This window comes from Carya illinoinensis, chromosome 8 (assembly GCF_018687715.1).
Source record: "Carya illinoinensis cultivar Pawnee chromosome 8, C.illinoinensisPawnee_v1, whole genome shotgun sequence".
Lineage (NCBI taxonomy): Eukaryota > Viridiplantae > Streptophyta > Magnoliopsida > Fagales > Juglandaceae > Carya > Carya illinoinensis.
In genome coordinates, this window is record NC_056759.1 from 31,731,449 (window position 1) to 31,803,537 (window position 72,089).

The 72,089-nt window shown below is 36.4% G+C and overlaps 3 protein-coding genes and 1 pseudogene across 11 annotated transcripts in view; 2 read left to right on the forward strand and 2 right to left on the reverse strand.

Annotated features, from left to right (window-relative positions):
- Positions 1–532: 532 nt before the first annotated feature.
- On the reverse strand, positions 533–1,693 carry LOC122319161 (annotated as a pseudogene).
- A 16,359-nt stretch (positions 1,694–18,052) lies between these two features.
- Positions 18,053–21,974, forward strand: LOC122274622. The gene is made up of 4 exons (XM_043083646.1): positions 18,053–18,517; positions 19,726–20,605; positions 20,982–21,382; positions 21,462–21,974. Exons 1-4 carry the CDS (start codon positions 18,053–18,055, stop codon positions 21,972–21,974), a joined length of 2,259 nt encoding a protein of 752 aa, XP_042939580.1.
- A 28,790-nt stretch (positions 21,975–50,764) lies between these two features.
- LOC122318024 (probable xyloglucan endotransglucosylase/hydrolase protein 7) lies at positions 50,765–52,351 on the forward strand. The gene is made up of 4 exons (XM_043135149.1): positions 50,765–51,007; positions 51,123–51,223; positions 51,327–51,523; positions 51,661–52,351. The coding sequence occupies exons 1-4, from the start codon at positions 50,821–50,823 to the stop codon at positions 52,049–52,051; spliced, it is 876 nt and encodes a 291-aa protein (XP_042991083.1). The 5' UTR covers positions 50,765–50,820; the 3' UTR covers positions 52,052–52,351.
- An 18,361-nt stretch (positions 52,352–70,712) lies between these two features.
- Positions 70,713–72,089, reverse strand: part of LOC122317962 (E3 ubiquitin-protein ligase FANCL) — a 7,616-nt gene continuing 6,239 nt past the window's right edge. For 8 of the 9 annotated variants that reach the window (XM_043135059.1, XM_043135052.1, XM_043135058.1 and 5 more), the window contains 3 exons: positions 71,645–71,775; positions 71,441–71,564; positions 70,713–71,085 (listed from right to left, as the gene is read on the reverse strand). In XM_043135059.1, coding sequence (XP_042990993.1) covers positions 71,030–71,085; positions 71,441–71,564; positions 71,645–71,775 — 311 coding nt within the window. In that variant the 3' untranslated portion in view covers positions 70,713–71,029. The remainder of the gene's footprint in view (positions 71,086–71,440; positions 71,565–71,644; positions 71,776–72,089) is intronic. The other variant, XM_043135053.1, reaches the window with a different exon arrangement.

Here is a 72,089-nt window from a genome sequence, read left to right on the forward strand (position 1 = left end):
TAGAAATCAACCTCAGAAAATGACGGACAATCGGTTCTTTGCCATGCTTTATACATAAACTATGTTTTAAATAAGGAGTATTTTTGTAAAATAACTTATAAAAATAAGATTATTTTGTAAAAGTACTCTCATTTTAAAACATAACTGCATTGCACATATATCATTACTCATATACATCAACAATCTCCGCGTCCCATTGTATAAATGTATAAAAATAATCTTTGAGTTGAAGGTTTTTGGAGTTCAAATATGCTTTTGAAAGTGAAATATGTTTGGGATTTTAGACTATAAAGTAGTACCAATATATAAAACAGGCTAAGGCCAGATATAGTTAAAACCAATCCCAGCCCCATTGATCCGTGCTAATAGTCCATTGCTAGCCCAAGCCCGGAGTTTGGCCAACCCTATGATCACGACCTATAATTATAGAGCATTATCAAACCAATTTCAGATATTCAAGTCCAAAAAGAAAGACTAGATATACAATTTCTAGACAATAACAACATTTAAAAAATATAGATTGGGCAAACCAAGGAGAAAGACTCATAAAGTGTCATCTTATTGTCTTATAGTAGTACTTGATGGCACCAAAGAAATTCGGAATATACCGAAATGAGAAAATAATTATGGAATGCACCTCTCAATCCGTCGTAGTTCTTTTGTAACATCAATCATGGTTGGCCTAAACTCTGGATTCCAATCTATGCATACCTGGGCAAGCTCCAGGGAGGCTTGCAATTGCTGCTCCAGACCAGCTTCTACTTCCCCTGCCTGGATTGCAGATTCGACTATCTTTACAATGTTTATTCGTATGCGATCTTCGAAGTTTATAAAAGAAGCTGTTTCGCTATATTCGTATAGATCCCTCCAAGTTTTTCCTGTTACAAGCTCCAACAGAAGAGATCCAAAGCCATGGACATCGCTTTTTTCCGTCACAATGCCCGTAGCAACATAAAAGGGGCATAAGAAACCATAAGTCCCCACAATATGATCATCTTTCACCTCAAACTCACCCTCTGGGATTTCAATAGACATTGAAAAATCAGATAGTTTGGGAATGTCACGTTGGTCAAAGAAGATGTTTCCTGGTTTTATATCCCTATGAATAATGGGTCTGGAGAAGGCTGTGTGGAGATATGCAATAGCATGAGCAATCTCCCTTCAACCTTGAGCTTGCTCTTCCATGGCATAGGTCGAGTTTGTGGCTTAGAGGCATTAATTCGATCGGAAAGGGTTCCATTTTCAGCAGATTCGTAGCCTAAAACGGGAGATGGAGTCTCAAGACAGCATCCTATGAGCTTAAGAACATTCTTGTGAGCGCACATCTTTGCACAGATAACCATATCAGTGAAGGGAAAGTCCCGTTCTTCTGTGTATAGAATGTTTCTGTACTTCTTAACGGAAATGAGCCTGCCTTCGAGAGACCCTTTGTACCATTGATACGACCCATTTTCGTGAAAACGAAGGAAAGGATCGTAGTTGTTCGTGGCCTTCAGGAGCTCTTCAATGGAGAAGCTACGGATGGGAATAGACCTGCTACTACAAGAGGCAATTAACTTCTCCAGTAATATGCTTCCATTCTCCACAAATAGCTTCTCTCTCTCTACTTTTCCGAGCTCTCTCTCTTAAGAAATGATCTCTCTCTCTCTCTCTCTCTCTCTCTCTCTCTCTCTCTCTCTCTCTCTCTCTCTCTCTCTCTCTCTCTCTCTGTGGATTCTGCAGGGTTTGAGATATGGTCTTAACCTTAAATCCCTTTCCCATGCCATATTGTTAAAGCTACATCTTCACACCCAGTACATACAACGTCCACCACCAACGATGGTGCGTATGCAGCAGACCAACATGCAGCAGACCAGAGCACGTCCGTAGTCCATGCACCCCATGCAGGCCTTGCACCCACCAAGCTGCCTGCAACCAACCATCCACTATAGCACTCACACTGCACTGTCATTGTACGTAGTCCGTAGTATTCTCTCTTGTCTTTGTCTGAACAATGTACATATAAATAGAGGCTAAAGCCCACTGTAAAGAAGAGCGAAATATACAGAGGTTTATTCATTGTAACACATATTCATCAAGGTAGAGGGAGATTAGTTTCGTTGAAAGTAGAGGGAAATTTCGTGGAAACTTCTTCAACATTGCCAGTTGGGAATCTCCATTGGACTTCTTTACCAGAGGACTGCTAATTCTGCAGGTCAACGGCAATTTAGTTGGCAATATATCATAATTATCCTTGTCTTATTCTTTAAAATATATTATTTAAATTCATTTTTTTATTTTTCATATTAACTTTTACAATATATCATACATAAATTTATTTATTTATTTTTTTATATCATTTAAATACTATATTCTTATTTTTTTATTCATTTCAAATATTTTATCTAATTAGTAATAATATTTCTATATCTTTTTACATTTGCACGATCTCCTCTATATATAATGTCTATAATTATGTCCTATTTCACGCAAAATCCAGTGAGTACGCTAAAATGCCTTTAAAAAGAAAAGGCAAACTTGTGAGAAGCTTCTTGGGCGCCAAATACAGAGCTGCTTCGGCACCAAATACAGGAAATTAAAGCATGTGAAATGAGAGAGGGGGGAAAAGCATATCAGAGGAGAGAGAAATTAATTAAAAAATTTTACACTTATATACAGTATTCTCTACGTCTAACAGCTAACAGGATTACTGTAGTAAATTGTAAAATAAAGATAAAATACAAAATCTATTGAAGGAGGACTTTTGAGTAATTTTCATTATATTTTATAGAAAATTGTATTTTACAAAGGCTACTGTGAATGCTCTAGCTGGGCACATGGACTTGGCGAATTGAGTGGGAGATGTGTTCTCTTTGTTCCAAATTAAATCCAGAGACATTTGAAATTTGTATTCAGCAATCTGGATCAAGCTTCTTCAAGAGGTTCCTCTATCTCGAGGATTTGAAGGGAGAGAGATAGACCATGCGTTTATAATAATAATTATTGTAGGAATAAATATTTTAGACAGAAATTAATGAAAAATATCTTAATTTTTGTCATCTCTAATCACACATGATTATGTGACAGATTTCAAGTGATGTTATTTAAATAATTGATAAAATAAGTCATTTGAAATAGACACATTTTCATATGTGATTACAAATGACAGAGTCTACCATGAAGAGATCTGTCGATGAACAATAAATGCAACATAGCTCATTTCATGTGTTTATGTCTCTTACACTTAAAATCCTCATCTTCGACCAAGAAATCTTTTTCTCAAATACTTGCACAAACCGGAAATGAATAAAACTCTTCTTCAATTATATTGTGAATTGGATGGTCTAATTCTGAATAAAGGTATATATATATTTACTCATTATCCTTATACCATACATTTACTTTAATTTTTTATATTTTTATTTTTTTCCTTTACAAGTATGTGGTGTAAGGAAGACGAGTAGAAGAATTCAATTAATTTAGTAAGAATGAAAAGAATTAAAATTGGTGTGGTGTAGGTGGTTGTGTAGCATTATATATATATAAAGTTGTGTTACACCTATCATGGGTGTAGCTCGAGAAATTGTCTTGAGAAGGCTGAATGCCTTTTTAATTTTTTTCATATAATTTTTTTTTATATCTTCAACATTTTAAAAAAGAATTCACAACATCATTAAAAAATACTTCCTTAATCACTAAGTACAAAAAAAAAAAAAAAAAAAAATTGTCGAGACCCATATCGAGACCCATCGTTAGGAGAAGTAGCATTTTCTCTTACCAAATGTGTGGAACATGGATGATTAGTAGAAGACCTTAATTAGTTTAGGAGGAATAAAACAAAACAAATTAAAAAAATTTAAGTGTGGTGTATGGTATGTGGGATGATGAGTAGCAAAACTTGTATATATATATATAAATTCTACTCATCATACCTTACATCACATACTTAAATGTGATTTTTTTATTTTTATCCTTCTATTTAATCACACACATATTGATATTTAAATACGTATATTTAAATAAAATGGCAAAAATAACAAATCACATGTCGATATGTGGTATGAGAATTAGAGGGTGAAAAAGGCTTGACCCAAAGGCCCAAGAACCAGTGGTCTAAAGGAAGTCCATCAGTCTGGCAAAGTAAAGATAGCAGCCCTTGGCCCACCAAGAGAGAGGCTTGTCCAACCATGCCTGAGACTAATGGGACGCCGACAGGGGTGGCCAAGTGGGACATACACAAACATGTCAGCTGTCGTGAATTATTACCAGCATGTGGCCGTCATGAAATGTGTGGGAGAAGCTATTACTATTGTTCACCTAGGAAAAGGAAGGTGGGCACCGTTGGGACAGGCTGAGAAGGTGCTAACCAAAGTTTTAAATACCGTTTCGGTGAGCGTTTCGGTCAAAGCATAGAAACAAAATATTTTGGTACTGGTACCGTTTCGGGATAGTCTATACATGAGATAAATTAATTATATATGTATAAATTATACTTCAAAAGAACAATATAAGTCATAAACTCAAGAATACTTCTCAATACAAGTCTTAAATGACCAGAATACACATCAAAATATAGGTTATTTACAACAAAAATAAACATCATCATCAAGCTTCAAAGATAACCAAGAAAGTGGGGTCTAGGGTTTGGGCGTTTATGGTCTACCTACAACGGAGGAGCAACACTGAGTCAATGACACGAGCTTAAGGAGGCGACGATGTTGGCGTGGAGAGGTTTCCTCAATTTCAATCTACACTTTGGGTGGCGCTAAGGAAGAGATAAAGGGGAAACTGGGAAATGGGTGGGGTGGGGTGGGATCACTGGGCTGAGTGATTGTCGACTAGGGAGAATCAAGGGAAAATTTTGAAATCAAAGATTCAAAATCAAAATCAAGGGAAAAGGATTTTCAATTTCTATTTTCTCCTCTGTTTAGTGTTTTACTTTTCTCATTTTCGAGTTTTCTAAAATCTAAAGCCGACCACAAAATGGAAATATCACAAGGGAAAAAGAAAAGATTCAAGACCCTTAAGTTATTTTTACAAAACAATTTCATTGTAATTACAAAATTGTCTAGCACTCCAGTGCCCTTTATATAACGTACCGAACCGAAATCATCATACTGACCGAAATGCTGGAAACTATCTGGTATTGACCGAAACATCCGAAATGGCCGGTATTTGACCCAGTACAAAACACAAGCCTCTCTGATGCCTGTTATTATTCTGGTATGGCAAATACAGGTCGGTACGATACTATTTTCAAAACATAGGTGCCAACTCCTCAAGTCTCTAGAAAACAACTGCTGAGAAGTTTGTCGGAGAGGTAACCATGAATTATACACAGAAGAAGCAAAGGTAGGCGTCGAGTTGCAGTAGGCTGAGAGGCAAATGAAATGATGGTTGTAAAGCAGTATCCTGGGGAAAGCATGACAAAAGAATAACCACAGCTCTCCCCACGAAGGGAGAGAGAGACTCGTCGGACTTGGCTAAGATGGAGTCGAGATGTGATTCAAAGCCCATTGCTGCAGTAATTATTGCTCATAGGGTATCTTATCCCCTAGCGGGTTCACATGCACAAAGCACGAGGCACAATGGGATAGTTCCTTGGGATGAAAGCAACAGAACTCCAAACTACCTAGTATAAAAGTCTAATCGAGGTATGATCAAACTCACAGAGTCTTAAGATAAGAAAAACACTTCCTAACTGACTTGAGCATCGGAGGGTCCCTTGACACCTCTGAGCTCTTTTCTTTACTTGTGTATGTGCTGGTCTTGTGATACACCTCCTAGTTGTCTGAGGAGTTCTCACACTACGTACAAAACATGTCTAAAATGTTGGTGCCATATGTGGGATCCCTCACAATAACGTGTGATTTGTATGCCTAAGGTCTTTAACCAGGGCTTGGTGGTTTTCTTCATTAAACTATGGACATCTCGCAAGTAGAGAGCGGATAGTTTCATTAACACAAATGACACTTTCAAGGCCCTATTCACCCTGAGAAGAACAGAGATTGAGCAAGCCGATAGGAAGGCCAAGCCACTAGCCCAGGCAAAATAGGCAGACAAAGGTGGATGTAGTCGAAAAGAGAATGGCTGTGACGAGCCCTTAATGACCAAAGATAATGGCCCTAGCGCTACTGACCGGTGTTAACAATAGAAGATGCAAAGGACCTCCTTTCCGAAGAGGAGAGAGGGCGGGGAGGAGCACATCGATACTGCCTTTTTCATAGAACCACAACCCATAGTATGACAAAATGTAAGACCTTGTAGGGGAGGCGAGGAGAATCACCGCGGGCTGGTAGGCAAGATCTCGAGATAGGCAAGAATGCGATTGGGATTGAGATTATCAAAGGAGGTGGCAAAGCGACAACCCTAGGAGGTAGGAAAGGCTAGGGGATCAGTAGGGTCAGTTACACATGCCTTTGCATTAGGGTCCTCTGCTTGGAGAAGTTTGAACTATTGCAAGAGAGTTCGTCGAGAAGGGGGGGTGACATCTTCAATGAGAAAGGCGCATGAAAGAAAGGCACGCCTTCAAGAAGTATATGTAACGGAGCACAGATCGAGGAGGGCAAGCAGAGACACCCCGGTCATCACCTTCGTAGAGGCCGATGAGAGTGGGATCCTCCACTGGCATGATGATGCACTACTGGTCACTATGTTGGTCGCAAATTACACCCTTCAGACGATACTTGTCGGCAACGACAATTCCACAGACATCCTCTTATGGGATGCCTTCTGCCATATGGGCATAAATGATGCTCGCTTGCGGCTTGCACCCGTGTCGTTGAACGAATTTATTGGAGACATTGTTCAATCCATGGGGTTCATCACTATGTCAGTATTGGCAAGGGAACATCCCATATCTCATCCATCATGGTGGATTTAATGGTAGTCAAGTCACCTTTAGCCTACAATGCCATCCTGGGTCGCCCTTTGTTGAACAGGTTAAGGGCAGTGACGTCAACTAACGTTTGAAGATGAAGTTTCTGACGGCCACAGGAGTAGGGGAGGTTAAAGGAGTGCAAGTGTTGGCTAGAGAATGTTACATACAGGAGCTAAAGCCTACAAAGATGGTTGTTCATATGGTGGAACTCATGGCTAATAGAGAAGATGTCCTACCAAATCACCCCGAGTCACTCTAATAGGAAGGAGATGTTGGGAATGAACAAACCTCAGTATGGGCATAGCTAGGAGAGCTGCTTGAGTTGATAAGTTTTTTGACAATCAACAAGGGGCAACAATCAAGATTGAAGGATGACTAAAGCCCGGGATGCGACAAGCTATGGGGAGCTTGTTGAGGGACTATAGGGATGTATTTGCATGGAGTCATGAGGAAATGCCTAGAATTGACCTCGACATCATCCAATAGAAGTTATGTGTAAATCTTGAGGCAAGAGCTATCCAAAAGAAATGTCGGAGTTTTAGCACTAAGAAATGTGCTGCCATAGCCAAGGAGGTGGATTGGTTACTGGGGTTCATCCGAGAGGCGCATTACCCAGAATAGTTATTAAACGTAGTATTAGTAAAAAGACTAGCGAGAAGTGGAGAACGTGTGTGGACTTCACTAATCTGAACAAAGCCTTTCCCAATGATAGCTTTCCCCTACCCCATATAGATATGATTGTGGACTCCACGGCCAAACACAGGATGTTGAGTTTCATGGATGCATATTCAGGGTATAATCAGATCCAGCTGAACCCAAGCGACGAGGAGAAGACATTGTTTATTACTGACAAAGGCCTTTATTGCTACAAGGTTATGCCGTTTGGCTTAAAGAATCGAGGGTGACCTATTAGTGGTTAGTGAACTGGATGTTTAAGAAACAAATTGGCTGGAACATGGAGACATACGTAGATGATTTACATGTCAAACGTAAATCCTTTGCATAGCACCTGACTAACCTCCAGGAGGCCTTCAAGGTGCTGTGACGGTATAAGATGAAGCTCAACCCAGATAAGTGCACCTTTGGTGTCAGTTTGGGAAAATTCCTCGATTTCCTAGTATCTAAAAGAGGAATCAAGGTGAATCCCAAGAAGGTAGAAGCCATACAAGCAATGGCGCCGCCACAAACCATTAATGATGTACAGAAGTTGGCTGGCAGAATCGCTGCGCTCAATAGATTCGTGTTGAGGTCAACGGGCAAAAGTCTTCCCTTATTTAAAGTATTACAGAAGGCTTAGGATTGGAATGAAAAGTTCAACAAGGCATTTGAAGCCCTAAAAGCTTACCTTGCCAACCCGCCCTTGCTAAGTCAAGCCAAACTGGGGGAAGTTTTGAGCTTATATTTGTTGGTGTCGCCACATGCAGTGTCTTCGGTTCTAGTTAGCAAGGAAGAAGGCTAGCAAAGACCTGTATATTACAAAAGTCAAGCCCTATAGGAGTCCAGGTGAGGTATTCCCACATGAAACAACTGGTCTTTGCATTAGTAACGACAACTCGACGGTTACAACCATACTTCCATGCTCACCCCATCGGTGTTCTCATGGAGACCCCTGTGAAGAAAATACTCAAGCAACCAGAAGTGTCAGGTTGATTGATTAATTGGATTGTAGAGCTAAGCAAATTTGATATTGACTATGTACCTCGAAGCACTATGAAGGGGCAGGTGTTGGCCAATTTCGTGTCAGAATTTACTAGGTTCTTGGCAGAGCTTCAATATGAACCACCCTTGAAGCCTTGGCATGCCTTTGTTGATGGCTTCTCATATTGGACTAGAGGGGAAGTGGGGTGCATATCGTGTCAAATGAAGGAAGAGAATACAACTAAGCTGTCCAGCTGGACTTTAAAACTACCAACAACAAGGCAGAATATGAGGCACTACTGGCCAACTTGACGATCACGATGTCCCTTAGAGTTGAGGAGATAGAGGTAAAGAAGTTGAGAGTGGGCGGGCTCACTTAAGATACTTTCAAGCTTTGCAAGTATCAAGGCCAAAAAATCAGAAGGCCGACAAACTGGCCAGAGTGGCATTGGGACAGGTAGGGTACTCCTTACTCGAGGAAGCTGAAGTCCCTAGATGGGCCAAGGGGATAGTCAGGTATTTGGAAACCGATGAGTTACCAAAAGACCGAGGAGAAGCATGGAAGGTTCGAAACAGAGCGACTCAATTTACTTTGGTGAATGGTGTGCTTTATAGGCGGTGTTACTCAGGGCCCCTCTTGAGATGTGTGTCGTAGGAGGAAGTGCAGTATGTATTAGCAGAGGTGCATGAAGGGGTCTATAGAAACCATGCTAGTGGAACATCATTGGCAGCAAATGTGGTGAGGGCGAGGTACTACAAGCCCCACACTCTCAAAGATGCAAAAGAGTTTGTCCGAAAAATGCTAGAAGTGCCAAGAGTTTGCCCCAGTACCTCATTGTCTACCTAAGGAACTTACGTCTATCACATCACCCTGGCCTTTTATGCAATGGGGAATCGATTTGATTACTTCACGAAGTGGGTGGAAGTTGGACCCTTAGCGACCATAACGGCAAATAGCATCACACGCTTTGTGTGGAAGGCTGTTGTGTGTAGATTCGAGATTCCCTCGGTGATCATATCAGATAATAAGTTGTAGTTCAATTGTGATCACTATCGGGATTTGTGCCAGGAGTAGGGGATCGAGGTTAGATACTCCTCGCTAGGCCATCTACAGTCTAACGGGCAATCCGAGGTGACGAACAAGATTCTGCTATGAGGCCAATGAGATCAGAGGAGTCAAACACCGTGTCTCCACGAACTTGCCATAACTCTTGCCTCAGTCTATGAGGTTGAGAAGATCAGGGGAGCCAAGTACCGTGTCTCTACGAACTAGCCTCAACCCTTACCTCAGTCTATGAGATAGATGAGAAGACCAAGGAAGCCAAGTACCATGTTTCTAGAAAGTTCCTCAACCCTCGCTTTAGTCTACAAGGCCGGCAATAAGATCAGGGGAGTCAAGTACCGTGTCTCCATGGACTCACTCATCTCTTGCCTTAGTCTACGAGGCTGACTAGATCAGGAGAGCCAACTACTGTGTCTCCATGGACTAGCCTTAACCCTTGCCTCAGTCTACGAGGCTGATGACGAGATCAAGGGAGTCAAGTACTATGTCACCACAGACTTACCTCAACCCTTGCCTCAGTCTACAAGGCCGACGAGAAGGTTAGGGGAGCCAAGTCCTATGTTTCCACGAACTTGCCTCAACCCTTGCCTGAGTCTATGAGGCAGATGAGAAGGTTAGGGAGCCAAGTTCTGTGTTTCATTTCCATGGACTTTGCTTAACCCTTGCATAGATCCATCAAGTCGACAAGTGAAAAAGCAACAGAAAAAAAAAAGAAAAAAAAATGTAGCCAGGGGAGAGATTAACATTCAATGCCAGGCCACAAAGGAAAATTGCAAATTTATTACTACTTGATCAAAGGTCTTTACAAGGAAATAAAATAGTATTACAAAAAGGAAACATAAACAATAACTAAGGTGTAGGAGTGTCAGGATCTGACTCAGGAGCATTAAGGTCTAGCTCTGCCGTATTAGGAGCGGGATCAAGAACATTAGAGTTAAGAGGGAAGGCGTCGGGAATCATGTCTTTACCCATAGTGCAACCATGCTTACGGCTCGAGTGCATTAGGGTCTGAAGGGTGATCGCGGATGTCTAGGTCTCTTAAGTGTGCCTTAAGGGCCCTTGAGTCCACCTAAGGATTCACCAGAACGTGGTCTCGCATCCTCTTGAGGCCTTCAATGTATCCATACAACCAAGTTTGGTCACCGACGAATACAGCCGACCTCAGCTGCCTCTCGAATTGGGGAAAAACATCTGACTTGAGACAAGTCACTCCCTGATCTTCAATGACCACATTTTGGGCAACTACTCTTTGATGAGTTTTCTCCAACTCCTTAGATGTTTTGTCAGCCCTTCTCTTTTTTGGGTCGATAGTGGCCTGGGCAACGGCCAAATAATCTTCCCGTCCCTTTAAAACCTCTTAAAGGGGCTGGCATTCTTTGTCCAACAACTCAAGCCGCTAAGCCTTAGAATCTTGACGACCCCTCAATTGGCTCAAAGATTCCTCAAGAGTTGTCACCTTCGCAGTCAGTTTATCAACTGACTCCACGATCAAGCTTATCCCTGCTAATGCTATTAGGACATCATTGCGAGCCAATTCACCCTGCTCCTTTGCTGTGGCAAGCTTGGTTTTGATCCACTCCTAGCTTTTTGTGTGAGCAAGCTGGGCTTTCACTAGCTCCATTTCCAGGCACTCTTTCTCCTCCCTCTCCCTCCGAGCACATCGCAAGGCTTGCCATGCCAAGGGAGGGAGGGTCAGGTTCTCCCTTTCGACCGGTCCTTGGCCATCCACTATGCAAGAGGCCAATCAAGATACTCCCTATCGCAAACAAAAACAAACATGAAGATGGTCAGAATGGGATAATAGATAAGAGGGAAAAAAGAATCAATGAGTGTAAGAGACCTTAGAGAAGAAGTCCATCAAGGACTTAGTCACTCGTTCCAAAGATTTTGCCCGAGCTCCACCGGCCTCAGATCGAGTGGAGAGAGGGATAGTGTCCACTTCGCATTCTTTGGGAGATGGTCGTGTAGTTGCCTCTATGTCTTCAACTGTGCTCGCAACCCTGTCTGTAGGGTCGATGGTAGTTTGGGAATGAGGAGGGCCTTCAGTGGCAGAAAAAAGGCTCCTCTCAAGACTTTAATGCTCCCTCCTCTCACTGGGGGCAAGCGAACTTTCTTCCCTGTCCCTTGACTCCACGACCATCTCCATCTCAGTAGCTGGCAACCTAGCTACCAGCAAGGGAGAGATTGGAGTAGTCGTCTTCTCAGTAGCAAGGTCAAGAACAGTGGCCAACTCTGGCTCCACTTCTTGCCCTCTAGGATCTCTCTAAACAAGCTCCTCGGCAGGAGCCACTGTAAGTTCAACAATAGTGGTGGCAGAAGCAAGGCCCTCTTTCGATGGTTGTGCGCGGGGGCACTCGAGAGAAGACACCCTTTCTGTATTTGGGATATGGCCTTCTATGTAGTCTTCAACAAACCCTTGAATACTTGGCCTCCGAAAGCGAATTGTGCAATAGATGGAGAAGATGGTATCATCTTCACATCCACCTCAAGAGGAGGCTCTACAAATATTGTCTAATGATGAGCCTATTCCAAGACAGCCCCATAAAAATGCATGGAAAACATATTGGCCCCCAAGGATAACTTGTGCGGGCCCATCAAACTGGCTGGCACTATAGGAATCATGATAGTGACAGGCTCCATATCCAAAGCAACCATGGATGGAGGAGCAGCTGGTACTTCAAGAATGGCAGGACTCTTACCCTTTTGCCTCTATGGTGGATTTGAGGAATGGACAGAGGGAGTTGGTAGTGGGGTAGGCATAGTTGGTGTTGGCTGACGTACCTCAATCACTGCTGAGGACTACCCTAAAGGAAACCAAGGAGGGGACATCGGGCTGCTATAGGCCCTAACAACCTCTTTACGGGGTTTCTTTCCCTTGCTTGTAGGAGGAAGGCTCAGAGAATGTTTTCGAGCCAGCGTAGCTTGGGAACACATAGAGATGACGCGGTCATCGAAGATGGTGTGACCGAGGGGAGGTAAGAATGCCCTTATGTTTTCCTCCCCAAGAAGAGCTTCAAAGAGGAAGTTGTTGAGGGTGATTTTTTACCCATTCTTTGACAAAGTCGATATGACATAACTCCTCGAAGAGGCCGTTGGTCGAACAACCATATCCATATGGCCTTAATGGGGAACTCACCACAATTCACTAACAGAAAATTCCCACCATTGACCAGACATAAAGAAAATTTTGGTGGTCCAGTCTTTGATCGATAGTGTTGTTCCAAAGAGACGAGGGCGTGCATTGCCCTAAAACTATAAATGTTCCCCTCACATTTTATGAGGATGTGAGTCAGAAGAAATTCATGGCCAATGAGGTTAGCATGCTCCAGGTTTGATTTCAACCAAGCATGCCTCCATAGAACGCAACAGCACATCAAGATCCTCAAAGCGTTTAGGTGGAGTTGAGAATGGACTAGTCTGAGACGATTTAGTAGGTTGCGGACTGGAGAGGGAAGGGTAATATCAACTCACAAGAGAACATGCTAGGGAAAAGGGCGGTCTTCCAGGCATAACCCTTGTCCTCAATGGCCCCTTTACCTGGTCCAAAAGCCTAAAAAACCACATTCTCCGAGATATGATAGGTGGAAGCCAATGACAATAAGAACTTGGGGGTGGCTTCTGAGTGTCAATTATGACTAATGTATGATTGCGTCACAGTGCGAACTTCGGGCTGGTCTAGCTCCCCAAGGATCTTGGGTTGAATGACCTTCTTGAAAGCCATTGAGATTAAGGTTAAGAAAAGTGAAGGAGAAGGAAAATAGTCGAGCAAAGAGAATGAGAAGGTTAGGGCACAGAGAGAAGAGAATGTGGTAAAAGGAGAAAAAAAGGACATAATCATATTTATATAGAATGGAAGTGACAATTGGCTTTCTGCTCCTATGTGTCAAAAGAGGGATACATAATGGTTCAAATCTTGTGAAACGCACAATACGACGCGATGTGGAAAACCAAATGGCATATCAAGACAAGTCTGAGGAGTCTAGCTGATAGGTTAAGAAAGGAAAAAGTGTAAAAGATGAAAAAGGAAGAAAAAATAAGAGGACAAATTAAATTCCCATCGAATTGGTTCGATGAGAATTAGCAAGGTAATGGAGAGGGTGAAAAAGGCCCGGCCTAAGGGCCCCGAGAACCCTTGGTCTAAAGGTGGCCCATCGGTTTGGCAAAGTAAAGGTAGTGGCCCTTGGTGGGCTGGCCTACCAAGAGAGAGGCCTGTCCGGCCCAACCCAAGACTAATGAGATTAATATAAGGGTGGCCAGGTGGAATATACGCAAACCTTTAAGCTTCGGTGAATCATTACCAGCACGTGACCACCAGGAAACATGTGAGAGAAGCTGTTACTACTATTCACTTGGGAAAGGAAGGTGGGCACTACTGGGACAGGCCGAGGAGGTGCCAACTCATCAAGTCCCTAGAAAACAACTGTTTAGAAGTGTGCGGGAGAGGTAACCATGAATTCTACACAGAAGAAGCAAAGGTAGGCATCATCACAGTAGGCTGAGAGGTAGCCGAAATGATGGTCGTAAAGTAGTAGCCTTGGGAAAGCATGCCGAAAGAATAATCACAGCTCTCCCTGCAAAGGGAGAGAGAGATTCGTCAGACTTGGCTAAGTGGGCGCTGAGACGTGAGTTAGAGCCTAGTGCCACAGTAATTATTACGCATAGGGTATCATACCCCATAGCAGGTTCACATGCACGAAGCACAAGGCATGATGGAACAATTCCTTGGGATGAAGACAACATAACTTCAAACTACCTAATATAAAAGCCTAATAGAGGTATGATCAAACTCACAAAATCTTAAGATAAGAAAAACACTTCCTAGAAAGGAAACTAACTTGAGCTTCGGAGGGTCCCCTGACCACCCCCGAGCTCCCTTCTTTATTTGTGTGTGTGCATGTCTTGTGATACACCCCCTAGTTGTCCGAGGTGTCCTCACAGTACATACAAAACACGTCCAAAACAAGAATGATAAATAGCATTTTTCGTATATAAACTTTATAATAATTAACTTGGAGCAGGTGTATTTACTGTTCACCCTAAATCTTATCATCTCCTATTGTTTTATTAAAGGTAATAAAGACCACTCCCAGCTGTACTCAAATTTTGAGCTATCACATATGTTGCTAGAGACTTGACAAAGTACAGAAAGATGAATTATTGGAATTTTACATAAATAAGTCATCCAAAACAAATTCTAACAGCCAGAAAATATATTTATTGAGTGCACTAATTTCATATGAATACGAAATAATGAAAGAAGATGAAAGGTACTTTTTTTTTTAAATGAAACTTTCCTCATTCATTCATATATCTGTGTGTTCAAAACAATGGCTGTCTATCTATATACTAGCTAAAACAAAAACTAGTGTCTCTTCAATCCACACGAAATGTAAGGCAGCCTTGGCTAGATTGTGGGCTACTGCATTAGCACTTCTATGTGAATATTGAACCTTCCATCCATTCCTACCTTGAAAGACCATCTTCATCTCTTCAATGATACTACCAAAATAAGATAAGGCTTCATCTAAATCATTTTCTACATTGATAATGACCTGTGCATCACCCTCAAATATTACTTTGTCAAAGTTGAGATCCCTACATAAATCCATTGCTTTTCTCAAAGCATAACACTCTGCTATAGCTGGTTGTTCAACATTTTGTCTCTGATCATAACAAGCTGCCGCAACCTTGCCCTTTTCATTTTTGGTTATCACTCCTGCTCCCATCTTCCTTGCTTTAACATCCAAATCTGCATCCCAATTGGCCTTGTTTGTCCCCTCCTACTGATTGTTAATCCTCTATCACCCCTCTAGTAAAGACTAAACTAGTTGAAACTCTCTCAAAGCTTCACTTGCTGAGCTAATGACACAACTTAGACTAAGAAATTTCTTTTAAAAAATGAACATATTTCTTATGATCCACAAGCTTCTTATGATAGCGACAATCTCTTCCATCTTAGTCTTAATGAGCTTATGTGACAACTTCTCCCATAAACCCAGTAAATCTTCTTCTGTTGTCCTCCATTTTTGCATAATTTTTAGATGCAAAGCGCAGACATAATTTGTAGCATGACAATGCCATAGAACATGTATTACATATTCATCCTTTTGAAGACAAATTGGGCACTTTGGTTCATCAATTACTTTCCATACAAATAAATTCCTTCTTGTAGCTAGCAACTCATTACCTGCCTTCCACATAAATATTTCAACTTTTCAAGTAAATGCAAACTTCATATATTTTTCCATTTGCTATTTGGTTATGCCTCTCTTGAAGATTCCCCTTGTACCACCTTTGATCTTTCTTGTTCTAAGTAATAAGCACTTTTGACACTAAACAAGCCTTTATTTGAAGGACCTCATATAAGTTTATCCTCAATATCCCTTTTGCTCAAAGGAATGCAGCATATTTGATCAGCTTCTTCTTTCATAAATATAGTTCTAATTAGGTTCTCATTCCATTCCTTCATGTTCTCAAACATGAGTTCACTGACCTTAGCATCCTCATTCAGTACTGCGATTTGAGACTGCACACGAACTGAAGATCGAGTGGACAACCATCTTTGACCCCATATCTGGATTCTGTTACCATTTCTTACCCTCCACCTTAATCCCTCTTTCAGCAACCCCAAAGAACTCCAAACACTTCTCCATTTCAGTGAGGGTGTATAGCCCAGTTTTGCCTCCAGCAATGAGGAATTTCTAAAGTACTTTTCCTTATAGATCTTGGAAGCTAGAGAAGAAGGATTCTACAAAATTCTCCAGCCTTGTTTTTCCAACAAAGTTGAATTGAAATTCTCTAGGTTTCTGAACCCTAACCCTCCCTTACCTTTTGATTGCCCAATTTTCTTCCAACTCCTCCATTTGATAGCTTTCTCTTTGTTGATTGCCCCACTAGAACTTAGCTAGCATTCCATTAGGTTCTTTGCAAAGCTTATTTGGTAGCCTAAATACACTCATGGTGTAGGATGGAACAGCTTGCAAGACAGCCTTTATCAAAATTTATTTTTCTGCACTCAAGAGAAATGAATTCTTCCAATTCTTTATCTTCTGCCAAATTCTTTCTTTTAAGCACCTAAAGGTGTTATACTTAGAACTACCCACCAGAGTGGGAAGCCCCAAGTATCTCTCATAGCTCCCTTTCGTAAAATCCCCTCCTTCCATTAAAATTCTTCTTCTGTTTTCTGGATCAGTATTTGAACTAAAGAACATGGCTGTCTTTTCCTTATTTAGGAACTGTCCAGAAGTTCTCTCATATTTACTGAGAATGCCTTTCAATTTTCTCCATTCCTCCACACTAGCACTTCCAAATAGCAGATGATTGATTCTCAAACCCCCTTACAACTGAAACCCCTCTTGTTACCCCTTGTTGATTAGACTTATTGAGTAATGTACTGAGTCCTTCTACACACATGATGAAAAGGTAAGGGGATAGTGGATCCCCTTGCCTTAATCCCCTTGATGGATAAATTTTTACAGTTGGCTCTCCATTAACCAACATAAAGTCTCTCTCTAAGGAGACTTCTAGTCCTCGTTGGGGAGAGTCCAAAGTAAAGCATGATGGAAGAAATAGAAGATCGGTGGAGTAACCTGAGGCTTACAGAGGAAGAAGAAGAAGTTATTGAGTTCCCTCAGGGATGTGAAGATGAAATACATCGCAAATGAGAGAGAAGTCTTATTGGAAAGATATGCTCAGACCGAGCGGTGGGAAAGGAAGTTATAGCAAGTGCAATGGGGAAAATTTAGAGAATAAGTAAACGTGCTGTGTTCCAAGAGGTTGGGAAAAATGTCTTTGTTATTACGTTCACCAACCATGCTGATAGACAGAGGATTCTGGTCGGAAAACCGTGGCTCTTTGCAAACGTATTATTTTTTATTATGCCCTACGATGGGAACTTACAACCAGGGAAGATACATGCAGATAAAGAAGCGTTCTGGCTATAAATACATAACTTACCATTAGGATTCATGACGGAAGAATGGGGAAGACGAATAGGAAAATCGTTAGGGAATGTATTAGATATAGATGTAGATGAGGATGGAGTAGGATGGGGCAAATGCCTAAGGGTGAAGGTTGAAATGAATCTACAGAAACTCATAGCCAGGGGGAAAACTATAATGGAGAATGAAAAAAAGGTGTGGCTTAATTTCAAGTACGAAAAGCTTCCTAAAATTTGCCTTAGTTGCGGGTAGATATTACACAGTGAAAGTGGCTGCGTGAAGGTAGGGGGAGGCAACCAAGATTCCATCTCCCAGTTTGGTTCGTGGCTACGAGCAGAGGATAGTTACAGACGACGGCTAGCTTTTATTCCCTCAAATGGTAACTCAAACGGAAGGGAGGATGGAAGGCAGGATCCTACAAAGGAAGCTGGAAGTGGCGAAACAGAGGGGTCTATCGGAAGTACTGCAAGCAGGAGACAAACAGAGGATCTTGGCTAGAAGCAAAACATAGAGGGAGTCGATGGTAGTCAGAACTATGGCCCCAGAGGATGGATGGCATCTGCGGATGCACGACAAAGGAATTTGGTGGGAAATGGAGGCAAACTTGTTGCAGGGGTCGAGGATGATGGGACATGGTATGGGGCAACTCAAAGAGTAGGTGAGAACCTACACAGTGTAGGAAGCATGCAGGAGGATGAGGTACAAGTTGGGCGAGAAACACTTGAAAGAACAATGGCCTTGATCGTAACAGGCTTGATAGAAGAGGCCTTAGAAAAGCCCAACAGAAACAACATGCCCATTAACCAGTCACATGTAGGGATATATGGCGAAGGGGAAAGGCCTACGCGGGAATCAACTAGTCTCAACAGCCAGCTTATAGTAAGTGATCAAGTAGAAGGAGTTATAAGTCCAAACCAAGGGAGTCGTAGATGGAAACGTCAAGCAAGAGGACAAGGGTCAACTTCAGTGGAAGGAGGCTTGCGACCGGGAATTAAGAGGCCAGTAGAGACTAAGGAGGTGATCCATGCTGCACCATTGAAAAAGAGAAGATGTAAGAATCCTGGTCTCAGAAGCAATGGTATTATCACTACTAAATCGGTGGTGGCTGGTGACCAACCCCATCGAATGCCATGAAAATACTAAGCTGGAACTGTCGGGACCTTGGGAACCCCCGAATAGTTCGTAGCCTTTGTTTTCAAATAAAGGAAAAAGCTCCCGATTTGGTTTTCCTGATGGAAACCAATCTGTCTCAAGCTAGAGCCACTAAGGTGGCTAGGAAGGCTCGGTATGAATGCTGTATAGCAGTAGGTGCAGTAGGAAGGAGTAGTGGGTTGATGCTTATGTGGAAGCAAGAAGTGTAGGTGGAGTTAGTTAATTATTCTCAAAGACACATTAACGTGTTAATGAGGAGTGAAGAGGACAACTTAAACTGGCTATTGACATGTTTCTATGGGCACCCCAAAACAAATAGAAGGAAGGAAGCATGGCAACTGTTGTAGTCCTTTAATCCTAGGAATATGGGGTGGGGAGTAATAGGTGACTTTAATGAGATTTTGTCCCATGATGAAAAGGTAGGAGGAAGGGTTAGAGCAAAAAATCAGATGAGGTTATTTAGAGAGGTGGTTGAGAATTGTAGTTTGTTTGATCTAGGGTGGAGGGGGCCAAGTATACATGGTGTAACAGACATGAGAGTGAAACCTTCACTAAAGAGAGACTAGATCGAGGTTTGGCAAACAAAAGATGGATGGAAATCTTTCCAGATGCTAGAGTCAGTACAATGGTGGCATTATGTTCAGATCATAGACCAATTCTACTTGAGGGTACTAGTGGAAGGGGGTAGGGGACTCATTTTCATTACCATTTTAAATATGAGATGAACTGGACTAAAGAGGATGGCTGCAAAGACACAGTAGCTGAGGTTTGGCAAAGAGAAGTTCACCAACTAAGGCAAACCAGCAGGCTGCAAAAAAAACTAGAGATGTGTAGCAGGAAGCTTCAGAAGTGGAGCAGGGACCTGAGAAAGAACATACTAGCAGCTATAAAATAGAAAACAGATGAAATCAAATAGTTGCAAGAGGAAGAGAGAGCGGATCATATGAATGACCTTAAGAGACTACAATCCGAGGATGGCTTTTTGCTAGATCAGGAAGATGCAAGGTGGAAACAAAGAGCCAAAGTCCATTGGCTAACACAAGGGGATAGAAGATGGGAACTCTATAAAACAGATCGAGGATGGAGATGGGAGAGTGCTGTGCTCAAAAGAGGAGGTGGCAACCGGGTTCAGGCTTCACTTCAACCAGGTGTACCAATCTGCTAACCCAACTGAAAGGGCCATACAGCAGTGCCTGAATGGTGTAAGACACAGGATCTCTCGGTACAAGAGGGAACAAATGGATAGAGAATTTACATCAGAAGAGGTTGTGGCTACTTTTAAACAAATGTCTCCATTCAAATCACCAGGGCCAGATGGGTTCAGTGCAGGTTTTTTCCAAGATCATTGGGATATAGTTGGCTCTGATGTGGTGCAGGCAGTACTAGACTTCTTCAGAACTGGTGAGATGCCAACAGGGCTGAATCATACTCTCATAGCTCTAATTCCCAAGACAAGTGCCCCTAGATCAGTAAATGAATACAGGCCTATCAGTCTCTGCAATGTGTGGTACAAACTAATTTCTAAAGTTTTGGCAAATAGGTTGAAACCAGTGCTGCAAGATGTCATATCTTGGAATCAGAGTGCATTCCTATCAGGCAGACTAATCACTGATAACATAATGGTTGCTTACGAGCTCTTGCATACTATGCAAGCTAGGCAAAAAGAAAGAGAAGGCAACATGGCTATCAAGTTGGATATGTCAAGGGCATATGATAGAGTGGAGTGGGGTTTTCTGCAAACAATGCTATCTAAGTTAGGTTTCAGTGACAAGTGGAGGAAGCTGGTTATGGCATGTGTAAAATCTGTTTTCTACTCAGTAGTAGTGAATGGGACCCCTGGAGACATCATTTGGCCTACAAGAGGCTTAAGGCAAGGGGACCCTCTTTCCCCTTACCTTTTCCTTCTATGTGTAGAAGGATTGAGTACCCTTTTGAAGGAAGCTGAAGCAAGAGGTCTCATTAAAGGAGTAGCTGTCACTAGGGGCCAAAAGAATCAACCACCTTTTGTTTGCTGATGATTGTGTGATGTTCTGTAGGTCTAAGATAGAGGAATAGACAGTCTTAGTCCACTTGCTAAAAGTCTATGAGGAAGCATCTGGACAGACCTTGAACAGACAGAAAACTTCCATTCTATTCAGCTCAAACACTAGTATTGAGGCAAAAGAATACATTGTCCAACATGCTGAAGGTGTAGTGTGTGATAATTACAACAAGTATCTAGGATTGCCCACCACGGTAGGAAAATCCAAGCATAACACATTCAGATGCCTAAAAGAAAAGATATGGAAAATGATTAATAGCTGGAAGAACTCCTTGCTGTCTTCTGCAGGGAAGGAAGTCATGATCAAAAGTGTCTTGCAAGCCATACCAGCATACACAATGAGTGTATTCAAGATGCCAAGTATGCTTCTCAAAGAAATTGAATCTATGATTGCCAAATTCTGGTGGAACCACAGAAAGGAAGGCAGGGGCATTCATTGGAAAAGTTGGAACAAACTTGGAGCAGCAAAGGGTAAGGGGGGACTAGGATTTCGAGACCTTAACTGTTTCAATAGAGCTCTCTTAGCCAAGCAAGGGTGGAGAATTTTACAAGAACCTACTTCACTGGTGGCTCAAGTATTCAAAGAAAAATATTTCAAGTCAGGCAACCTGATGGAGGCACGAGTTGGCTACTGTCCATCTCAAAATCTGGAGGAGCCTAATGACAGTGATGGATCTGGTAAAGACTGGGTTAGTGTGGAGAGTTGGCAACGGAATGAGCATTAGAGTGTGGAAAGACAAGTGGGTGCCTATACCTTCTACATTATAGATTCAATCACCTAACAAGATATTGGACTGTAATGCAATTGTTAGTGAGCTTATTGATGGTGAAAGCAAAACCTGGAAACAAGAACTGGTGCAAGCAATATTCAGTCAAGAGGAAGCCAAGAGTATCTGTAGTATCCCTATTAGTGTAAAAGGGATGGGTAACAAAGTAATTTGGGGACTGTCAGAGAAAGGGATATTTTCAATAAAGAGTGCTTATTATGCATATTTGGAGACCAAGAATCAAAAGATAGGAGAAACATCCAGTGGAGATCAAAATGAAAGGCTGTGGAGGAGGGTGTGGAGATTAACAAACTCAGGTAAGGTAAAACAGTTTCTGTGGAAAGCTCTCAATGGAATATTACCCACAAGGAGCATTCTTTTCAAGAGAAGGATTATTGATAATTCAACATGTCCTGTGTGCAATAGAGAAGAAGAAACAGACATACATGTGCTTTGGGATTGTCCTGCTTTAGTAGATGTATGGGGTGAGGATTGCAATCCAGTCAGAAAGTAGGGAAGAAACTATGCTGATTTCACGACTCTGTGGTCAGATTTACAATCTAAGTTAGAGGAAGGAAAGCTCCACATAGTAGCTGAGGTGCTGCACAGCTTGTGGAGGAGAAGAAATGACATGGTTTTTGAAGGAAAATTCAAGGGGCCTTGTGTTCTGATCCAGCAGGCAGTGCAAGAAGTAGAGGCAGTCATATTGGCTCAAGAAAAGCCAAGAGAGAATCAAACAAGTCCAACAGAGATGATAAGAACAGTGTGGAAACCCCCAAGTCCTGGCTATCTGAAGGTAAATGTGGATGCAACCGTGGATTCCAAGAGAGGAAAGGTGGGAATTGGTGTTGTAGTGAGGGACTTCAAAGGAGAGGTCCATGTGGTAGTTGCTGCCCCCAGACAGGTAACTAAGAGTGCTAGTGCAGTTGAGAGACTGGCCATGCTTCGTGCAACTCTTCTGTGCAATGAACTAGGACTCAGACAGGTGCAGTTGGAAGGTGATGCAAAAGTGGTAGTGGAAGCAATCAACTCTAGTTCATACAACTCCTCATGGGATGGTCAGGTGATAGAGGACATCAAAGCTATGGTGCACGCCCAACCAGGGTGGTCTGTGACTTTTGCGGGAAGAGATGGCAACAGAGCAGCACATGCAGCTGCGAAGTTAGCTCTCTCCTTAAGTGCCGAGTGTGTGTGGATGGAGGTACTAACTGAGGTCCTCCCAGCTGTTGTATCAGACTTGCCTAGCTTTGTAATGTCAGTTTAATGAATCTAAATTCCAAATAAAAAAATAAAAAAAACATTGAGTATGTGACAGAGGAGACACATTTCATAATCAACTTTATCCACTCATTGCAAAAACCCAGCTTCTTCATGATAGCTTCTAAATAATCCTACTCAAACCTATCATAGGCCATATTAAGTTTGATGGCCATGCTTCCCTTCTTGCCTTTCTTTCTCACCTTCATTGTATGTAAAACCTCTTATGCAACCATAATATTGTCAATAATGATCCTTCTAGGGATGAAGGCACTTTAATTGGACGAAATCATGCCTGATAGAACTCCTTATAGCCTATTTACAAGCACTTTAGAAATAATTTTGTAAATGACATTAGAAAGGCTAATAGGCCTACACTCAGTAACACTCAAAGGGTTTTTTGTTTTGGGGATTAATGTTATATAAGTAAAATTTACCACATAAATCAGAGAATTACCATTAAGGAAGCCTAATATTGCATTGCACACCTCCTCACCTATCGTGTCCCAATGATTTTGGTAAAAGCATGCACCAAAATCATTTGGACCAGGTGACTTCAAAGTGCCCATTTGTTTGATAGCTTCCTCAATTTCCAATATGCAGAAAGGCCTAACCAATCTTTCATTCATTTCACTTGTGACTCAAGTCTCCACCTGTTGCACACAACCCTTAATATCTTCTGAACTTTGTCTTGACGAGGTAAACCGTTTTTCAAAATAGTTATTGAATGCCCCCTCAATATCTTCTTGATTATTAAACAACTTTTTATGCTGGTCCATAACTTGTTTTACTACATTCTTCCTTCTTGTCTGAGATGCACAAGCATGAAAGAATTTAGTGTTTCTGTCCCCATTGCATACCAGTTTCTCTTGGCTTTTTGTTTCCATTTTAGATCCTCCTTCTCAAGCATTCCCCCTAGCTCCTCTTGCATTCTTTTGATTTCTTTAGAATTATGCCTACTCTCTTCATCTTGAAGCTTTTTTAGCAACTTAGTTTTCTCTTTTGTTTCTTGAATTCTATCTGAATTGATCTAGCTACTCCACCTTAGAAGGGCTCCCTTGCATCTTTCCAGTTTAACATGAATCTTTTGATCATGTAGTTCCCTTTGCATATTTTGCCAAGCCCCTTAAATAACATCCTCACAACCCTCCTATTTGGCCCAGCTTGCCTCATATCTAAAGACTTTTCTCCTCCTCCATATCTTTTCACCTCTCTTCTTCATTGTCAAAAGGATTGGTTTGTGATCTGAGTTTCTACCAATTAGCACTTCCACCCAATAATCATTGAATTTTTGTGCCTAGTTTGGATTAGCCACTGCCCTATCTAACCTTTCTTTAGTGAAGGTCTTATCTTAATGCTTGTTGCTCAATGTAAACTTGTTCCCTCTCTACCCGAGATCAAACAGATTCCCCTCTTCTAATGCTGCTCTGAAACTTTCCATCTATCTCTCTGATCTAGGCTTACCTCCCAGTTTTTCATCATTAGAGATAATCTCATTAAAATATCCTAATACACACCACCCTTGATTAGCACTTGGTTTTAAGGAATTTAATAGTTTCCACGCTTTATCTCTTATACTAGTCTCAGGCTGGCCATAAAATCCTGTCATCAACCATCTTTCATCTCCACCCTCTTCTGAAATCCAGGCACCAATATGCCTCTGTGTATAGTTTAGTAGCTTAACCTTTACTCTACTATTCCACCATGGAACTAGTCATCCCTTCTTTCCCATGGGCTCTTCCACAAAACACCCCTCATAGTTAAGCCACTTCTTCATTCTCACACACTTCTCACTTCTCAGCTTAGTTTCCATATTTAAAAAAAAAAAATCAAATCGGGGTCCTTTTTATTTGCCATAAGGCAAAGGTCTTGAATTGCCCGAGGGTTCACAATCCCTCGGTAGTTCCAAATAAGGGTTTTCATTGTGAATGGTGGGGCTGTTGAATAGCCTCCACCATGCTTTCTTTTGATCTGTTCTTCTCCTCATCAACAGTTCTACTAGTCTTTTTTCCTTTCAGCCTTTTTGTTTTGCTTCCCTCCTCATTCTCATTCCTTCTTTTTTTAATATAACATTCACCAATGCTGACTATTTTCTTCCCTTTTTCTCTAACCCTTCTCTTACATTCACCCTTTAGTGGAGCCCTCTTGATTATTCGCTTCTTAATAGTTTCATATAGATCTTCCCTCTGCTACTCCACCTCAGTGATAATTCCTTCTTCATTCCCTATCCCCTCACTCTCTACTTCCACTTCATTAATTATTTCCCTCACTCCTTCTGCTTGCTTATTATTGTCCACTTTTTCATTTAATCTCCCCTCCTTCTATTTACCCCTTCCAAATGTTTCCTCAGACTCAGCCTCACTAACCCCCCTTCCCTTCTCAATAACTGTTTCTTCATTTAACACCTTTTTCCCCATCCTTTTATTACTTGCATCTTCTCTCTCACCTTGTATATACCATCCCTTCCTTCCTTCCCTCATTACTCTTTTTTAAGTTTACTAGTTCCCCACCTTTTTTTATTTTTACTCCTATTTTCGAATATGCTCTTAGCCATACCTAATATTGATCAGCCCCATCACTCTTACTTTCACAACCTTCCTTACAATGTATTAAACATCTACAAGAAAAACAAAATCGGTGCAACTTTTCATTCCTTATAAGAATCCAAAGCTTGTCCCATTTCACATTGATAGTTCTACCTCTGGCTAGAGGTTTTGATAGGTCTATAGAAATTAGAAGCTTCAAATATATTTCCCATCCACTCCCATCCTCCTTCACATCCACCTCCTCCACTATGCCAATGGTATTACCTATCTGCATCCCTTTGTCCTCATTCATACAAGATAGTGGCATATTATGCAACTGAACCCAAAAACGCTCCTGCATGAACCTTAGCTTCTGTGGTGGTGTATCTTCATCAAAGGGTTTCAAAACAAACAGATGATAATCAAACAACCATGGTCTTCCACTCCAAACACGTTGTTTATCTGCTGGATCAGTAAAAGTTATTGTAAATACATTCGTATTTACTTCTAGAAACTTTCCAGGCTTGCTTATCTTCTATACTTTCTTCATCATGCTCTCCATCACCTCCTTACTTATACTTCTCCATGCACATGTTCCCCACCAGACCACATTCTCCTTTGTAAGAAATTTCCTCTCTGACATTTTCATCAAAATCTATAGCTACTTCTTCATCCTCCATCAAACACAATCGATTCCATTTCTCCTCTATTTCCTCCATCCTTCTATCTATTTTTTCTAGACTTTTCTTTGTTTTTCTTTCTTCTCCTGGCAGCAGAAACCCCCAAGAAAATTTCTCCACCTTAATCCACCTTACACCACTCACTCTTTGACACTCTCACTCTCACTGAACACCAAATTCTGTTAGAATCTAGTGGATCCCACTACTCCACCTCAACCTCCCATTCTGAAGAAGAGAGGAGACTGCTATATTAAGATCAAAGGTACTTAATGCCAATACATCTTTCACTTATATATAACCTTGTATCAACTTTATATTAAATAAACATCTTATAATATGTGGGTCACATTAAATTAAATATCTTACTATAAGAGGTCATATGTCTTACATTGGTAGTGCCTGGGTAGCATTCTCTTCATTTGTTCCTCAAACCCTAATCAATATTTTAAAATTAAATTATTCATATTATGGTACCTCAATATCTATTGCATATATATCATCCACAATAATTTTAAAAATTAAAGATTATTTTAAAACAATTGTTAAAATAATCATACCACAAAGCACACCACAAGCTCTAGTTTTTAATAACTTGTTCTTAAATTAGATTGTAATAGTAGTTTATCCCCATGATTGCATTATATTTATGAGAAATAATATTTACAGTATGTGTAAGTCTCACACATTTATTTTAACAAAATTAGGTAAATTTGAAATATACATGAATAAGACTATTATCTTAATAGTAGACTCCATTTTTTTTAAATAGAGTGTGCGAGGCTTGCACACTAATCTAAAACTATTTATAACATTACTCTTTATTTTTAAATATTATTAGTTTATTTTTTTCATCTTTAAATAAAGCATACATGGAGAGAATTACTTTTGAAATTTAAGAAGATTGGAGTTCAAATAGCTTTGTGATTCTAGATGACATGATGAAAATTACTATAAAAGAGTTGGGTCAGATTTGAAAACAGTTCGCAATTCCAGAGTTGCTTGTTACAAAAACTGGCCTAATATTCTGGACAAAATATTTGGGGCCAGATCTTGAGTTAAACTAATCTAACTAGGCCTAGAGCCCATCGCCAGCCCTATCCCTTGAGTAGCCCGTAAAGCTCTTACCTATCTTGGAACAGCTTGACATCCATCAATGTATCCTGAGAACTCGCTCCTTCGCCATTTTTGGCATCCAATTAGCAGTGTGATTTACTTCTGAAAAAGCAACAATAGATTGAGAAATAAGCAAAAATTTGTTATTGTCTGATATATGTTTCTGGAAATTTGGCCCTTTTTTCTTGTCGATGTTTTTCCATTGTTTCAGCTTGCTTTCCATGGAATTTAATTTTTTAAGGGTTGTCATATTGCTGACACGAGACATGTTCTTTTCTGCATAAGCAACCACAATATATATATGTGTGTGTGTGTGTTTGTGTATATATCTACATGGACAGTTAATTACAACCATAGGATGACAGTTAAAAAAATGCCCAACACCAAAACCTAGAGCTACATATATGAGCTGATCTATTAAATTTACATTACAAATCAGAACGAGCACCAGTTACGAAGGAAAACGCTGTCTTTGCCAATTAGCTAAAACATTTCATGTGGCTGCAAAAGTATCCTTCCTGCTAACTGTGCCTTTTTGTAGTGCATGATCTCTTTCACTGACCCGGCCATGGTCCAAATCTTGCGTCTCCTCATGCAAAATAAGAATAAAATCAAAGTATACGGCATTTCGAGTATCGTAAGAATTTTTTGAAAGGTTTTGTTCCTTTAGTGTGTGTGAGCGCGCGTGTTTGGAAGGAGGGTCATGTGCCTTTGTGCTCATCCTTCCGTGGCATCGTCTTAAAATCTGCCTGAAACTCATCTTCTTTTCATACAACTCTCAAGATAGAAAGCGTTGCTACATTTGAGCGCAGTCTCGTTTTAAAGTACTGTCTCATTGATCATCTGATTTTTGTTATTAATTTTCCATCTAAGCTCTCCTTTCAATGTCTATATATCCTGTCAATATTAGAGCAAAGCATGGCTTTCATTAACCCAATATTCAGGATCTCAAAAGAGTTCAAGCATTTTCAGATTTGGAGATTGGAGTGGTAATCTATTAATGATGAGTAGCCAAAGTTATAAAATCTCTGCTAACATATTTAATTGTGTAGAAGGCATACCAGAGATATTATATCTTGGAGCATACCACCCATATGACTTAAATTGTATGTTTTTTTTTTTATTATTATTATTAATAAAAGGATGAAATTTTATTGCTCAACAAATCTTACAATATCTCAAGAGATACAATTGACTAAATACATGTTGGAATTTCTTCCAAACCTATGAAATCCACTTGTAGAGATAATGCTTTCCGAACAAGAATATGAGCAGCCTGATTAGCTTCTCTTCTTGTATGGGCAACTGACTAAAAGACATAAGAATTAAGCAAAGTTATGGTATCCTGAATTAACCAACCTGCCTGTGACAAGTCTGGATTCTTCATTGAAAAACTATTCACCATTTGTAAGGCATCTCCTTCTAATATAAATGATCAAATGCCCATTTCTTTACAAAAATTTATAGCAACCACTATAACATAAGATTCAGCTACTCGAGGGTTTGCATATAGACTTCTAGGAGCACTAAGAGAACCTATCACTTGGCCTTGTCCATCGTGAATGTTCACACCTATGCAAATCCTTCCCTCTTCTTATCAATGGCAGCATCCCATTTGGCTTTGTAACATTGATCACGAGGCTTAGTCCATTTTTGATGAATCTATTGAATATCTGTTGATAAGGCTTTTTGTGGTTCTATACATTTTTAAAAGCTAGTCAATCTTCCTTTGCTTTGTTGATGATGGAATTAGGATGTTTGAACTGTTTTCCATGAATTAAATCATTTCTTTTGAACCATATCAACCTTGTTGCTTCCTCTAGCTCCTCTTGTTGGAGAGTATTACAAAGTTCGATCCAAATGTCCAAAAAAGATTCACTTTGAAAAACTATCTTTTGAATTTTCTTTATGCCTTCGCACCAGACTTATTGAGTTTCACCACAACTCCAAATGGCATGACCCCTTGATTTTGGGTGAACTTTGCAGATAGGGCAGGATTCATTCTCCTCAATTTTCCTTTGGCAAAGATTAGAAAGGGTCAGCAGTGCATCTTGGTAGGCTCTCCATAAGAACATCTTGATTGTATTTGGAACTTTCACCTTCCAAATTGATTTCCAAACAAATTCTACTCTCTTGTCATCAGAGAAACTCCCTTGACATCTAAGTTTAATATCTCTATGTAAATGATAGGCACTTTTAATAGAAAAAATGACATCCTTGGTATAGTGCCACACTAGATTATCCTCTCTTCTCTCAATGCAAAGAGGACTTTTGAATTAGATCAGCATCTTGAGAGGAAAAAAGGTTGCTCAACTTACTCATATTCCATCTGTTCAGATCAGTGTCAATGCCTTAGCATCTTCATTTGCATTTAAAACTAGTGACTAAATCATCAAAGAATGGGGCTTAGGAACCCATTTGTCTTTCCATATTTTGACTCACCTTCGATTTCCTATCCTCCGTATCAGACCCTCCTTAGGTAACTTTTGCCCTGCAATGATACTCCTCCAAGCATAGGATCGTCTGTTTCCTAAAGTAGACTCCAGTAGATCTTTGTTTGGAAAAAACTTCTATTTTAAAACTTTAGCAAGTAAAGATTTAGGATTCTTTAGCATTCTCTAACTTTGCTTTGCCAATATGGCTAAATTAAAGCTTTCAAAGTCTCGAAATCCCAAACCCTTAGCCTCCTTTGCTAAGCCCATCTATTCTCATTTTATCCATTGAACTTTTTTATTTTCATCATTCTGTCCCCACCAAAATTTCCTTAGCATTTTGTTAAGCTTTTGAGTAATTGAGGCAGATAATAGAAAGGTGCCCATGGTGTAGGTTGGAATGGCTTGTAGAACTGCTTTCAACAGAATTTCCTTCCTATAGTAGACAAAAACTTTGTTTACTAGCTAGAAATACGAGCCCATATTTTGTCTAATAAAGAATTGAAGATTGAAAATTTAGATCTCCCTAATGCATCTAGAAATCCCAAGTACTTCTCATAAGTACCCGTTGATGTCATCCCTACTATTTGCACAATTATACTCTTTACATTTGGTGGAGTATTCCTACTGAAAAAGATAGAAGTCTTCTTTATTTAACATCTGCCCAGTGGCCCTCTCGTATTGTTTCAAAATATATAAGACTCTACTTCATTCCAAAGAATTTACTTTACAGAATAAGAGACTATCATTAACAAACAAAAGATGGATAATAGTGATTGGAGATCTTCTAATAGGCACACATGAAATAGTGCCAATATTCAGCAAACATAATAAAAAAATATGGTGAAAGGTAGTGAACTAGGAATTTGTTTTAGGGGGGCCAAGTAAAGCTAAAACTATAACAAATATTTTTTGTTCTATTTTTATACAATTTTTTCTACCATATAACAATCTGATAATAAAATCTAAAATGAATTTCTCAAATTTTAAAATTGGAGAGTTAAGATCAGGATTTTTTTTAGGTTCAATCCTTGAAACTTTAAAAGAATTTTCTGGAATATCAACTTCTTTTCTTTTGAAGAATGAGTCAATAGTTTTTAATTTAGACATAATTCATGAACCTAAATTTAAAATCAAATTGAAACATATAAAATAAAGCTAGATATATATGAATTCAATTACTCATGAAACATTGCATCAATAGATTCAATACAATTATATACATGAAAGAAGAAAAAAGAAAAAAGGAACACAAAAAATAGAGAAAAGTCAAACCGTGTATGCAATGGCGGAACTATGTATGTAGGCAGTTAGGCTATTCACTACAACAAAAAACATATTTTGGGACGAAAATTTTCGTCCCAAAATATATCGATTTCGTTCCGAAAGATTTTTTGGGACGAAAAAATTTCGTCCCAAGCTCGTCCCAACATCACTGTCCCAGAAGATATATTGGGACGAAAAACACAATTTCGTCCCAAAATATATCTTTTGGAACGATTTTGAAAGTGACCGTTCGATACCGTTCGAACGATGCTTTTTTTTGTCACGGTTAAAATTCGTCCCAGAATGGCGTTCGAATGCTTCTCATATACCGTTCGAACGTCAATGTTTGTTTTGAACGGTTATCAAGATACGTTCAAACGATCAGTAGAAATACGTTCGAACGTTAAATGAGACGATCGAACGGTATAAGAGATCGAACGGTGATGATCAACGTTCGAACGATATGGTAATGTCATGCGTTTGAACGGTTTTTTGAGCATCTGGTATCGTTCGAACGGTTTGCGAGTTGACGTTTGAACGTTACATTATCGTTTGAACGGCATGCCCATTAATGTTCGAACGTGACTTTGTCGTTCGAACGGATATTATTTTTATTAAAACCAATAATTATAAAAAAACTAAATAGACATCCATATTATTTGAAAAATATAAATTAAGAACTGTTTAATTACTCACAAAAGTTTTATAATAAGTGCGAAGAAATAAATAACCATAAAACTAGCATTGTTCATACATAATTAGATAATGTCATAAGCTAGACGTAAAAAACCATCAGTTGGTTGGAGGCCTGTACTGTTGCATAAGCTGTTGCATTTGGAGTTGCATATCTCTCCTGAACTCTGCTTGTTCTTCTTCATGTTGTTTGAGGCGCATCTCCATGTCTCCTTGTCTCGCCAATTGAGCCTCTAACTCTTGTTGTTTTGCAATCAATTCTTCAATTCTACGATTCGCATTCTCTTGAGCTATAGAGGCAGACCCGGAAGAAGAGGAAGAGGGAGAAGGTTTTACACAGCGACCCAAACCCCTCAAATATCCTGAACGTTCACCCAGAACTTGTGTAAAAATCTCAACATCTGTATTTGAGGAATTTTGATCTGACGCAGATTCAGCACGCAGGGCAACCATTTTATCCTACACATAAGATAAAGAGTTAATATCATCATAAATATTCAAATATATTTATTTAAAACAAATTATAATACTTACATAATTTTCACGGGCATCAGGATGACTCCACTCTCCATTACGATTAGTATGTGATGCAGCATATAATTTTGTCAGATCATAATTGGCATCTGAATCTTGCTATAATAAAGATTTGTTAAGATATAAAGTCATTATGATTGATATATTCAGTTAACTATATACAAATGAAAGAATAGCAATACCAATTTTTTAGAGAGGCGGTGGAAAGATCTTGAGCCTGCATGATGAGTAATCTTCAATTTTGATCTATTTGTTTTGTTTATAGAACTTCGCTCCTACATAAGAATTGAAAATATTAGAAAGCGAAATTAAAAATAGGACTAAAATAATTAAATTAATTATACCTTATATGATGAATCCTCAAACATGTCACAAAGTTTTTCCCAATCAGAAGGTTGCACATCTTGAAAAGGATGTTGGCGTGCTTCTTCACTATTCTCAAACTTATTATAATGCTCATGACACCTCGCCTTATACTTGCGGAATGCATTACTCATAAGCTCTTCCACAGTTTTACGCTCCTCTCTCCGACCAAAATTTATTTCGAAATCATCCTTACAGACAAAAGTTTGGACAAAAATATTATCATTTATAATATTCTAACTTTAAAGTAAAATAAAATTATAAGTCCAATTAAATTTCATTTATTAAACATTACCAAACAACGCTTCTTGATAAGGTCCTTAACATCTTGGGGGACTTTCTTCCATGAACTTGTTGCCAAAGGTGCATAAGTTCGTGTAAGAGCACCCACATGCGATGCAAGCCAAGCTGCTGGTTGTCCTTCGCCTCCGGTATGTTCATCAAGAATGTTAACTTTGATCTTACCCACCTTACGATATTTTTCCAACGTCACGCCTCTCGTAGTGCCTCGACCTTGACGAGATTGTACTGTGAAGTCATCATGATATATAACATTATAATCAATTTTCTATTATAATCTTAATTAATAACTTTTATGACTATTAGAATTTTACCTTGTTCTGTAGAGTCAATCTCTAATGGTGAGTCTGAAGGAGAGCTAGGAACAGGTGGAGATGGGTTGCGCACTTCCTTTCTCTTCGGAGGCATAATTTCAAAAAACTGATACAATATTCATTAAGTAAAATAGTGCTCATCATCACGTAATGTGAAAATATAATTCGTCAATCACTATCTGTATCAGTATCATTTGACAATTCAGTCTCATCTTCTGTAGATAGTTCAGATGAATCAACACTTTGCTCAAGTGTCGCATCAACAATTTCAGCCTCAATATCTTCTCTATTCAATGGAATCATCTCATACTGGCTCAAATCCACAAACAAATTAAAGACGGGCTGACTCTCTTGGTATGCTTCTTGAGTAGAGGCATCATCTTCTTCTTCATCTCGCCCTTCTGCCTGAGGGATAACATCATATATATTTCTTGGAGCATATTTTTGTACTACTCGCCATTGAGTTCCCAACTTCGGGTCATCTAAGTAGAATACTTGAGATGCTTGAGAAGCTAAAATAAATGGATCATCCTCGTACCATTTTCTTGATGTATTAATACTCAAGAAATATTCATCATCACGGACTCCAGTTCGAGGATTGCTTAAATCCCACCAATCACACTTAAACAGATACACTGCAAGCTCCCCCAAATATTTCATTCCAATTATATCAACAATCACTCCATAGAAATCAATATTTTCTCCATCATGACTTCCCTCAACTAGGACACCACTATTTTGTGTTTTCCTATAATGATCTCGATCTATTGTGTGATACCTACTACCACGAGAAATACATGCAGAATATCTTGTAGCCCGTCTCGATGGGCCACGCGCTAATGCATACAATTCATCTGATATATCGTTTGGATTATTGGCATGCATTTGTACAACCTACATATTAAGTAAAACGTCTATTATATCAATAAAAAAAACAATCAATATTTTCTATTTGTATTGAATGAAGTGTCGCATATGTAATGTCATTACCCGTTGTTCAAACCATCTCGGAAACTCCTCTTCATGTTTCCGGTCTATATCATTTACTCCTAGTTCCTTGAGCATGTTAATATGATCACTGAAATTGATGATTACGACATGTATTTTATATTATTAGAATTTTGCGAAAGTAAATGAGCGAATACTAAATTAAGAAAAGATTAATACTTACTTCAAGTAAATCTCTATGTCAGGGCAATTGTTCAGCACGTACCACTGAGCTTTCTCAAACTCTCTTCCACATAAGTCATAACCACGCACTGCACCAAGTGGACGTACTTGTTGGGAAAACACGGAAAACACATTTCGTTGTCTTGCTCTGTCAACGTCAAAGTTTCTTTCTGGCCGATCAAACCTAGTGTCAACTCCGTGGAAATATTTGGAACAGAAGGTATGCCACTCATCATCAATATATGCTTCTGCAATTGATCCTTCTGGGCGAGCTTTATTACCAACAGTACCATCAAACATTTGTGAATTTCCCCGCCATCTATGATCACCAGGTAGAAATCGACGATGACCCATGAAACATAATTTTCTCCCGTAAGTGAGCCATTCAGATTTAGTATGTTTGTTACATGTTGGACATGCCATTTTCCCCTTAGTACTCCAACCTGACAAGTTTCCATATGCTGGAAAATCATTTATTGTCCATAAAACCGCAGCATGCATCTTGAACGACTTGCCTGTTGATGAATCAAATGTGACAACCCCATTCTCCCACAAATCTTTCAATTCTGCAATCAATGGCTGTAAGTGTATGTCTATATCATTTCCCGGCGATCTCGGACCTGGAATGAGCAAACTCATCATGAAATATGGATCTTTCATACACTTCCACGGTGGTAGATTATACGGCATAAGTACGACTGGCCAAGTACTGTGACTAGTACTCATGTTCCCAAACGGATTAAATCCATCTGTTGCCAACCCAAGTCTCACATTACGTGGTTCTTCTGCAAACCATGTATGCTCCTTATCAAATTCCTTCCACACCTGAGAGTCAGCAGGATGTGATAAAATATCATCGTTTCTAACTCTGGCTGATGAGTGCCATATCATGTCTGCAGCTGTTGCACGTGACATATATAATCGTTGTAATCTAGGTGTCAATGGAAAGTGGCGTACTACCTTTTGCGGCACATTTTGTTTGTCAGATGTCCATCTTGACTCGTGGCATATGGGACATTCGTTCAACTGCTCATTCTCTTGCCAAAATAATATGCAGTCATTCTTACATGCATGTATTACGTTGTAATCAAATCCAAGTCCTCGTTTCAATTTTTTTGCTTCATAGAAGTTACGAGGAAGTGTATTATCTGATGGCAGTGCCTCCTTAAACAACTCGAGTAACATATTGACAGCCTTAATTGATAATCGGCACATTGATTTTATGTGTAGCAGTCTTACGGTAAATGACAACTTACTGTGTCTTCTGCATCCTGGATATAGCTCACGTTGTGACTCATTCCACAATCGTGCAAAAGTATTATGACCCCCATCATTTGAACTTGATGTGTCCGTGCCACCTTCATTCATAAACATTCCCGCACCGATGTCACCTAACATTTCTTCCATATCCTCATCATACTCATCTCCAACAACATCTGGTTGTACATCTTCATCGATAGCTTCTTCTTCATGTGGAGTATCGAATGAAGTTGGATATGGTTCCCCGTGTAAGACCCAATCAGTATAACCCTTGTCAATACCTTTTACAAACAGATGCTCTCTCACCAAGTCTATCTTATGAGAGCGCAAATTCCTACATGTATTACATGGGCATCTAATACGTCCATCACTATCACATGTACCCAATGCAAACTCTAAGAATTTCTTAACACCTTCAGCATATACGTTGTAATTCTGACCCAAACGATCGCTAACTCGCATCCAACTCTTATCCATGCTGACTATCTTCATTATAAACAAGCACGTGTGCATCAACAAACAAGCATGTATCATGTATCAATCAAGGAGTATGCCACCTTACACCGGGTAGTTGGTCCTATCCCATTCGGAACTGTAAGATCATAGTCGCAAACCTATCCTCTATAATCTGTCACGCCCAACAAAATTTCGGCAGCATATCCCCATAGTTCTCCAAATATGCTCGTCTGGTTGTGTGCACCGACTTATCCATCGTCGATACAACATCACCGAAACTGCATATCCGGAGAACAAGGGATAAATCTGCCAAAATCTTAATGCTGGACGTATAACAGATATAGCTCGATAGTTTGCGAGAATGATCTTACAATTCCAAACTGTCCACTCTGGACAATTCAAGAGTTATCAATCTTTCAATTAAGGCGGATTGATAACTCTCGAACGGGTCTAAGGCTAATATTGATGAACAAGCAATATAAGATATGCCAATATTTAACATGTATCAAACAAATAATTCAACATCATAAATAATTAAGTTTTGTAACAAATCTTAGATGATTTGTAATTTAATTCATTCTCATTTGATTATTTGAATCTTTTAAGTATTTAAGTATTATTAAATGTAGATTATATATATTTAATTTTTAATTACACTCCTGCATTTAAAATGTTAATTATTTTAACACTGCCCAAGAAATCGTTCAAACGGTGTTCGTGACCGTTCGATCTCCTATACAGTCGTTCGAACGGTACACGTACCGTTCGAACGGTTTACATCCAGAAATCACTCGTCTTCAACCTCCGAAAACCCCAAGTAATACAGTCCATATTACATCAAAAGATAGCAAAATATATGACTAACTCATGTAAGCAAACGAAAACACTTATATAAAAACTAAAATGAGGTCAAATTTAAGGAGAATACCTGATTTGGAGAGATAAAGCTTCAAAAATTCCAAACGGTAAAAACTCTTCACCAAACGGTAAAAACAACCTCTTAATCCGAAAATATAAGAGATTGATAGGAGTTTGTAATATTTGAGGGCTAGATTGAAGAATAATGGCGTTGGTTGGAACAAAATGAGCGTGGGAGTGATGCTCGGTCGACTGAAACGAGTCCGAGATTGTGAGGTTCTGTCGTGTAAATGCAGAACATTGCCGTTCGAACGGTTGTTTAATGAACGTTCGAACGTCAAATCGACTAGCGGGAAAAATTTCCCCCGCCGATTTGACGTTCGAACGTGAAAATATACGTTCGAAGGCTAATAATTAACGTTCGAACGGTTATATTATACCGTTCAAACGTCAAATCGATTAGCAGGAATAATTTCCCCCGCTAATTTAACGTTCGAACGTTAATATAAACGTTCGAACGTACTATTAAACGTTTGAACGCCAATAGTAAACCGTTCGAACGTTTAATTATATTGTTGCTTATTGTATTTTTTTTGCACTATACCTTTAAATATAATAATTTCTAAATATACTATAGTTTAGAGCCATAGTAATATAACTATATAATATATAATCAAACATATATTATATAGTTTAGTAACATATATAGTATAAAATATCATATTACATCTAATATAATCAACAAGTACTACATATATTAACCTATTATATATAACATATATATGGTATCATAGCATAGGGTTATATGTATCACATGCATATATATAATGTTTATTTCTATAATATTAATAGTAGATATTTAATAATAGAATATCTACTATTAATATATATAGTGTCATCTATACTAGTATATATATATGTGGTACTAGTTAATATCACATATAATATATATGTTATATAAATACATGAACATGGCTTCATGTATATAGTAGTCTATATTATATTAATTATACTATATAATATAACTTATACTATATACTATATAATATTCAATAGTATAATATATTTTAATTAAATATAATATAATATATACTATAAATTGCCAAAAAATTATATATATAATACATAGTGTTTAATAATATATAAGTGCATTAAATATATTGCATTTAATATTTTTAACAATTAAAATATATTATAATTGAATTAATTATTATATTTAATATAATTAATACGGAATATTGCATTTAAATATTTGAAAACCGATTAATTAGGGATGGCAATCAATATTTAGTTAATTCGTTCGAACGGTATAACGTACCGTTCGAACGGTACTGCATATATAAGCCCATCCCGACGTCATTTTCACGCATTTCCTCCGTGAAAAAGCCTCCAAACCGTCGATCTCCGCCGTTGAACGCCGTCTTCGCCGCCGTCAACAGTGCCCACTCGAAGCCCCTACCTCTAACAACCGGTATTTTTCATTTTTAAAGCATTTTACCGTTTAGATTTAGGTTTTTGATAGATTAATTGTTTAAGTTAGGGTAAACCGATTTATACATCAAAATAATCGGTAGATTTGCATAAATCCATGTTAGGAACATTTATTTAGGTTTCTATTGCATTTATTTTGGTGTAAAATCCAGGGAATCGAAGGATTCCATGGATTTCAATGGCCGAGTCGACTCGGCCTGGAATCCCGATCGACGAATATCGTTCGAACGCTATGCTTAGCGTTCGAACGTTATAACTTAACGGTCGAACGGTCTGTCTGTAACCGTTCGACCGTTACAGTAAACGTTCGAACGATATAAATCAACGGTCGAACGGTTTGTCTGTAACCGTTCGACCGTTAAGTTACATCGTTCGAACGATATAACTAAACGGTCGAACGGTTTGTCTGTAACCGTTCGACCGTTACGGTAAACGTTCGAACGGTGTTTAATATTATATTTATATTATTAATATTGATATTGAGTGACATATTTATTGTTGATAATGTTGTTCAGAATGGCAAATATTATTAAATTGCTGTTTGTTTCAAACTACTGTAAATAGTTCTTTATTGTATTTTTCTTGTTAATGTTATATATCTAGTTTGTAATTATAAATTTCAGGTTGATTATAATGTCTACTTCTAGACCGGCACGTAAGCGACGCAATCTTGGTGAGAGTAGTAGTGGTCCAGTTCGGGAGAGGACAGTTTCACTGGAGCGACCAGTGAAGATTTCTGATTTCCAGAGTCTTATCTGGGAGGGTCATTCATTGCCCTCAATATTCAGTGATCGTGGTTGGGGACCTATCTTGGATGAACGGGAGGAAGCATGGGAGCCAGTCTCCTACATTGACATTGTTGCTGAGTTCTATAGAGAACTCGGCAGTGCCAGCGCAGATGATTCTGGGGCCTACAGTATCACTGTCCGAGAAGTACCCGTTGTATTTTCACGAGATGGACTTGCTGAGCATCTCGGTATTCCTAGGCTGCCAGATGCATATCCGAATGTGGTGCCTAGAGAGTCTGATCCTTCAGTTGAGGCGGAGACAGCTGAGGAGGAGGCATCAGTTTATACTGATGAGGTCGATACCCTTGCTGATCACGAGGTGAGGGATTTGGTTGTCGGTCCAGATGCTCCACCGTATGACGGGACGAAGAGCATCAAACAGGCAGATTTATCTTCTTTCTTTAAGATATTAAATTTGATAATTGCCAATAATATTGACCCTCGGCAGCACAAGACAGAAGTTGGCATTGATCGGACGAAATTTATGATACGGGTCGCTCGTGGCATTCCTATCGACTTGGTGGGATATATATTCGATAGGATTCGATCAGAATCTCGGTACATTTCGATGGATATACTACCATTCGGAGTCCTGATCACCCGATATCTACTATGTGCTGGTGTTGTGCCAGATGTTGCTGAGCGTAAACGGGAGCCGATGGGACCGATAAACAGCACCACCCTCTCACGCAGCACGGGACACTCGAGACTGCGTTTTCGTGCACATGTTCCAGAACCAGTTGATCCTCACAGAGATGCACAGCCGGGAGATCATGGAGTCTCAGCTGCAGCTGCAGAGACATCTACACGGGCCGAGGCATCAGTCCACAGTGTTACTCGTGAGGAGATGGCTGACATAGTGCGTGCAGCGATCAGCGAGCAGACATCAGCAGTGATCGATGCAGTGCGTATGGAGATCCATTCTGCTGTGTCTGAGCTTCGTACAGAGTTTGCTGCCATGTCTGCGACTCAGGTCACCATCAGTACTCGACTGACACAAATAGAGGAACGTATAGCTGCAGTCGAGGAAGTGTGCAAAGACTTGGGGTCTTAATTACTTTATGATAAATTTTATTTATTTATTTCCTGTTTTTTGTATGGACAATATTTTGTGTTTTGTAAATTCAGTATTTAAGTTATATGCAATGGTATTGTTTTATATTTTCTAAACTAATTCTTAATTTAGATTATTCATATTATTTAATTAACCAATTTTTTATAATTACTAGTTAATCTAAATATAATTTGGCAAAAAACTTAAAAAATTAAAACTCTGTCACCGTTCGAACGATTCAAATAACGTTTGAACGGTGAATATGCATCATTCGAACGGTTAATATTAACCGTTCGAACGGTTTATCAATTTCCCTCCAAAATAATTTTGCCTATCGCGCCAATATTACGTTCAAACGGTGAAAATTAAACGTTCGAACGGTTAATCATTAACGGTCGAACGGTTAACTTATTTGGGACAAAAATATTCGTCCCTAAGAATACCGTTCGAACGCGTTCGAACGGTATGGCATAACCATCGTCATTTTGGAACGAAATTCAAATTTCGTTCCTAAATCCCACTTTTTGGGACGATTTTCAATTCGTCCCAAAGTAATTTCGTCCCAAAAAATCATTTTTGTTGTAGTGATTACAATGTTATTGTTACTGTAGCTTGTAGAAGAGCTGCAGTCTGCACCAAAAATTTGCTTCAAGACAACACGTAATTGCGTCCATTATCAAAAGCTCCCATTTTTGGCCTTTTGGCAGATGGTAAAGACAAGAGAATTTTCTTTTAGGCTTTAGCAGTAGAAAGTTAAAAACTGCAGAATTATAGGCAGCAGCGAGCAGAGGAGAAGAAAACCATTCTTCTTCCCTTTCTTTCTTTCTTTTCTTTTCTTTTTTTTTTTTTTTTTGGATAAACTTCCATTTTTTCTCTAGTAAAATCGTGTCATCATCTTATTAGATTATTTTATTTTTTGTGAGATATATTTTATTTATTTGAAGTAAATTAGACTTAAGTAATTAATCTATAAGATCAAAATGATTTTGTAGATGAGGGCCAAGATAACGTTTTAGAGAGGGGGCCAACACAAGATGAGATTGATATTATCTCTATTAAATCAAAAATAATTAATATGTAGTATTTTTTTTTACAAACTTTTCGAGGCCTGCCCTTCATGGTTCCGCCACTGGTGAAAGGTGATCTCCTTGTCTTATATATTGTAATTAAGTACTTTACTAGAAATGAACTTGACGTCGTGGGGCAAAATGTCGGCGAGAATATTCTCCATCCTCATCCATCTCATTTGTGTGGTAATGGGCTCATGAAATACATTATCATGTTCTCAATTATATCGTAATAGTATTAATGATTATCAGAAGTCATGCAGTAGTTGTCGCTGTCCAAGCTGGATGATCAAGCAGTTCAGGGTCCCAATTAATTGTTCATGATGCTTCAACTACCTGATCATGTAGTCAAAATGGATTGAACTACATATCTCGATCTAAGACAGGCCATGTTCTGTTGTAAACCTCATTTAAACATCACTAGCCCTAGCTACTAACTAGATTCCTTTTCTTCCCTTTAATTCCAAGTAATTCAATAGTACGTATTGATGATTTCCAAAATTAACGCTAGCTTATGTAATATGTATGTAATTATATATCATCGTTGATGATTATGATACTTATTATAAATTATGATCACAGCATGTGTCTTCCTAGATAGCCTTCTCATCTCTAGATTGATGGAAACATATTATAAGAAAAAAGCAAATTATTTGTTACGAAAATGATTATTCGTGACGATAATAAATTTATTTAAACATAAAATAATCATTTTAATATAAAATTGTTGCTTGGTTACAAATAAACAGTTTTCTTATAAGATTAAAATTATCATGAACAAATTTATAACTAACATTATAACTTCCAATTAATATACATAATATCTGTCTCCTTTAACTGAAAACATTGATTAATTAATCGAATTTCAAACCATCCAAGTATGAGGAGGTTCTGACATTCACGTCACAATAATGGGCATGTATATGTTATATGGGAGACATTAAGCTGCATCCTGCTGATGCATGTCTCTTCAAATATGGGTCGATCAGCCCTCTTAATCATCAACAGTATAACAACTTATCACAGATCATCCGCAATTCGATCGTTCAATTAAGTTTGTAAATAAAAAAAATAAAAAATAAAAATAAAAATAAAAGATAGTTTATGTAGTTAAGTTCACATGATATCTCTTCATGAGCGGTTATCCAATAAATAAAACCTTTTAAAATAGGAAAATGCTTACTTGCCATATGGTTTGCTTCTCATTTTAACTACTCGTATATTATTTTTTTATATAATGGTTGAAAAAGTGATTATTAGTAAATTTGTGTTTTTTTAAAAAAAATATATATATATATATATATTTAAAGATGTTTAAAAAATAATTGGAAGAAAAATTTTAAAAAACGTACAATTTGCACAAAAGAGCACACCTTATCAGAGTTTCTGAGATGAACGAAAAACCATTGAATTTTATTTTTGTAAATGGCTGTGTATATATATACAAAGAGTCCTAACTAACTTTGTCATTAGTAAAAGCAGATGGTGTGCTTTGCTGAGCACTACTATTTTGCAATAGAGTCGATTGCAAGTTCAGTTAGAATAGTACAATCGTGCCACAGAAGGCACGTACCAATACTTAGTCTAAATTATTCTAGAGGATTCCAAAGGTGCATCTGACGTGCTGAGGCAATTGTGATCTTAGGTTGAGGTGGTGATGCCATTTGTTGAAGCTACTGCGTTGGTATCGTCTGGTGGCATATTTTGGACAGATTTTAACACATCTAGCCATATATGATGGGCAGCCTAGTAGCAGTATCCTTTAAACAAAAAATCCTAGTATCAACAACTTGATCACCAAATTAGTCTAATTGAATATACACCTTTATCTTCTCTGCCTTTACTCTCTTGTTTGCTTATTGGTAATTTGAAATGTTCCAAATCTTGTTTTTTATAAGAGGGTGAGGGATTAGAACCTAGGTTTCCTATTTAGATAATCGAGCTATATGCCATTAGACTCCTGGCTCTCCCAAACTATTGAGTGAAGAGAGGATAAACTAAAATTTTGAATTTTAGGATATCAAATAACTTCTATTATTGAGAGTTATTATAACTTAATTATAGCTTTAGGATTGGAATCCAAGTATAAATTCACCTTAAACTATTAGAATCTAGTGAGGTTAGAATCTAAGCTATATGTCACGGATTTAGAATTTTTTTATAGAAAAATCTAGGTGGTAACATATGGCTCAAGCTGACTTGAGTAACCACTTCTAGCTTTTCGCCATCTAAGCATCTTTTGTCTAGATCTCAGCGGGTACGGTATCACCATGGTCACACACAAATAAAAAAGCTACCTCCGGTTGCCCCTCCTACCTTTTTATATGTAGCAAATAATTTATAGATACAAATGGTTGATACCTTTGATCTTATATATCCAACAAAATATAAGCACGTGGTTGTCTAAAGCACTTAATTACCCCTCCACATGCATATCAACTATAAAGGGAATGATATGGCGGGGTCATTGGCTAGAAGGTAATATGTACAGTGTACTTCAAATGATCCGGGTATGGATCCTTATTCCTGTCCTTGTGTTGTCTATATCCGAACCAAACCGTAGCTTCAATTACCTAAGCTAGCTTCCACTGATCATGACCCCACCTGAATTAATGAATTGTTTGTTTACTATTTTTGGTGGGTCTTCGTGTCCAATTAGTTTGATATATTTATGGGACCCAACTCGATGACGATATGATGATTATGATCAGCAATTTTTTATCGATATTTGCATAAGTGGTGTATAATTTTTTTTGAAAATAAATAAATAAATATAACACTTATATAAAAGAAAAAATTATTAATTTTTTAATAATAAATATTTTTTAAAAAAATATTATATGACACTTACATATTTTACAAATGTATCTATTATTACTCGTAATAAATATTAGATCCGTTGATCAACATGAAACATATATACAAGGCCACATGATGATGATGATGATATATTAATGAAAAAATCTTCACAACCTCCCAACACCCCACACTTTATATTTTTTTAATTTTTATTATTTTATTTTTTATTAAATATTTAATATATAAATAATGAATAAAAGAATTAAATTAATTTAAAAAGAATAAATTCAAAAAAATATTAAAAAATTAAAAAAAAAAAAGTAAAATGTGATGTGTTAGGAGGTTGTGTAGCATTTTCCTATATTAATTGGTTCGCTCTGGCTATATATCAATGTCGACGAGTAATGCTACGCAAAAGTTCAGAAATGTGCAAGCGTCTTTTCTCTTTTTCTTTTTTTTTTTTTTCTAAAAAAAAATTACACTCATTATAGAAAGTGGTTTTTCTTTAAATTAGTGTCTGCACAAGAGTACTTGAATGCTCCAACATTGCATAAATCATTTAGGCACAGCTTGGAGAGTAAGTTGAGATAAAAGTTAAAACTTAAATAAAATATTGATAAAATATTATTATTATTTTGAAATTTGAAAAGAGTTGAATTGTTAATTATAATTTATATGAAAATTTAAAAAAATATATAATAATAAAATGAGACGAGATAAGATTAGATAAAATACTTCTTCATACGAGACCTTACTCTTTTTTGACTATCGAATGTTTTTTAGCTAGCTATAATTATAAAATGGAAAAGAATCCATATGATGAATTCAAAAATCATGGTTGTTACTTATGTCTCGTTTGGTTACATAATATTATGAGATAAAAGTTAAAAATTGAAAAAAATATTGTTAGAATATTATTTTTATTTTAAAATTTGAAAAGTTAAATTTTTTATTATATTTTATATAAAAATTGTAATAATTTTATAAAATGAGATGAGATGATATGAGATAGTTTAAACTCCGTAACTAATCCAAGCATTAATTAAAGGGTAAGAGCTAGCTAGCTGCATTAATTAACTTGAATGTAATGCAGTTTGTTGGAGTTGATCATGCTATCGTTTTCCATAGCGTCCAAACAGCTACTTTTACAGCTTGCATGATTGCTATATCGGCCAAATGTAATAGTTCGTACGCTTGCAGTTGATCATTATCAAGAGGTATTTTTCTAAAGAACGTGATCTAGCTACCCTAATTACCGGCAAAAATTCAAGTAGTATGAAAAATCTCTGTCCCTAGCTAGCTGATGATCCATGCCAACTGCTGAAATAATTGATATCACGGCCAACTGCCTACAAACGTCAGGAATCGTCTCATGCATGTGAATTATTAGCAGTAGTGTTCAGCTAAGAAAGTGAGGCGGATATATATCATGAATGGGAAATGATTTATACGGCATTAAATATAGTGTATAAATCAGCAGGCATGATATTCATTTTAAAAAATAGAATAAATATGAGATTTATATAAGAAAAAAATTAATTTTTAATAATAGATATTATTTTTTTAATGAGAGTTTACGAAATTTACACATTCTATAATTATATCTAATATTACTCATCGTGAATATTTTTATCCATTAGGCTTCTACTTAATGCAAACTTGTGCGGTGCACGTTGCATGTGCACATGATGCTGAACTTACAAATGGACAATTAATAAATTCAAAAGGTAAGTTAATGCAAAATTGGCTTTTGAATTAGTTTTTTGTAACTAATTTGAACTACTCATGACGAGTAAGAGACAACTTTTAGAAAAATCTGTGTGGTATATGTCGATCGATTAGTCTTAATAATGTGATTATAGATTCCATCCAACTTGAATTAGTTTATTGAATCTTGCTTACCACGTCGTTAATACCAAAAATTGGAGAACACTTGTATCTTTTACAAAGTCATGAGATGTTAAAAAATTACGAAAGTACTGCCTTAATGTTATCCTGCCACATTGAGTGAAGTTTATTCGAATTTTATTCGTTTAATATTTGAGAAAATATTAATATTTATAAGCATCTCATTTATTAAATTAATTAAATTCAACTTAAATATATACGAGTTGTGTTCAAATTATTCACGGGTTGTTCTTTTCATTCATAGTTAGCCTCTATTGGGAGTACTGATGCTAGGTGGCCACTAGTACCACTCCTGTGTAGCGCTCTCAAGAAACTAAACGTGACCCACTTGTGGGTGCCCCCACCCCTTCAGATTTAAAGCCTACATCAAAAGAGCCATGTCAAAATGCAAATGGGAAGGGGAAAGCAATACCAACCAGTGCATATAAGATAGATAAAAAGGAATTAGTTAATGCACCCCTGTAATAATTCTACCAATTATTCATCGTAAAAGAGAAAGAACTCTAGCTAGCTTCTAATGGATTTACCCAAACTGATAGCCCAGCCCTAATAATTGAATACTGATTATGATGGATGACAGTCTGGGCATGCAGATGTGATCCATCAAAGCCTATTCAATTGGTAGATCAGTTTATGATAGATCGAGGAACCCCTTTTTAGGGTTTGAATCTTCTTCCACTGTGCTACAATGCCAATACTACTGCCTTAGATCTCTTCCATCCTATATCTGCCTACGCCGCTGTTTTTAATAAGTTTATTTTCTTTTGAGAACAAACGTTTATATCTGTTTCTCGTGAAATGTCATGAGCATAAAGCTTGAATGGGCAAAAGCCGAACCGTAGATCTGGGCAGTCTGTCGTGAATATTTATATATACTCTTCCAAGTTTCGAGAATTACCCGTAATCCCAGCTGAAAATTTATTACTTTTTTTTACATTTTTATTAAAAAATTAAATTCATCTTAATCTATTGTATATATTTAAACACATTAAGTCAGACCACAAAACACATTCGTTTAATTGGATTAAACATGTTTTTCACAAAAATAATATAAAAAATTTTGATTAATGAATAATTTAACGCATAGAGATAAAAAAGAAAACTTTAAAAAATATCTTTGGATAATGATAAGTTGGTAAGCATAATAATTATATATTTAGATACATTAAAAAATAAAAAGATTAGTTCAAAATTAAAGTTTAAAAAAAAAGAATATAGAAAAATAAAAATAGCATTATTGTTACCACAATAAATACTACTACCACACTTAAAGAACACATAAAATTTAAAATTTTTTGGGATGGTGGACGATAAATCCAAATCATGTGTTTAGATATAATTTTTTTTATCCCGACATATTTGAACATATTTTGTTCAGATCTGAGCATTTTTCTTTGAGTGAATTTTTTTTTTTTTTCATTTTGTACTTGTTGTTCTTTATTACTCTTGTTTTTTCTATAGATCTATAAATTTATACTTAAATTAAGATCTGAGCATTTTAGGGAAACGTGTGAGATGGTGGGTTTGAGATAGATAAATAGAGAAGCAGATATTAGAGAGTGTGAGAGAGGTTCAATATGAGAGGAGAGAGTGATTCAAAAATGAGAGAAAGATAAAAAATGATAATTATATCTCTAAAATAAGAAAGTAACGAACTTATCGAACTTAACAAAAAAGTAACATAGGACGTAACTTGGTGAAAATGATACCACCAAAGGCTATAATTTTGAAAGATTTTCGTAGCAGACGATTCAACGATTAACTCACTAGTACTAGAGTACTACACGTTATTTGCAACTTCCGAGAACAACAAGGAAAAAGAAAGAAGATGATTAAGAAGGCACGTAAAAACTCACCTACTTGTGTTAACATTAATAAGACACAAGAGACGTATATATATTTCTCAACCTACCTACTGCTTTAGTTATCTGGCCTTATACTCAGTTGTTAAACCATCCCTGGCCCTTAGGCGTCCCACCATTGAAATCTCCTCCTCCTGATCATGATCTACTTGTTGATGTGACCACTTTCCGGCTTCTACCAACGCTTGAGGCTCGTGTAACCCTGCACAAGTCCATGCACCTCCTTATTTGTCTCATTTTAGACTTTTTTTCATCGTCTGATCATTTTCTCAGCCACTTTACTCTTAAATATCATGTTCTACTTCTGTATCTTTTCTATTCATTTTGCCTTTTCCTCCCTCAATTTTGTAAGACTTTTGGATCGAGTTCAAACCTGTGGCCATCCTCCGCTGTCCACCACGCACGTACTATGCTGTCAACCTCCTAGTTTCCGAATCTACCATATTCAGTGACCAGATATGATCATTTTGACTGGCACAAGTGAGATATGTGCTACCACTGATGTCCAAATCTACCATGCTCCATACATACTGCCGCCAAGCTACTTTGTGTGAAATCATCACTTATTCCAAAAGTTTAAATTGATAGGAAGACTCATTGTGGGCCAAACTCTTTATTTATACCATATTCTTAACATTCCTCCTCATATGCATGTAGGTCAGAATCCTCAATGAGCATAATAGGTAAAATATTTAATTAAATAAGATAAATTGTAGAGTCAGAATTCGAACTCAAAACTTGATACTATGTGAAATTACCACTTGTTTCCAAAGCTTAAACTGGTGAAAAGAGATAAATTTTATTATTTGTATCATATTCTTAACACTCTATAGCTCTGCTACCACTTTGGTCGTACCAGCTACTTTTCCGGAAGTTCTATTCTTAGCTTCCTACCTGCAACATTGTTTAATTTGGAGTCCAACATGATATTCTTTAACTGGGAACTTACAGAGCGCACTTCAATTGAGTTGCACTAAAAATCATTTTAAGTGATCATGATGACACCTTTTTATATAACTTCATGCCAAGAAACATGTGACCAGTTTTGTTTAGTCATTTTCAATTGGTTTTTGACTTCTTGCTTTATATTAACCTATTTGGAGTATTTGCTGGGGTTCTGTATCGCTTATACCATCCTTTAATTTAATTCTTTTTCTTAAAAAAAAAAAAAAAGAATTTCTTAATTGAGAACACATTGGTAAATCATAATGCTTATATCAGATGGGACAAGGTGGAAGATGTGAAAAACTCTCCAATTATGCACTGCATATATCTTTAACTTGCCCACAAGTAAGCCAAAATGGTGTGGATCATGCATGTTGGAAGTTGGAACCGATTGGGCTTGAGGTCTAATCAGCAGTGTCATCTTCCTATCTTACACATCAGATAGGACCCAGAAATTTGTAAACACAGTTCTCCATCCCGTGCACATAGCCCATTCACATACCTTTTTCCATCCAATCGCCTTCTTCAAGTTTCAATTATGCAAACAGAAAAGTGATACGTTTATCTTTTAGCTTCACAAATCCTCTCCAAAGCCAGCCTTTCCCTGTCAGCTATGTATATATAAGGCTCTGTTTGGTCGGGCCCACTTTCCAAATTTTTCTTTATGTGATGTAGTTTTCTCCATAATACACAGAGAGACGATTAATATCGATCCCTCCATGCCACCAGAATTCTCAAACAAAATCTGCTCCGATGAAGAGAGAAAAGTAGAAATAACCATGATTAATGTTGTTATGCTTTCAATTGGTGTAAAAATTTCCAGGTATATTCAGTCTAGATCACACTGACCCCACACAAAATAGAGTGATGATAAATTTTATTTTGAGTTTTATCATTCTCAATCGTATTGGTTCGAGATAACAAATTTTAAGGCCCCATTTGGAATTTGGACTAAATAATTTTAAGCTCAGTTTAATATTTAAATACTCTAGTTTCAAATCACTAAATTTATCACAACTCAAAACCTCTATATATGTGAGACCCATAACATTTTTTAACTCAACACCTTGTTAGATGCAAGACCCTCAACTTTTTTTAATTTTTTATAAATACATCTAAACTTATCTTAACATCCAAACACATCTAAATTCATCTTAGGTGGATTCCACATAATTCACTCTACTACCTCAACTCACTACTATTAATAAAGAACTCATCTTAACATCCAAAACATCCAAAAGAAGCCTAAGTGATTTTATTTGTAAAGTATTTAAATGAAAAACAAATTCAAATGTATTATGTCGGTCGATATAATTAGAGATGATAAAACAAGGACAAAGAACATTTCACCAAAACATATGCCATGTGTACGTACGCATTAATGAATCCCCATCTTCCTGTAAGCAACCCCCCAAAAAAAAGTTTGATAAGGAGAGAAAACTCCATTTGGGTATTTGACAGAAGTTTTTAATCAACTTTACAAGCATTCTAGCTTTAGTACCAAATCTAATCAAATAATTGCTACTACCATTTACAACTTTTACCTTAAAATCCTGTTGATCAACAAGTTGAAATGACTGCTTAGTGATCAATTCAAGCTAAACACAGAATTCTGTAAAACGAGGCCCCCACTAATTTGTCTCCAATTGAACGTACGTACCTACCAATTTGGCCCTTCGAATCAGTCTACTTCTCTTGGCTGTCCACAGACATTGGCACTAATTGATTGAACCTTCTATTGTTTTTTCCCCCTCGACCTTTGAACCAATTTTAGTTCTTTTAACTTCAGAACCAGTTCACTAAAGATCGATCTCAGCATGCTATGGATAGAGCAGATATGAATTATCCAGTTGCAAGTAATATATAGCATTGTATTTATATATTAATTAGTTAGAAAAAAAATATTTATGTATTAATCTCACGCTAAGTAAAGTGTTAAAAGAACCGACGGCAAAGCAACCAAAGAGAAAGTCATGAGGAAGAAGATAAAAGAAGAGGCCGGAAAGAAAGTAGAAGCAGTTGGGGTAGGGCCTAATGACGGCTTGCCATTAGCTGTATGGAAAGCGAAGGTTTAGTAGCGCTTTCCATTCTGAAAGCAGCAGTCTCAATCACTTGTCCTGATTATTTTTCGATACTTTCTTCACTGCTATATATCCTATCTCCCTCTTTTTTCTCTTCTAAATCATATTCGATCGAAACCTCTCATTGATCTTTCCAAAAAAACCATGGCCATGTATTCATCCTTAACACATGCTGTTGCTTACCTTTCTGTGTGTATGCTTGCATTTGGTGTCTCTGTTATAGGACGACCAGCCACTTTTCTTGAAGACTTTAGAGTCACGTGGTCTGATTACCATATCAAGCAGATCAATGGAGGGAGGGCCATCCAACTCGTTCTTGACCAAAATTCTGGTAATTAATTACTCTTTCCGTGGGCTTCCATGTATAATATGTTTTTTTTTTTAAGTACAGTATTTCTAAAAGTTTAATTGGATATTATCTGAGTAGAAAATTGTTTACGTTTCAGGATGTGGGTTTGCTTCCAAAAGTCAGTACTTGTTCGGGCGTGTCAGCATGAAGATTAAACTTGTTCCCGGAGACTCAGCTGGAACTGTCACTGCATTTTATGTATGTATTTTTGCATTTAAATTTTCAAAAAACTTTGCTCCCTGTATATGAATTCAGCTTATCTTGGTATTCATTTTGTTTGCTCTGAATTGGTTTGTACTAGATGAATTCAAACACGGATTCTGTTCGTGACGAGCTGGACTTTGAGTTCTTGGGGAACCGAACTGGGCAACCGTACACTGTCCAGACCAATATCTACGCTCATGGGAAGGGTGATAGGGAGCAAAGAATCAACCTTTGGTTCGACCCTTCTGCCGACTTCCACACTTACACAATACTCTGGAACCACCATCATATTGTGTAAGTTAACACTTGCTTAATTAACACCCGAGTAATGTTATTCCTCGTCATATTAATCATAATTGATATTAAACAATATATCATTAGTACTAGTAGTTGTTGTAGTGCTGCTTTTAATGTTGTTGATGGGACTGCAGATTCTACGTGGATGATGTGCCCATCAGAGTATACAAAAACAACGAAGCCAAAGGAATTCCATTCCCCAAGTTTCAGCCGATGGGGGTGTATTCCACATTGTGGGAAGCCGACGACTGGGCAACGAGAGGCGGGCTGGAGAAGATTGATTGGAGCAAAGCACCCTTCTATGCTTATTACAAGGACTTTGACATTGAGGGATGCTCCGTACCAGGACCTTCTACCTGTGCTTCCAACCCCAGAAACTGGTGGGAGGGAACTACTTACCAAGCACTTAATGCCCTCGAAGCCAGAAAGTATAGATGGGTTCGTATCAACCACATGATCTATGACTATTGTACCGACAAATCGAGGTACCCGGTGACCCCACGGGAGTGTTTCGCCGGCATCTAAATCGCTGAATAGCCAGACAGTACCTCCATATATCCACGTCCCAAGTGTTACGTACATTAATCCTCATGTCATATATTTACGTACGCACATGTAAAAGTCAGGAGGATATATATATATGTAATTATACTCTTGTATTCATATATATGTCAATGAAGCCTAAGGCGCTCAGGGTGGGGCAAGAGACGACAAAAGTCAAATCCCTAGCTACTTGTGGGCAATATATAGATATATATGTTCTCTGTATTAATTTGGTAGGCATTTTATGTGCCAATATATAAAGCTTCTGTCTAATTGTGAAAATGATATTCTTTTCCAAACCCTAAGCAAAAATCTTTCTTACTTTTCAAGTGATGGACCAAAGCAAATTAAAGGTCGGTCTTTAGATCATATAATGGCGGTTCATCCTGTAGGATATCAGCCAAGAAAGAAACGAGAAAAAACGTCGCATGCAACCATATTAATTAATGCTGAATTCGTACGCATATATTTTTGACTTTTGGCCAATAACAAAATTACCAATGATTTTTTTCTTCTTATTGATATTTTCCAAGTATTGTTTTTGCCCTAAAAACTTTATAAGAATATGGTTATGTGATTTCTAAAACGATAAATTAACTTATATATAACTCATTTACAAGTATTCTATTTCGAATGAAGGATGTAATTGTTTAAAACTAAAATTATTTTTAGTAAAGCCACACAATTATATTGTTTGGTTTAAAAATCCACAGGTTGCATGAATGTAGATTCCATTCCATAACCCAGAAACTTTGATCTTCTTTTGCAATTCATAGATCGGTCTGACCTAGTTTTAATATAACACCCCCTTGTCTATAGTCGAATCCTTGCCGACCCAAAAAAGAAATAAAAATGCTAGAAGCAGCATAGCAAAAGCGAGAATTTTTTTCTTCTTTGGACGAGTAGCAAACCAGATGGGAGAAATATTACATTTTGAATGGAAAGCAGAGCATATTTTGTTGAAGCATTTTGTGGAAGGCCATAGCCCAGATTTCATAGGACTTTGAAGCATTTCTCCACCAAAACAAGTTCCATGAGAATCCGACTTTGCTGGAAATAGTAACGTAGTTCTTTTGCATTATTTTCTTCCCAGTAAGTGACTGCTCTTCATCGTTTTAGTCTAATTTTACTCCATTTCGAATTAGGTTGGCTCCGTGGCTGCCTAATTTGTATTTTCTAAATATTTTGACTAAAAGTTACTCCCCCACTGCCCGCCACCACCCCAAAAACAACAACCCAAAAACTTACTTTCCACATAATTATAACGGAAAGAAGCTGTGCCGTTTGAGCTAGAGCTCATTGGCTAATTCAATATTGGTATTTGAACACTTGCAAAACCAAGAATAACTCTTACAAACTACAATAACTTATTCTAGAAATAATATTAATAGCCCAAAGAAAATCGGGGACGAGTGCAATTCCTAATAGCCCCCCTTAGATGAGCACAAGCTTCGCAGATCAGTGCTTTCCCAAGCCAAGTGAAGCAAAGCAGTTATGTTCAGCAGATTTTGAAGGTTTAGATGAAGGAGAAGGGGAGCAACGGGGAGAATGAGGTAAAAGGAGGAGGAGAAGAATCGATTAAACATTGAAAAATGATATTTGCAATCGTGGTTGTGCAAGCGGCGTGCAGTCGTTTTGAAAAAAATGAATTAATATGAAACCCATATGAAAAAAAAAATAACTTTTTAATCATGGACCCCACTCTTTTTCAAAGCGATTGCGTAACGTTTACAATTCTACGACTGTATGAAGCATTGCTCTTAAACATTATATCCCGCTTGCTACTTAAATGAAACACAATCGTTTCAATTTTTGACGTGAAGGAGGTTGTGCGGCATTTACATGGGGTGGTTACGTTTAGTATTTTTCTTAAAAATAGAATAATACTAGGTACCAAATTCTAATAGACAAACTCCGCATAAATCTTTTATAAAAAGGTAAACCCCATTAAAAGAGAATAAGTATTTTTTTTATACTTTTTTAATGTAGCGTCTACATTTTACAAAAAGATTGCACTTGTCTATTTAAAATTCATACAAATGAAAATATAGCTCTACCAAACCAAGCGTAAAGCATAGATCAGATAGAGACCATAGAGCCAAAGAGTCCTCGGAGGTAAAATGGCGGGGTCACGGCCGGTGTGGTTTACGTGCACGAGTGGGGGATTGAAATGTACTCTCATGTTGAAGTCAATAGGATTGAAATGCATCGTCATGTTCAAGTCACGAGTAATAACGATAGGGCACAATTTCTTCACATTATTAAATAACTTTTTATGATAGCATCTTGTGGGCGCGCAGGTTTTGTAATAATTATATATGTCGTTATAATCAAATTTCAAATTTATAGCATAGAGTTGATGGAACTCATAGAAAAGTATTGGTCCTTTTTTTTTTATAGAGGGCTTATCCACCTATAAATGTTTTTATAAAGACCCTGCACCATATGAAGAGATTTGTTTTTCATGTTACTCTGCACGGTCCGGTTTGGATATAAAAAAAATATTTCATGGTCATGTTATATCATCTTATCACTACAATAAAAATCATTTTTTAGGACGAAATTGCTTTGGGACGAATTGAAAATCGTCCCAAAAAGTGAGATTTTGGAATGAAATTTGAATTTCGTTCCAAAATAATGACGGAATGCCAGACCGTTCGAACGCTATTCTTAAGGACGAAATTTTTGTCCCAAATAAGTTAACCGTTCGACCGTTAATGATTAACCATTCGAACGTTTAATTGTTACCGTTTGAACGTAATATTTGCGCGATAGGCAAAATTATTTTGGAGGGAAATTGACAAACCGTTCGAACGGTAAATTATAAACGTTCGAATGATGCATATTCATCGTTCAAACGTTATTTTAAACGTTCGAACGTGGTACCGTTCGAACGGTAAGTTCGAACGTATTAACTGAAAATTAATACTCTTCCCTAATTAATCCAAATTTCATGATAATAAATGTTATTTAAATGCAATATTCGGTATTAATTATATTAAATATAATAATTAATTCAATTATAATATATTTTAATATATTTAATGCTCTTATATATTATTAAACACTATATATTATATTTATAATTTTTTATATATATAGTATATATTATATTATATTTAATTAAAATATATTATACTATTGACTATTATATAGTATATAGTATAAGTTATATTATATAGTATAATTAATATAATATAGACTACTATATACATGAAACTATGTACATGTATTTATATAACATATATATTATATGTGATATTAACTAATATATATATATATATATATATATTTAATAGTATATGTATTACATGACTTGTTTAGTATATTTTTCATATTATATTGCAGTTATAGGCTAATTAGATGACACTCTCTATTCTAGCACTATAAATGACATTATATATACTCAATTTTAGTTTTTGTATCATTATAATACACTCTAATTGCTAGTAGTATAGATGACACTATATATAATAGTAGATATCCTATTATTAAATAATATTATAATAATAATATAATATAATAAACACTATATATATATGCATGTGATACATATAACTCTATGCTATGATACCATATATATGTTATATATAATAGGTTAATATATGTACTTGACTATAATACTAGATGTAATATGATATTTTATACTATATATATATGTTACTAAACTATATAATATATATTTGATTATATATTATATAGTTATATTACTATGTCTCTAAACTATAGTATATTTATAAGTTATTATATTTAAAGGTATAGTGCAAAAAAAATACAATAAACAATATTTTAATTTGACGTTTGAACGGTTTAAAATAACTGTTCAAACGTATAAGAAAACATTCGAACGGCCATTTTCACGTTCGAACGTTTAATTAGAGGGGAAAAATTTTTCCGCTAATCTATTTGACATTCGAACGTTCATTAAATAACCGTTCGAACGTTCATTAAATAACCGTTTGAACGTCAATGTTTTACATTTACACGACAGAACCTCACAATCTCGCACTCGTTCCAGTCGACTTCCAGTCGCTCCTACGTTCATTTTCTTCCAACCAACGCCATTATTCTTCAATCTAGCCCTCAAATATTACTAACTTCTATCAATCTCTTATATTTTCGGATTAAGAGGTTGTTTTTACCGTTTGATGAAGAGTATTTAAGTTTTGGGCATTGGGTACGGATGGATTTTCCAGTTTATCTCTCCAAATCAGGTATTCTCCTTAAATATATTATCATTTTAGATTTTATATAAGTGTTTTCGTTTGCTATAATGAGTTCGTCATATAATTTGCTGTCTTTTGATGTAATTTAGAATGTAAATGTTGAGGTTTTCGGAGGTTGAAGACGACTGTAATCTGGAATTAATCCGTTCGAACGGTATTCGTGTGCCGTTCAAACGTATGTCCTTAGATCGAACGGTGACTAACACCGTTTGAACGTTATGTTGGTCAGTGTTAAAATAATTAATACTTTAAATACAGGAATTGAATTAAAAATTAATTAATTATAATCTACATTTAATAATACTTAAATACTTAAAATATTAAAGTAATCAAATGAGAATGAATTAAATTACAAATCATCTAAGATTTAATAATACTTAAATATTTAATAGTTGAATTATTCAACTATAGGTTAATACAAATAGTTTTGTTTTACTAACACAAAAATACTTAATCTTTGAAGTAATAAAATGAATTTTAAATAAAATACAAATAATCTAGATTTAATAATACTTAAATACTTAAAAGTTAAAAGTAATCAAATGAATTTGAATTAAAATATAAATTTCGAATTATAATTAATAAAATGAATGTTAATTACAATATAAATAGTTATAATTATTAACTAGAATGTTAATTACAATACAAATAGTTATAATTATTAACTAAAATGTTAATTAAAATACAAATAGTTATAATTAATAAAATATTTTGAAAAATATAAAACAACTATCTAATTATTTAATAATATAAATACTTAATTAACATATCTTGTATTGTTTGTTTGATACATGTTATATTGAAGAATTGGTTGCAAAACAACAAGAGTTAAAGGCTCAATTGACGAGACAATGAGACATGGAGATGCCCCTCAAACAACATGAAGAAGAACAAGCAGAGTTCAGAAGAGATATGCAACTCCAAACGCAACAGCTTATGCAACAGTACAAGCCTCCAACCAATTGATGGTTTTTTACGTCTAGCTTATGACATTATTTAATTATGTATGAACAATACTAGTATCATGGTTATTTATTTCTTCACACTTATTATAAAACTTTTGTGAGTAATTAAACAGTTCCTAATTTATGTTTTTCAAATATTATGGATGTCTATTTAGTTTTTTTTATAATTATTGGTTTTAATAAAAATAATATACGTTCGAACAACCGTGTCACATTCGAACATTAATGGGTAGGCCGTTCAAACGATAATGTACCGTTCAAACATTAATGACCAAACCGTTCGAACGATACCAGATGCTCAAAAAAGTTCAAACGCAGGTCATTACCATAGCGTTCGAACATTGATCAGCACCGTTCAATCTCTTCTACCGTTTGATCTATTCCTTTAACGTTCGAACGTAATTTTATTGATCGTTTGAACGTATCTTGATAACCGTTCAAAAGATATATTAACATTCGAACGGTAACTGAGAAGCATTCGAACGCCATTCTGGAACGAATTTTAACCGTGACAAAAAAGGTCATCGTTTGAACAGTATCGAATGGTCAATTTCAAAATCGTTCCAAAAGATATATTTTGGGACGAAATTGTGATTTTCGTCCCAATATATCTTCTGGGACAGTGATGTTGGGACGACCTTGGGACGAAAAAATTTCATCCCAAAAAATCTTTCGGAACGAAATCTATATATTTTGGGACAAAAATTTTCGTCCCAAAAAATGTTTTTTGTTATAGTGTATTTTATCATTATAATTTTCTCAAATTCTCATATAAAATATAATAAATAATTCAAAATTTTCAAATCTCAATACAATAATAATATTAAAAAATAATATTCTAATAATATTTTATTCAACTTTCAACTTCCATTTCAACTCACTATCCAAACCACACGAATCAGATTAGAATTCCTAACAATTTTAATTTTGTGAGTTAACTACTTTCTACATTTTAGAGAGAGATTTAAAAAAAAAAAAAACACCTTGTAGACCCATTGAGTTTAGTATTATCTTCAGGCAATGGCACATACTATATATCTTATCTCTTCGAATTGGGTGCGTTTGGGTCAAAAAATTGTCTAAGATCTCAGTTCACAAAAGCATATATATAGATATATAATATATGTGTAGTAAATGGCCGGTTCAATATAATCAAATGATTTTTAGTGATTTTTTTCCAGTAATTTGTTTGTATTAAATCGAGGATGAGAAAAATTAGGAAGCAGGAGGACGGGCGTGCATTCCCTCAACGTAGAGGTTTGGCAAAATAAGGGCTGATTTGGGTGGCTTCACTATTATTTATTATTTTATTATTACTTTTCATCTACATTTTACTATTTTGTAATAATATTCATACTATTTAATACTTTTTTATTACTATTCACAGAATATTTGATATCACCTCACTACTCAAATACAACCTTGCGCCACATAGTGCACACATCAATTTTATGATCGATAGATTTTGGTAAAAGTCTAGTCATGATGATCTTTTGAAATCAGAGGGATGTCTTTAATAATCGGAGAGATCGACCAAACTAGAGTTGATTTTGTAAACTCAATTGCTGAGAAGACGGATTGAGTGTTGCCTTCTATTGCTATTTTTCCAAAAATATTTGCCATACGAACTGCTAGCAACGCAGCTGTTGCTTCTACTACCAATGGATTGATCATGTATTGGTGTTCTCAATTAATATCTCCAGAATTTCGCCCAAGTGATTTCTTCGAATAGCTGATGCAACTGAAAAATTATCTCTTATTGCGGCAACGAAAGAAACACTTTGAGTTCCAAGAAGAAGGGCGATCAAATTTAACACTGGGATGTTGTAAAAGGTGCTCCCTACCCAGGCTTTCTTGTAGCTTTCGTATATTATGGATAGCTATTTTTTAATATCTTCCAAAGAGAAAATAGACCGGTTATGTATGATGTCATTTTGTTTCCTGCATAATAGATTTAGCAAAATGACTGTGAAGAGTTGGAAGTGGTGACTTTCCTTCCCCTGTAATCCTAAGAATTGACCTTGGAAGATAATCATTTTTATCCAATCTGAGATTGAATTGATGGGCAGTCTCACTATATTTAGCGGCCAACTACTTTGTTGTGAGAAAATTCTGACAATGGAACATTCCACAAATAGATGAAGTAGCGTCTCTTCTTCTTGGTTGCAAAAGGGATAGGTCGAACCTAATTTTTGTAGGAGATGATTGGGGAAATCCACAAAAAATTTGGGAGTGTACAACCCTACCAAAAGCATAACAGAAATCTGCAAGTTTTTCATATTTAAAAGCCACCCAAACTACCTTGTTACCCAATCTTGGCAATGGAAAACCTTTTTTTGATGGCTTTTGTGACATCTATACTTTCGACCTTGATGCGTATGAATTTTCGAAAGGCTAGACCATAAATCAGTTCAACTTCTACTTTGATGAGATTACCTATCACTTTCCCGATATCGCCTGCATTCTCCATATTGAAATGGTCTAGAGGTAAACCATGCAATTGAATGTTGAATGTTGCTTGATTTAAAATGATTTCTTCTATGGTAGCATCAGGGAACCATTGTTTTAAAATCATCAAATGACCTTTGAAGTTCCAGGGGCCTTGGTTTAGAACTCTAAGTTTATCTTGTGAAGTTCCAAATGTAAAAACGAATTTTTGACGTCCATATCATCAATCAAAAAGTTTTGAATGAATTTCCATAAGGCTTTGATGCAAGAGTGGATGGCAAATTTGTTTAGAGGTCTATCAGCTACTAACCTTCCAATTAGAACTTTATTTGATGTTGATTTTACTGCTTATGGTGTTGTCCTCAGGTGAAGATCCTGCCATGATAGTGCTTCCATTCGGGAGATGAGCGATTCCATGTCCATCTTTGTTTTACATCTAAGGCAAGCTTACTCAAGAATCAATCTACCTATTACAAACCAGACCATACACGTTGCTCCTATGAGGTTATGCAATAGCCTTTAGGTACATCCATTTAATTAGGACATAATACCGGCAGCTTCATTTTGAGCAATAATATTTTGGATTTTTTTTTTTTAAATATAGAGTGGCAAAATTAGCAATTCGCACACTAAATGATCAAATTTTGGCGGTTTACATTTCCTACTCAAATCTTCAATGCTAAATAAGCATGTGGCTCAATCTTAAAATACTAGATTTGGATCAAATTACCAAATTTTGTTCATAGATTGTAAATGGCTTTTTATATATATATATATATATATATATAAATACAAGGGGATTAGGGGTTTTTTAACCCAAGTTTTTTATTTAGAAAACCAAATCATATTCCATCATGCTCTTGGTAATTCGAGAATCCTAAATATTTTTAAAAAAACTAAACATATCAATACCTATCTAATCCTCGTTTTGATCATAATTTCTAAATGATAATATTTGAAATGATTAATTTTGAATCACCCTTTCCTACAAGTGTGGAACAAATCAAACATCAAAATTCCTAGTCAACAAAACCCTCAATCTTTCAAGAGGAATTAGAGACTGGTTGTAGGGCTATAATTGAGCTACACAAGCTGGTCTTTGAAGTGTCAAGCTCGGCTAGACTCATAAAACTTGAGCTCGAGCTCAAGATTTTTATCCAATCTTTGTTCAAGCTCAGCTCGATAAGCTAAGTTTTTAACTCTAGCTTGATTAAAAAATGAGCTTGAGTCAGACTGAGCCGAAACTGCTTGTAAAAAAAATACAAACTTGTAAAAAAATATATGTTTAAAAAAAACTGCTTTAATCTATTTTATATTTTTATTCCAAAATCTGTTAGTAATACAAAAATTTGCTTTATTAAAAAATAGTCTGCTTTACTAAAGACTGCTTTGCAAAAATCTGCTTTACTAAAAAAAGCTGCTACAAGCCTATAAATATAACTATTACAAATGCTGAAAAACAAATCTGTTATGGAATAAAATTAATTCAAAAGTCTAAACTAGAAGTCCAAAAGTCTAACAATTTAACAAATTACAAGTCCAAATTTCAAAAGTTTAAATTACAAGTCCAAAAGTCCATCCAACAAATTACAAGTCCAAAAGTTCAACAAATTACAAGTCCAAATTAAAAGTCTAAATTATAAATCCAAATTAGATGTCCAAATTACAAAAACATCCAATAAAAAACTTTACAACTAGAGTCTCGAATAAATAGATATGTACTAAGCCACCAACTAGTCCATTCAAGAAACATTGCAATTGTATGAAAATAAATCAAGCAATTAATTCCAATAAAAATTAAGTAATTACATTAAATGGAGAAAAAAAAAATTAAGGAAAGATACAAGTTGACTTACCTTAAAATTAATCATCTCCAACCAAAGAAGTAGGTCTTGTAGAACTCCCTAGATCTTCCATGATCTCTACACAATAGGGAAAAAAAAAATTAATAGTAACTATACTATCATACATATATGATATATTATACTAGTACTATACATTATATTATTAGTCAATAGTATATAGTAATAGTATAATACTATTGGTATAGACTACATATCAATATGTTAATGATAAGATTATATTAAATACAAAAATTCTATGTGCAGTCATTTTTGTGAACTCCTTTGTGCACTCTAGTGATATGATTGGTTGTATATTAAAAAAAAAATTAATCCAACCAATCATATCAGTGGAGTGCGCAGAGAGTACGCAAAAGTGACTGTATGTAGCATTACTCTATTAAACAATAGTAATACTATTATTATTAATATATACTAGTACTATATATTATACTAGTATAGCGTTTGTGTGTGTGTTTTTTTTTTTTTAATAACAAATAGCACTTTATTCATATAACCAACCAAACATCACAAAGATAAGTCCGCCCAAATAGCTTGGGAAATACAATATGTGACTGAACCTCACCAAAGTACTATATCATTTAGATTCCATGCAAATCGAGCCAGTGCATGAGCTACTCCATTTGCTTCACGACCCTTGTGTTGCACTGTCCACGTTGGATGCCTGTTAAGTAGAGATTTGATTTCTCAAACTAAACTTCCCCACAAAGTTGAAGAGAAACCTTCTTTTTGCAGCTCCTAAGCAACAAGCAAAGCATCTATTTCAACTTGTAATTCTAAAATTCCTAAAGGAATCCACAACTGCAAACCTCTTAACATAGCAATTAACTCAATCGCCATTAGATCTGCAAGTGCATTTTTGGGTTTACTTATAGCAAACAATACCTATCCTCTGTCATCTCTTAACACCACTTCAATACCAAACCTGCATTGATCACTAAAGATGGCTACATCCACATTAAGTTTTAAAACACCCGAAGGAGGTGGTTGCCAACTCCATCTATACCTTAGTGTTTTACTACTACATATAGTGATATTAATACTATATATAGTCTATATAGTTATACATTAAAGAATATAATAATGCATTGATACTAAATAATAATATATATAGTGATTTGATTATAATGATTAGTATAAACTATATAATAATATTTAGTATAAGACTATTAGTATAGCTAATAGCTATATATTAATAATATTAATTATAGTGAATCAGGGATTTAGTATAACTATATTCTATATTACTATGGTAGAGACTAGTGTATTAGTATTAGTATAAGAGAAGTGCTACATACACAAAGAGAGTACTCAAAAATATATCTACAAAATAATATGGTTTCATGTGATTCGTCAGATTTACTTTATAATAAAAGTAACTTTACAATTTGACGTACTGCATTAAGTCACATCAGCTTATAGGTTTACTTTTTATAATCTATTTGTGGCTAAAGTATCTTTCTTAGCATAAATATTAGTATTAGTTATAGCTATATAGCCTACATTAAACTATATAATAGACTAATAGTATTAGTATTAGTTATAGTGATTAGTTAACTATATTAGTATTTTTTTTTTTTTGATAAACCAACATCTTCATTGAGATAAAAAAACGATTACAGATATTTATCAAACCATAGGGTTTGAGAAAGAAAGTCTAGAATACAATCCCACCATATTTCAAGATCATCAACTCTCCAAGCATTACGAGCAAGCTCATGAGTTGCTCTATTCCCCTCCCTATACACATGTTTAAAAGTAACAGTTTCAAAGTAACTGCAAAGTCTTTTAACTTCAAAAAACAAGTTGCCTAGCATTGAGTTCAACATGTCATCTTTCTGTAACGACTAGACCAGCAACAAACAGTCGGGCTCTATGTCAATATGTGCAATACCCATTGTCGGGCTCAGTTGCATGCTTCTGAAAACCGCTAGCAACTCAATAGCTTCTAGATCTTCAACCTCGGGTTCATGTTTAGAAGCTGCCATCACCACTTTTCCTGATGAATCTCTTAGGATAACACCTATACCCACTTTGTGTAAATTGGAAAACATTGCTCCATATGTATTTAATTTAAGAACTCCCTGAGAAGGAGGCTTCCAACATAATTGGTCTTGCATCTACATTTTAGAGCTGATAGCCATAGCTTTGAAACTATTTATTAGACTATTAGTATTAGTATTAGTATTAGTATTAGTATAAGTATAAATATTAGTATTAATTATTGCTATATTAGACTATATAATATTAGTATTAGACTATTAGTATAGCTATATCATTATTTCATATGTAATTATTTAGTATAGTGATTTATATACTAATTTAGTATTTTATATATAAACTTAAAGTATATTACTAATAGGAATAGTAATATAGTATTAGACTATTAGTAGTAGGCCATAAAATGTAAATTGTAATCAATATACATTATATACTAATGTATATTAGTATTACTAATTTACTAATGTATTATGTACTTATCAAAAAGAATATATTGAGAATTTATTAGGCCTAAAAATTTGGTAATAAATTAATAAAATTTGAGTGATTTGCTTTTCTTTTTTGTTAGTAAATAATATTTCAGTGATCTTATTTACAGTTTTGGTATATAAATTCAAATCTTTTGATATTTTGGATTTTTTTTTTCAATTTTAAGTGATAAATAAAATATTGGTGTGATTTATCAATTTCAGTTTAAAGTTTTACAATTCAGTTTATTTTTAAATTAATTTATTATTTATCAATTTTATTTTTAAGTATTTTTTCTCAATCTAAGTGGTTTATAATTATAATTTATATTATTATATATATTATATATAAAACTTATATATAATATAAAAGATATTATATACAATATTTTTTAAAAAAAATTAAAATACATATTAAATGGAACCAATCCGGTCCGGTCCGGTCCAATTCTAAAAAGCCTAGAATAGGAACCAGACCGATTCCGACCAATTTTTCCATTACAAAAACCAGTTCCGAACCGGACTGGTTCGACCGATTCTAGCCGGTCCTCTAATTTTCTAGGTTTCTTTTTACATCCCTATTAGTCTAGTTGAGTCAAATTTAACCGAGTATGTATCATTTACTAATCGAGCTGGTATCTATGGTCACAAACAAGCTATTCTTTTACGAGTTAAGTTCAATTTGAGTTTAACAAAATGAGTATCAAGTAGACTATTAAACAAACTAGTTCATTTACAGCCCTATTTGGCAGTGACAATGTTACATTTCTTCAAATTCACTTGAGTTCATTTAGGTGTGTGTTATGGATTATGAAGGTGCTAGAGTGCAAGCATGGCAGTGGGCGAGGTGCTGTGTTGTGGCAGATGTGGCTTGATGAGGAAAGGTAATCGTTCGTGGTTAGCTATTAAAGGGAAGCTGGATACATTGTCCTTTTTGTATGCATTTAGTTGGTTGTGTTTTAATGGGACATTGTCGTTTCATATTTCCTTTTCAGTAAGTCTAATGCAATTGTTTTGTTCATTTGGTAATAAAGTAGTCTTATAATTGATAAAACATTGCGTTTGTAATTGATTCAATATAAATACAATTAGTTGGAGGGAAAAAACTTCAACGAGAATTCACTCAACACTTGAACTTCTTCTTCTCTCTCGATTTCCATCTTCTTCTCTGTAACCCTAATTTCTAAAGAGTGACTCTCAAAGTAGTCAGTTCGGGTCCATTACAATTGGTATCAGTTAGCCATGGCAAAAGGAACACGTTCGTATGCAAAGATAGTTGGTTATGAATCACTTAAGGCAACAACGGGATTGACAGCAAAAGCAAATCAAGGATGCACTTGGATTGTTGTTGAAGCAATAGGAAGTTGCGAAGCTTGAAAGCAAGGCACAAGATAAGAAGTTTCATGATTTATTATAACAAATTTCATGGATTTCTTGTAATGTTTCTGGTGATCATAATGAATCTTCAGTTGTGCAATAAAATGTTGATATGAATGAAAGCTCAGGGTAGGTTCCTCATCGTCAGAGTTATGACAGAGGCTTTATTAAAGGAATTAAGTTGGAGTTTCCTCAGTTTTCTAATGGCAATCCTCTAGCATGGATTTCTCATGCTAATCAGTATTTTCTGTACCATCAGGTTCCTCCTATTTAGTGCATGTTTGTTGCTTCCTTTCACTTGGATAAGACAGTACTGACTTGGTTTGAGGATACCAGTGAGGCAAGGCCATTTCACTCATGGGAGGACTTTGTTCTTCCTCTTCAAATTCGGTTTGGCTCCTCCTTATGAGGATCCTATGGAGGATCTAACTCGCTTGAAATAGGTAGTACAGTAACTGAGTGAAAGGCAAAATTTGAGATTCTTTCAAATAGAATCAAAGGTATATATGAGAAAAAACAAACTTAGTTGTTTTTTAAGTGGGTTGCATGATGATATCAGATTTCTTATGAAACTATTGAAACCTATAACTCTAAATGATGCATTTGGCTTGGTTAAAATTCAAGAACAATATGTATTAAGCCTTCGAAAGTCTTAGAGGGGATCATTTACTGATTCTAGTAAATTTAGTCTAGAGTCTAGTTTGTTGAAATTTGGACAGACTGCTTCTATTTTAGGAGCACCAAAATTACAGCATCTGGCCAAAGTTCTTTTTTAAAAACTTACTGATTCACAAATGCAAGAAAGGCGTAAGAAAGGCCTTTGCTACTTTTATGATGAGAAATGGCGTCAAGGCTATAGGTGCCTCAAGCCAAAATTGTTCTTGTTAGAAGAAATGGAGTTTATTGCAAACATGGGAAATGAGGTTGGCATTGATTCAGGAAGTGAAGTTACAGCAATGGATATTAAGGATGAGGTTGAGATAGCTTCTATTTCATTACACACTATTTTAGGGGCTTCAAGGCCTAGAACCATGAGACTGGTGGATCAGTTGGGTAAGAAAAGAGTAGTGATCTTAATAGATACTGGCAGTACTCATAATTTTGTAGATATTGCATGGTACCTTGATGCAAGTTGGTGCTACAACGGCAACAATCTCTTCAAGTTAAAGTAGCCAATGGTGAGGTCCTTGAAAGTAAGGGAAAGTATACTGCAGTACCTGTGCAAATATAAGCGGTACCTTTTCTGATGGATTTTTTTTCACTTTATCCCTAATGGGCTGTGATGCTATCTTGGGTGTGCAATGGTTGTCATCACTCAAGCCTTTGTTATAGGACTTTGGTGAGTTACAAATGAAGTTCCAATACAAGGGGAAGGGAATTTGTTTTCACAGCTTCTCAGACTGAATTGATTGATGATAGTGAATTCCTTAAGACTTCTGGTTGTGGTAGGAGGGGCCTATTTTTACAATTGGTTGATTGTAGTATGATTGAGTCTCCTTCTCTGCATGATAAACAAGTGCATCAACTGCTTTAGAAGGATGTTTTTACAAAACCTACTAGGTTGCCACCCCATAGGTCACATGATCATCAGATCCATTTGATATAGGAGGCTTCTCCTATCAATGTTAGGCCCTATCGATATCCATTCTATCAAAAAACTGAGATAGAGAAAATTGTTAGAGAACTCTTGAGTTTTGGGATTGTGAGGCCTAGTCAATCACATTTTTCTTCACCTGTGTTGCTTGTCTGGAAGTCTAATGGCACATGGCGCATGTGTGTCGATTATAGAGCTTCAAATGAAGCTACTATTAAAGACAAATACCATATTCCTATTGTGGATGAGCTCTTAGATGAACTTTCAAGTTTTACAATTTTTTCTAAATTGGATCTTAGGGTTGGGTATCATCAAATACACATGAGGGATGAGAATATTCCAAAAAAAAAAAATGCGCTCGTGAAGGGAATTATGAGTTCCTTGTCATGCCTTTTGGACTCACTAATGACCTTTACACCTTTCAAGGCCTCATGAATGACCTTATTCAAGTAATTTCTTAGACATTTGTCCTTGTTTTCTTTGATGACATTTTGGTCTACAACAAAGATATGTCTCATTTATCTCATTTGGATACTGTGTTGAATACATTATACCTTCATCAACTTTATGCAAAAGAGTCCAAGTGTAAGTTTGCATGTCAAAAAATTAAGTACTTGGGCCATTTGATTTCAAGGGAGGGAGTAAGGACTAATCCTAAGAAGCTGGATTCCATGCTTAATTGGCGTATACCTAAAAGTCTTAAACTCTTAAGAGGTTTTTTAGATTTGACAAGTTTTTATAGAAAGTTCATTAGGGTTATGGTCTGCTTGCTGCCCATTTAATTGCTTTGTTGAAAAAACATGCCTTTGTCTAGTCAGATTTTTCCACAAAGTCTTTTAATGATTTGAAGATTGTTGTCACAAGCCCTCTTGTTCTTGCTCTACCTGATTTTACTAAACCATTTGTTATTGAGTGTGGTGTTTGTGCCGCTGAAGTAGGAGCAGTTTTGATGCAGGCACAATGACCCTTAGCTTTTCTGAGTCAGGCGCGCTTTAAAAATTTAACTCTTTCCACTTATAAAAAGGAGTTACTAGCCTTAGTGCTAGCTATTAAAAGGTGGAAGCCCTATCTTGTGGCAAGTGTTTTTGTCATTCGAACTGATCGTCATAGCATTAAATATTTGCTTGAACAGGAGATTGGTACTAGGCACAACAAATATGGCTTTCCAAGTTACTTGGGTATGAGTTCACCATTGAGTATAAGAAAGGGGTGGAAAATAAGATAGCTGATGTCTTATCTAGTAAGGATCAACTTGATGACATTGCAGACTTGGCAACCTTATCTTTCGCTACTCCCACTTGGCTCTCAGATTTGAAGATTGCTTATGTTGTAGATCAGAATGCTCAGCAATTGCTTGCTGTTTTACACCAAGATCCTGTTCAATTCCTTCATTTAAACTAAGGCATGGCCTTTTGTTCAAGAATGATCGAATATTTGTCACTGATTCTCTTCCTTTGAAGCAACAAATTTTGAACTATTTGCATTCTAGTCCTGCTGCTGGATATTCTGGGTTTCACAAGTGTTTGCATAGGGCTAGAGCTAAGTTGTATTGGCCTGGTCTAAAAAATGATATAAAGCAGTTTATTCATGAGTGTGACACCTGTCAAAAAAATAAAATTCAGAATGTGTTTCCTACAGGCTTTCTACAGCCATTACCAATTCCTGATCAAATTTGGACTTACCTTTCCATAGATTTTGTGGAGGGTCTACCTATTTCTAAAAGGTATTTTATTATCATGGTGGTTGTGGATAGATTATCAAAGTATGCTCACTCTATGCCTTTAAGGCATCCATTCACATCCATTCCACCTTTCAGACTTCCACCAAATTGACTCTATTTGAAGCTATGTATGGAGTTTCTCCTACTAAGCTTCGGGCTTACATGCCAAGCATTACTTCTAATTAGTCAATAGATCCGCTGTTGCAGACTTGTGAGCAGATTTTGGCCACCCTCAAGTCTAATCTCACATTGGATCAAGATAGATGAAGTTTTATTATGATAAGCATCATACTCGAAGGGAATTCTCAGTTGGGGATTGGGTCTATCTTAAACTCCAACCTTATAGATAGCAATAGCAATGTGTGGTAGTTAGAAGAAATCTTAAGCTCTCACCTCATTATTTTGGTCACTTTCAAATCACACATAGAATTGACAAGGTGGCTTATCGACTGTGTTTTCCATCAGATTCTCTCCTACACCTAGTTTTCATGTTTCTTCTTTGAAGAAGAAGATAGGGGATCATGTTACTCCTCTTTCTACCTTACCCCCAGTTGATTTGCAAGGAAAATTAAGGCCTTGGCCTAAGAAGATTCTGGATTGCATAAGTGTCAAGAAGGATAACAGGGCTCTTGTGGAAGTCTTAATTCAATGGGAATGTGGAATATTGTACATTGGAGCCTTATTGGCAGCTTAGGAAATAGTACCCTCACCTTGCAAGCAAGGTGCTTTAAAGGGGGAGGGTGTATTATGGATTGTGAAGATGCTAGAGTGGAAGCATGGTAGTGGGCAAGGTGTTGTGTTGTGGCAGATATGTCTTGATGAGAAAAGGTCGTTGCTTGTGGTCAGCAATTAAAGGGAGGTTGGATACGTTGTCGTTTTTGTATGCATTTAGTTGCTTGTGTTTTAATGGGACGTTGTCATTTCATATTTCCTTTCCAGTAAGTCTAATGTTGTCATTTTGTTCATTCAGTAATGAAGTAGTCTTGTAAATTGATAAAACGTTGCGTTTGTAATGGATTAAGTATAAATACAATTAGTTGGAGGGGAAAACCTTCAACGAGAATTCAATCAACACTTGAACTTCTTCTCTCTTGATTTCCATCTTCTTCTCTATAACCCTAATTTTTGGAGAGTGACTCTCTCGAAGCAGTCAGTTTGGGTCCATTACAGTGTGTTATATTTTACAATCATCATAAGAAAGGGGATGCATGAAAGTTAAAACGATCAAAATGACTCAATTTGAAAAATACAAAGATTTAATTTGCACAAGAAAATTCAAAAGGAGAAGAAGATAAAAATTTCAGGAGATTTTTTTAGGCCAAGAATATCAGAGAAAAAGGGATTCATTGTTCTAGTATTATAAATTATATGAGCAATTCCATCTTAGATGGTTATGAAATATAGGGACCACAACATCAACCGGCTGGATAGGAAGGCATTTAAAACGGAGATCACAACCCTTAATGGTTAAGCTGTCAAGACAAAGGGACCATCCGGTAATATACTTCAGCAAAGAAAACGAGTAGATATGAATATGAATATGAATATGAATATAGAGCCGTGGCATATAATATAAGATGCTGCCGATATAAATGGAGTAAAAAATGTTGTCGGTTCTACCCATTGATATGAATATAAAGCTGCTTACATTCATACAAATATAAATCCAACTATATGATGGCATATGAAGTCTACAGGTTAATTCACAAGATATCTTTCAAAGAAATAGCCAGCAATATGGTCGAAAGTAAGGTCAATTGTAAGTGGGCATCTAACTCTATGCTACCAATTTGATGGGGGGGAAACGTGAGTGGCTCTACCTGTGGATACCAGAGCTGTTTACAAGCATGGTCCATACAACCAAAGATAATGATTGCTGGAACTAAAAGTCTCTGCTACAAACCATAAAGTTAAAATAAGCTCTCTTAGGCAGGTCCCATTCAACTACAAAATATATTGAAGGAAAAGAGTAGGTGGATTAGATTAGGACAGAACATAATGCATTTAATTTATCATCAGTATTAGATAGAAGGGTCATAAGTTTATGAAACAAAAGAGTCTCAAGTAAAAACCAAACTTACATCAGATGCAGCCACAATCTATCATAAGTATGCTCACTATTGTTGATGAATAAATTAAGCGAAGAATATCAGATGCATCAGTGTAATGTGATGCTCACAACAAGAGCAAGGTTCTGATCTTGAAAATTTGTTGTTTGCGGGGTGTGTCAGGGAAGGGAATCGTCTGCTGAGTGAGAAGGTAATAAGGACCTATAATTTACTTTCTAGAGTTGGTGATTTTCACAGCAACTGGCTCTGAACAGTATGGACAATTCCCGAATAGAACATCGAATGACCTGTAGTGATGTATGCACAGAAATTTTAAATCCAGCAATTATAAGAAAAAATATAAAACTCAGTAGAAAGGACACCATCGTTGAAAAAAGCTCAGCAACTAACAGCTAAAGCTATAATCATGCATGAAACAATTAGAAAGCCTCAAGGATACTTAAAGAGTCATTCTATTCACAAGCAGGTGTGACAATACACCATACATATCATTGATGTGGCATGATTTGTTTGCGAAGTTTAAATTTATAAATTTTTTTTTTTTTTACAAATCAAATCTTGTCACGTCAGCAGTATGGAATGCGTGTCACACATCGGCTTATTAATAGATTTGTTTTCGTATGTACTTAAAACCCAACTTACTGCCTTGTTGTGGTGATGGAACGCAACCAGTCCCCAAGGCAAACGCTATGAAAAGCCTTATTGCAAGTAGTATTATCACATCTATAGTCAGTTCCGCTTCCACTGTTATCTCCCAGCTCATCATCTACATAAATATAACAAAAGTGAATGATGTGAGAATTGAGAATAAGTTACTAAATATATAATAAATGCAAAGAGCAGTACCAACTGGAAGACATTGAGCATAACAAATTCCACATTCAACTTGTTGGTCATTCTTCTGTACATCAATGGGCCTTGGCAGTTGAGTCTCCAGAAGACATGCAATATTTTCCAGGTATGGTCTGTCTTTTGTCCTATGTAGATGACAGGAGTAGACAAAACAAAGAAACATATTACATATGATTTTTCCTCGATCTCTCTTTCTGAGCATAGGGTATCACAGAGTAATGCTACGGTTGTGGATGAAGCAATCTCTTTTCAGAAAAATAAAGGAAAATTCTACAGTAATTCGAGGAACTATGGCAATAAATGTTTGTTGGATCAAGCAACAGCTATCTAAAGCATCACCCATATATCCAGCTCACAAAAAGAAAAGAAAATACACAAATATATATATATATATATATAATATTATCCCCTTTTCTCTTAAATATAAAACTTCAAGGTA

Coding starts and splice junctions, on each gene's coding strand:
- LOC122318024 (XM_043135149.1), top strand. CDS start 50,821: ATGGCCATGTATTCATCCTTAACACATGCTGTTGCTTACCTTTCTGTG. Junction 51,224..51,326: donor GAACTGTCACTGCATTTTAT/GTATGTATTTTT, acceptor GGTTTGTACTAG/ATGAATTCAAACACGGATTC. Junction 51,524..51,660: donor TGGAACCACCATCATATTGT/GTAAGTTAACAC, acceptor ATGGGACTGCAG/ATTCTACGTGGATGATGTGC.
- LOC122274622 (XM_043083646.1), top strand. CDS start 18,053: ATGGCATCTGCGGATGCACGACAAAGGAATTTGGTGGGAAATGGAGGC. Junction 18,518..19,725: donor GGCCAGTAGAGACTAAGGAG/GTGATCCATGCT, acceptor TCTATAAAACAG/ATCGAGGATGGAGATGGGAG. Junction 21,383..21,461: donor ATGGATCTGGTAAAGACTGG/GTTAGTGTGGAG, acceptor TCTACATTATAG/ATTCAATCACCTAACAAGAT.